The 67,046-nt window shown below is 33.4% G+C and overlaps 4 protein-coding genes across 7 annotated transcripts; 2 read left to right on the top strand and 2 right to left on the bottom strand.

The window, feature by feature from the left end:
* Positions 1-18,625: 18,625 nt before the first annotated feature.
* Positions 18,626-37,661, bottom strand: LOC18095678 (G-type lectin S-receptor-like serine/threonine-protein kinase At4g27290). Of its 4 annotated transcripts, none has more exons than XM_024606141.2 (7): positions 36,162-37,647; positions 35,925-36,056; positions 35,364-35,524; positions 19,928-20,138; positions 19,591-19,828; positions 19,323-19,473; positions 18,626-19,105 (listed from the first exon to the last, which is right to left on the bottom strand). In XM_024606141.2, exons 1-7 carry the CDS (start codon positions 37,435-37,437, stop codon positions 18,800-18,802), a joined length of 2,475 nt encoding a protein of 824 aa, XP_024461909.2. In that variant the 5' UTR covers positions 37,438-37,647; the 3' UTR covers positions 18,626-18,799. The 4 variants fall into 4 exon arrangements, with proteins under 4 accessions (XP_024461909.2, XP_024461912.2, XP_024461918.2 ...); XM_024606144.2 differs by lacking the exons at positions 35,364-35,524; positions 35,925-36,056; positions 36,162-37,647 and adding exons at positions 20,210-20,370; positions 20,583-20,717; positions 20,922-22,338; XM_052453818.1 differs by lacking the exons at positions 18,626-19,105; positions 19,323-19,473; positions 19,591-19,828; positions 19,928-20,138 and adding exons at positions 33,904-34,352; positions 34,445-34,595; positions 34,733-34,970; positions 35,074-35,284 and having other exon boundaries at positions 36,162-37,661.
* A 1,888-nt stretch (positions 37,662-39,549) lies between these two features.
* LOC18095676 (G-type lectin S-receptor-like serine/threonine-protein kinase SD1-1) lies at positions 39,550-41,121 on the bottom strand. The gene is made up of 5 exons (XM_052448039.1): positions 40,975-41,121; positions 40,601-40,836; positions 40,139-40,423; positions 39,918-40,005; positions 39,550-39,840 (listed from the first exon to the last, which is right to left on the bottom strand). Exons 1-5 carry the CDS (start codon positions 41,119-41,121, stop codon positions 39,550-39,552), a joined length of 1,047 nt encoding a protein of 348 aa, XP_052303999.1.
* A 14,099-nt stretch (positions 41,122-55,220) lies between these two features.
* Positions 55,221-55,565, top strand: LOC18095673 (calcium-binding protein PBP1). The gene has a single exon (XM_006370301.2). The coding sequence runs from the start codon at positions 55,221-55,223 to the stop codon at positions 55,563-55,565; it is 345 nt and encodes a 114-aa protein (XP_006370363.1).
* A 7,724-nt stretch (positions 55,566-63,289) lies between these two features.
* On the top strand, positions 63,290-64,801 carry LOC18095672 (zinc finger protein CONSTANS-LIKE 4). Its single transcript, XM_006370300.3, has 2 exons — positions 63,290-64,147; positions 64,325-64,801. Exons 1-2 carry the CDS (start codon positions 63,587-63,589, stop codon positions 64,592-64,594), a joined length of 831 nt encoding a protein of 276 aa, XP_006370362.3. The 5' UTR covers positions 63,290-63,586; the 3' UTR covers positions 64,595-64,801.
* The last annotated feature ends 2,245 nt before the right edge of the window (positions 64,802-67,046 follow it).

The raw sequence follows: 67,046 nt of genomic DNA, 5'->3' as shown, positions 1-67,046 counted from the left end.
GTGAAGGTGGCGCGTGGAGCAGACGCGCCGCCATTGTCTTGCCACTCTGAAAGTCTGCCTGACACTGTTCCGGAGGTGCAGAAGTGGTTCCCTGTAAATTCCAGATTGTTTTAGGGCTTCTATTGTAATTTTCATGTAATTTTTGTTTATTTGTTTTGAATTTGTATTTTGTATTGTGTATGTAAAAAAAAAAGGAAAAAGAAAATATAGTCAAATTGTATGTATGGTTTGTATGTTTTTATGGATGTTTTTTTATGATGAAATTGCAAAGAATAAAGAATAATTTAATATTTTGATTTGCTCACGGATAAAGAATTATGAACTTACATGTAAGTCATATTTCTAAAATTCGATGAAAGAACATAATTTTTAAAATTTCTTTAACACATCAAGTCCACGAAGCAGCTTACCACAGGTAGGGTGCGTTAGGGGTGCTAATACCTTCCCTAACCACAACCAGTCCCTTACCCGTGAATCTCTAACAAGACCAGTACATCCGGGTTTTCTAGTAACCCTCAATTAAATACTAGGTGGCGACTCCCAACGAACGAATCAAAGCAAAACGAGAAATGGAAAAATCGCCAGCCGATGCCGCGCGGATTTTGACGTGCGACAATCAGTGTAAAGAACAAATTCTCGTTGCACTAGATAATGCTTCCATTGCTTCAAAGCACACACGACTGCATAAAATTCTTGATGATTTGTACTCCATTTTTGATGGGCTTCACTTAATTTTCCACTGAAGAATGCCACTGGTCTTTTTTCTTGAGACAACACAGCTCCCACCCCCAATCTACTTGCATCACATTCGACTTCGAATATCTTTTTGAAATTGGGAAGGGCCAAAACTGGTGCAGTGCTAAGCTTTTCTTTAATCAACGCAAAACTTTTATCTTGTACTTCACCCCAATGAAATTTCCCTTGTTTGAGACATTTAGTAATAGGGGCTGCAAGGGTACTAAATTTTCGTACAAAACGCCTATAAAAAGTAGCAAGGCCATGGAAACTACGTAACTCACTTACAGTCTTTGGGGTTGGCCATTCTCTGATTGCACGTACTTTGTCCTGATCCACATGAATTTCATCTTCGCTAACAATATACCCTAAAAATAGTAGTTTATTTGTAAAGAATGTGCACTTCTTCAAATTAATAAAAAGCTTATTCTCTTTCAAAACATCCAAAACCTGTCTTAAGTGCACCAACTGTTCTTCTTTGCTTTTACTGTAAATTAGAATATCATCAAAATACACAACTACATATGACCCAGTAAAAGGACGCAAAACCTGGTTCATGAGTCGCATGAAAGTACTTTGTGCATTTGATAATTCGAATGGCATCACCAGCCATTCATACAGACCCTCCTTGCTCTTAAATGTCGTCTTCCATTCGTCCCTTGGTTTAATTCGAATCTGATGATAGCCACTGTGCAAATCAATTTTCAAAAACACCTTAGAACCCTCAAGGACATCCAACATATCCTCCAACCGCAGAATTGGAAATCTATATTTGATGGTGATTTTATTAATGGCTCTACTGTCAACACACATACACCAAGTGTTATCCTTTTTTGGCACGAGCAAGACAGGAACTGCATAAGGACTAAGCAGCTCTTCGATCTTCTCCTTCAAGATCACATTTTCCTTCGGGCTCATCCGATAATGAGGAAGATTAGGTAGGCTTGCTCCAGGGAATAAATCAATCTGATGTTGAATATCTCGCATAGGAGGAAGTTGTGCCGGTAAATCTTCAGAAACCAGATCTTCATACTCGCTCAAAATTTCCTGCACTTCTTTTGGAACGTGACTTGAAACAACATTTGTCACCATAAGCCCCTAAAGTACAATTGGATACATGAATCCAACTTCTTTAATAATGTCTTCAAACTCGTGTCTATTCCTAGAAATAGCTAGAAAATTTGAACTCCCAGCTTGTGGTTTTTCTAATTTTCCAGATTGATCAACACGAGCAAGTGCAATTTTACGAGAACCCCCACTCAAAGATAAACACATTATCACGCCCTTTGTGGGTAGCATCAACATCAAACTACCAATGCCTTCCTAGTAATACATGGCTGACATCCATATCAATTACATCGCATCAAGTCTCATGTTTGTAATGCTTACCAATAGAAAGAGGAACCCTGCATGCTTCTGTCACCTTTACTGATGGTCCTCTCTTCACCCACCCTAACATATAAGGATTCTTATGCTTCTCTATTGGAAGTTTTAAATAATCAACCAGCTTTTATGACACAAAATTCTCACAGCTGCCACCGTCTACAATCAATGTGCACACCTTGTTGCTAAAAGAATATAAAGAACGAAATATGTGATTCCTCTGTCCTTCTTGTTTAGGCGAAATGAGAGCTCGTTATAGCACCATGCTAAGCACTTTGTCTTCTTCAATAGCAGTACGATTCATCATTAAATTTACAACCTAATTATTATCTTTATATGCAAACTCAGCCTCATCATAATCATCATCATAATTTCCACTATGATCATCAGCTTCTTCGGTTTCTTCTACAAGGTTTGCTTGCTTCCGCTTCGGACAATTATTAGATTGGTGGCCAGGCTGGAAAAACCTATAGTTGCTATGGGCCATGGTTTGGTCTCTGATTTCAATTCTGATTTATGTTATTGTTCTGGCTGCTCTCTCCTCTGTAATTCTGCCCTTTATAATTATTTATTTGTATCGGCTAGACCTCTTTCTTCTCCTTGTTAGGAACATAAGAATCTGTTGTCTTCCTCGGGTAATTATTGTTATTGCCATAGTTTGTTTTTTTCTCCTTTTGTTCACGTTTCTTCAGTTCTTTCTCTGACCGTTGTGCCTTCATAGCCATATTTTGAGCCTCATGGACATCCTAGAAAACTTGTAACCTGATTTTATCCTGTATTGACGTCGTCAATCCATTGACATATCTTGATACCATCTGCCCCTGAGTCTCATTCAACGAATTTCTCTCTGCCAACCGTAGGAACTCGTCAGTATAATCCTCTACTACCCTGCTTCCCTGGGTACAATTATGGTAGAGGCGATAGAGATGCTGCTCATAATCTACTGGAAGGAAATGGTCCATCATCAATTGTTTCATCCTACGTCATGTTTTGACTGGTTGTTTGGCCTGCCCCTGTCGTGACTTCTACAAATTATCCCACCATGCAGTTGCACTCCCCTTTAAGCGAAAAGCCGTTATCTTAGTCATCCTCTCCTCTGGTACCGACATAATCTTAAAAAATCTCTCTACCTCCATAAGCCAATCTAAAAATCCTTCAATGCATAGATGGCCATTAAAATAAGGGATGTCGGCCTTCATCCGATAATCTTCAATGGGTTGTCGATTATTTAGATTAGAAGCAAATGGGTTCTCGGGACGTTTCATCTCCTCCTCAGAATTCGATTCAATCTCCTCCCGTTGACAACGACCATCGCGGTTGCCTTTGCCACCACCACATCGGTTATCTCGTTCATTGTTGTTGTTGTTGTTTCCCATGTTGAGAAGCAATTGCCAAATCTCTTCAATGCTTGTAGCAAGAGCGTCAAACTCTTTCCTGGAAACTGGTTCCTCACCAGGAAGAGGTCGATCATTGTTCGGGTCATTCGCCATCGAGCCAAGGCAAACTTGCTTTGATACCAATTGACGCAACAAGAAAATTAACAGAGGGATCCTCACGTTCACCCTCAAAAGTTTATCTAGAATCCACCAAAAAATGACAGAAAGTCTCAAAACTGTATTGAATATTGGAATAAAAAGTGCCTCTAAAGCAACGCTTACGTTGTCTATTTATTCTACTTGTAACATGCATGATTAATTATACCTATTGAATGCTATTTAAATCTTAACGTACAATACTCATGAGTCTTCACTATGCACCTATCAATTTGTGCTTCAAATTCCCCTGCCAAGCGTTCTGCATCACTATGAATGACTCCAATTTGGGACTCTTATATGGGCAACGTACATCAGTTATAAAATGTGTGCAACATCAGGTAAAATGTTTGAAGTTCAACTCCTTGAACACTACAAGATTTAACAGTTTTACCGACGGAATTTTTCCGTTGGCGTAAGACACATATTCCGTCGGTAATTAATTTACCAACGAAATCACCGACGAAAATGCTCCGTCGGTGAATCTTTCATCGGAAATTTTTTGTCCGTCAGTAAATCCGTTGGTAATAAAAAAATATTATTACCGACGGATTTAATGACGGAAAATACGCGTCGGTAATAATATTTTTTTATTACCAACGGATTTACCGACGGAAATTCCGTCGGTAATTCCATCGGTAATTATTTAAAAACATTTAAAAAAAATTCATTTTATAAAATTATAAAATAATTAAATTAATATAAATCAACACTCTATAATATATACTCAAATGCTTGGAAAAAAGAATAAAAAATTCAACTCAAACAAATTTGCAACAAATAAATAAAATGAAAAAATAAATTCAATTAAAAATTGATCTCATATGAAAAAAAAAATCTCACAACAACATTTATACAATTATTAAGAAAAAAACAATTAAAAATAAAATAAAAAACAAATATAGTGAAAAAAATCATGAAAAAAGAAGAAAAAAGAAAAATCTTACCTTAATGTAGTTGCAAGTGAAGCTAAGGAGAGAAACAAAATTCGTAAAGCATATTAATTAAAACAAAACTAAGAGGATAAAAGAAGAAAGACGAAGAAGACATACCCAAGCATGGAGGAAAAGAAAAAGAGATGAGGAGAGAAAAGAAGAGAAAGAAATAGATATTGATGTTTTTTACATATAGTGAAGAAGAAGTAGAAGAAGAAGAATAATAATAAGAAATGAGTCTGTCTCTTGTGAAATAAGGGGATTCGGGCTTTTTATTGGGGCGCGTTAGCTACGAATTTACCGATGGATAATTGAATATTAATATTTTTTAATTATTCTGTGAGTAATTCCATCGGTAATATTTAATTGAAATTTTCAATTTCGTAAAAAGTTTTCAGAAACCGCCAACAATTACCGATGATTTTTCAATCCGTCGGTGATTCTGTCTGTAATATTTAAATGAAAATTTTAAATTAATTGAATTTTTTCAGAAAACCGTCAAATAACACCGACGACTTTTCAATCCGTCGGTGATTTTGTCTGTAAAGAACAATAATTAACAGTGCAATTGGAAAGTGAACAGTTCTGGAGCTCTATGGAAAATACCGACGGAAACTTTCGTTGGTGATTCCCTTTGTAATTGACATGATGAACAATGTTCACAGTTTACCAACGAATTTACTGACGGATTTTACCGATGGAATAAATTCCGTTGGTAAAAATGACACGTCATATTTTCTTTTTGCTTTGTTTTAATTTTTTTTCCACAGTAATTCCCTCGGTATTTCCGTTTGTATTTATCGATTTTCTGGTAGTGGAATACTCCCAACTACAATCTTAATTAGGAGGTTTTTGAGAGTATGGTAGTATTGTTTTTTAAAGTGCTTTTTACTCGGAAATATATTAAAATAATTTTTTTATTTTTAAACAATTATTTTTAATATCAGCACATCAAAATGATCCAAAAACACAATAAAAATATTAATTTCAAACTCTTTAAAAAAAATTTGAAATACAAAAATAAATATTTTTTAAAAAACAAACAAAAACTAGGGTTTCTAACATTGCCCCCAAAACACAACTCAGAAATCAGACATTGAAAAACAAGTTTGAGTGGAACTTTCGACAATCTTATTTTGAATCGCTAAAATATTTATTTGAAAACGGGTAAACCTAAAAATTCTTAGAGGTTTAAGAAATGGTGATGGAATCGCTAATAAATGTGATTTTGTCAAAAATGTCTTATAGGTTTTAGAAATGGCAACAAAATTACCAACGTAATTGAAAAATATTAAAAAATAATAATTAAATTTCCATTAGTGATTATGTCGACATATGTTAACATGTTAATATGCCGACGGAATCGACAATGAAAATTTCATTGGTGATTTTAGATTATAATTTGATCTTTTTTTCTCCCATTTTCATCTCTGTCGCTATAATAATCCTAAAAGTTGTCACCCCCCCCCCTCTCTCTCTCTCTCATCATCGCCCATCCTCAATCTCTTGAAGGTAAGTCTCTTAGTCTCTAAAGTGTTTATAGTTGCTAAGAGAATATTATTATTGTGTGTGTATGCTTTTAATTTTATGTTATGCATTGAATTATTTGTAATTGCTATTGTTATTGTTGTGTGTGCATTTTTCCTACAATAAACATACTAAAATTTGAGTAATTATTATTGTTGTTGGCAATTGTGTTGTGCATTATATTAAAATTTAATCATGATTCTATAATTTTAATATTTATTTTGATTTTTTTGTATGTAATTTTTTTGACAATTAATATAATTCTTTTTATTATTGTTGTTGTTATAAACCTAAACATAATTGTTATATTAAATGTGTAAGCCCTAGATGATAATGATGAGGACGATGATGATGATGATGATATTTGTAGTAGTATAAGGTATTGAATAAATGGAATAACTTGTTAGACTTAGAAAGTGTGTTTTTAAAATGTAGATTATTTTGGGATGTGTACTCCATTATTCAACGTAGAATGTAAATTTATTATATTAAAATTGAAAATTAACTCATATAATATTTAGAGATATCGAGAAAAATTTCAAAAAGATCTATTGTTATTGTTGATTCAACTAGTAGTAGTGTTGGTGATGTCAATAATCATGTTATTAATTTAGGTGTCGATAATTAAGAGACATCTAATGCACACGATATCAACCGAGGCTCATCAACTTTGGGCTGTGGAATTGGAGTCCCTTCTTTAAGAGATTTAAACATTATCATGCTCCTCATTCTAGTTCTTTTGGCTCATGATTTTACTTCCCTCCACCTCCATCTGTGTAGCGGTGTATATATTGTTGTAAAATTAATAGTGTAATGAATATTGAAATAAATAAAATTTTGATGTTCAATAAAATTGATAATATTTGGTTTTATTGTGATTTTTATTGGTTTTTAATTTAACAACTATAAAAAAAATTAGTAATTTTCTGATGGATTCACTGATAGACAAAAAAAATATCATCAGTGATTCCATCAATAATAAAAACCCTATTTCATCATAAAGTTACAAATGATTAAGAAGTTTTAGAATCTCCGATAGAGTGTAGTGATGAATATTTTTTCGCCAATATTGTCGCTTAATCTATTAGCAATATTTAGATTTCACTGATGGAATTTACGACATAATATTTCATTGGTAATTGATTTACTGATAGAATGACCGAGAAAATCTAGTCACTGTATTTTATTTTTTTAGAGCCAATATTTCGTTGGTATTTTTGTCTATAATTTATAACGTCGACAAATAACAAATCTACGACAAAACTTTGACCGGCAACATGTTTTTGTTGGTAATTCTGTTGACAATATAAATGGCTAATGGAACGGTGTTTAGTCGCTGATATAGTATTTTGTTATTATGTTTCAATTTTCTGGTGGCGATAGAGAGAATAAAAGGAATAAAACTACACAATGTTATTTATCATTTAAAGTCAATAAATTTTAAATCTAAACCTACTTTTATGTTTTTTTTATATATTTAAATTTGGTTATGCTTTAAGAATATCATGATTTATTCCTGGTCCTATAAATAAAACAAACATCAAACTTGAATTTGGAATGGACTGATTCTGATAAGTTGTAAAGATCTAGCATGATCTTGGACCAAGTCTTCTTCTCTACTAGCCAAGTGCTGCCGTTAAATACCCTTCGTTGCACATGTCAACCCTCAATTGACAAGAACACAAGTCATCCACATTCTCCTTATCTAATCCTCACCGTTCATTGCGTCAACCCTAGCCTTAACACATCCCTCTCTCCATTATTTCAGAGAGGAAAAAAAATCTTTCTATACCATAATATATTTAACGTATATTGTAAGATTTGGCTTGTTCACCATTGGAAGGTCAGGAAGAGTATGTTCAGAAATAGGTGAGTAAACCCCGTCTGGAATCAAATTAAGGACAGGAGATGACCTTGAGCCCTTAGCACTTGCGCGGCCATTCTCTTTTCAATATGAAAACGGATCGAGAACTTGGAATTTCTATAAATTGCTGGTAATTATCATAGGGTCTCCAAATTACGCATGAGTAGTGCACCTGACAATGACAAACCAATAGCTAGGCTAAAGCCCAAGAAATCTAAAAACACATCCAACAAGAGCCTAAGTTGCTTATCTGTTGTCAGCCATGCAAGAACTCTAATAAAGCTACCTAGTTCATTGATAACTACAGTCGGCGAATGACAGAGAAACAACACTATGACGAATGACTCCAATTTGGGACTCTCATATGGGCAACGTACATGCATCAGCTATAAAATGTGTGATGTTTGAAGTTCAACTACTCGAACGACTCCCAGCTACAATTTTAATTACAAGCTGTTAGAAAGTGGATAGTATTATTTTTTAAAGTGTTTTTATTTTGAAATATATTAAAATAATTTATTTTTATTCTAAAAAGTAATTTTTAAAATCAGCATATCAAAATAATCTAAAAAAACTATAAAAATATTAATTTTAAATTAAAAATTTTAAATTCTTTTAAAAATATTTTTAAAATACAAAAACAAGCATTTCCTTACAAACAAACAAAAACTAGTATTTGCCCCTGCAACACAACTCGGAAATCAGACATTCAAAAACAAGTTTGAGTGGATGTAACTTTCGACAACCTTATTTTGAATCGCTAAAATATTTATTTGAAAACGGGTAAACCTAGGAGATCTTAATTGAAATTTGAACAAGAAATTCAAAATGATTCGATAAAATTCACTTCACCTTATTTTGTTTCTTAAAATAGTACAGGATATAGCCACTTTTCCGGCTAGAACAGGATTTACAAGCAACATGGCACCATAATATTACACCTAGCTTGATTGGATTGATCCCATGCAGCTCAAAACAGTGGTCTGAAATTGGAAGTTCTTGTCCATCATAATAATGATACGTGGGGTCATATCATCAATGTTTCAGCTTCCCATGACCTTCGAGCTTTGGATATATCGGATCCTAATAAATTCTTTGTACAATGTTCGGTCCTCAGCGGGACGGCAAAGTCAATTACTACAACTAACCTTTTGGATCAAGAGGGAACATTTTCTTGCAATTATTAAATGCTAGCAAAGGTTGGTGGAAGCTTACCCTTAACCCACCTTGGACAAATTTAGTGAAGGGTTATATATATATATATATATATATATATAATTTTTTCATAAAAGACTTAATTACAGGTCTTGGGTAACAGAATTATAAATAAAGCAAAATATTTATTAGAGTCAACCTTTTTTATTTTTTATTTATTGAAATACCATCTTGAACTAAAAATAACTTTAAACTAATTTTCTGAATATGATCTTTTATTTTGTAAAAAGAAAAATAATTAATAATAAATATGTACAAAAATTTCATTCAAAGTTTTTTTTTAAAAAAAAACAAATTAAGTGTAATTTCTTTCTCTTTGCTTTACATAATTGCCGTAGCATATTGATCACATTACTTGCCACTTTTCAAGATGACAAACTATCATAGATATTTCTATCGTTTTGCATATACAGATAGATATTTTTCCAATTACAATAGTTTTTTTTTTTAATGACCAAAAAAAGCATACAAATACAACTAAAGCCCTAAAACATGCAAAATAAAACAAATCAAGGACTAAATTAAACAAAAAACAAACATTAATCGTATTTTTTCACGTCTATAATAAATACCGATTCTATCAACATCTTGAACCTTTAATTTTGATAATATTTCCCCAAGTTGTTTAAATTATTCTTTTTTCAAAATCCATAAGAGGCTTTCATTTGAAGCCCATTCATACATGAGTTTGAACTTTCGACGAAACCACACGATTGTTTAGGCCAGTTTGGACGAAACCATGCTGGCCGAAATCAAAGTTCTGCTAATTAGACCCAGGAGGGGATTTCATTCGAACGGACTTTCTAACTTCATAAAATTCATATTACATAGCAGGTTCCACTCATATTTCATCTTTGTACTCTTCAATTTATTTATTTTTATTGCAACTACTCTTTTTTTATATTTTAATATTGATTAAATCCCTCTTCTCTTTATTTTATTTTGTAAAGGTTCCTCCATTATAACATAATAACTTCAATATGACATCTTTTTGTCATAATATCAGCTCTTTACAACTATTATTTTGTGGGATCCATAATAACTCTTCTATTTTTAATGTTTTATCTATTTGAGATAAAATAAATAAATTATTAAAAATATATATATAACTTAATTTAGAAAGATGGATTAATTGAGTTAATATAATTCAACCCTTACGATAAAAAAGAAAAATTAGAAGGGTTGTTTGATATCATTTTATCTTTGATTTTCTATTTTAGTTTTTGCATTTTATTTTATTTTTATTTTCAAAATTTTGAAATTATGATATGAAAATTTATTAGTTTTTCTCTTAAAAATTAAAAATTTAAAATAAAAACAAAAGATTCTAAAAAGTTTTTAAACTAATATTTTGAACTATTAACCTATCATGTATTAACCTATCATGTGGAAGTCAAGATCAAGTTCAAAACATCAAGGTGCTAGGGCGTATCATCAAGGGACTAGTTTATATAATATTTATCCCTAGAAGGATTAGGGCTAAGTTTAAGGCGCTATAAAATCAATTAGGAAAAGACTGTAGGTTCTTCAAGGTTATCAAAAATATTTTTTTGACACGACATGAAAAATATAATATAAACTCGAATCATAAACTTGGATTGTAAAATCGTATGTAATTTTTTTAACTAATTATATATTTACAATTCCAGCTAAAAAATTAAATTACATTAAAATCTGACAAAGAGAGTCAACAACATTATAATCAATGAGTGATCTAAATAAAATGAGAGAGATAGATAGTACGAATCAATAAATTAATGACATAAAAAAATAAAAAGTCTCAACATAAAACTTTTCAATACAGGGGAATCACTGAATGGTAGGAAATACACATGAACCTAGTAACAACTTGGTTGTTCCCATCACAATAAGTTCTAATTGATCCCTTTTGGGTTACAAGCTAATGAGCCTCTATCATGACTTGAATTGTAATAATATCTTTTAAATTGAATGTATGAACTTAAATTTTATTTTCATGTATTTATAATCTATATGTATGTGTGTTTATTTATTTAGTGTTGTTTAATACTTCATTTCTATTATATTAATATTTGAGATATTGTGATTGCATTAATGTTGATTGTTGGAATTGAGACCTAGATGATTGGAACGTGATTGGATAATGGTTGATAGAAGTGTACCAGGTTGTTGTTGATAACTTGGAACGTCTTGGTATAGGGGAGACTCTACTGAAATTTTGGTAGAAATTTTTATGGACCCTTGCATGAATTTGATTAAAAAAAAATTACCATGTTTTTCCCTAAATTATAATTGGTGTGTTGTTCCAACAATTGGACTGTTACAAATAATGAAGCGTCTATAATATCGAATCAAAACTAAAAGGAAAGCATCATAAAACAAGTAAGGCATACCGACTAAAACTGAAGAAGGAGGAACACTCAACATAGTCCACCTGCTAACACAAACTAAGAACTTGAAATAATATTAAAAATGAGGGGTGAGTTTCACCAACTCAGTAAAAGAATAACATTTAATATACATGTTAGAAAGTAATAGTTTGCAAGTTGATTTATCTTGATTTATAAATACATACTAAGCATATTATCGTAAAGTAGTGGAATAATCGAAAGTAACCACTGTGAGAGGATTAATCGCCACAGGATGATGCCTCTCTTACCATTTAGGTATACAGAATATTATTTGCACATAGACTAACTACTCTATATTAACATGGAGTTACTGAAAAATCCTATATTATGGCATAGTAAATATTCGTATAATTATTAAAGTAAACGAATGTCATATTGAATATAATTAAGTTCAATAGAATGTGAGTGTAAATTCAAGAATAGATGAGTACTTAGAAAATAAAGTAACATTATATAAATATTCATGAAATTAACTAGTTGTATTCATCATATAATCAACATATATATTTATTTATATTACATGCATATTAAAGATTATCTCGCTAACTCGGAAAATAAAAGCAGAAGACAAACGGACACGGAACCAGAGACTACTAAAGATTGTTAGGAGGAACGTCAACAGAATCTATAATGGATACGAAAAACACTAAAAAACGACTCGAAGAAAAGTAACATAAAAGATTAAAAACTCTAAGCTTATAGACCAAAACATAAATATAACGCCGAATTTTTTCGCTCGGTTGAACCCGAACATAGTCCAAACTGATCGAACCCAACATACTCGCTAAAATTCTATTGTCAGGTCAACTAATTGGTCGGAATGACCAACCAGTCGACCTCTATCACAAGCCAGCCAATCAGCCAGTTTAGACCAATTGATCGACTAGTTAATCAAGATTCCTAGAATCCTGATCTGTTAGTCTTCAATTCTACAGATCCCCAAAATAAACCTTCTATTCTTCAATAGACCCATAATACAAACATCAAATCAGTTTGTTTCAGTCCAACTAACACCTTAATAAATCAATTGGAACTTCTAAATCAATCAATCATCAATTAAGTTAGATGTCATGATTTGCTGGTGGGTGCCCAAGAAGCTTACAAAACAGGATGAAGTCCCACAAGCTCTTGCAGCACTCACTATTGACAATACTATTGGAGAAACTAAATGGATTTCATATACAGGAGCATCCAATCACATGAAAAGTAAGTTAAATGTGTTATTTAATATTCGTGAATATTGTGGTACATACTCTATTATTATAGGAAAGTGATCTTCCTTACTAATTCTTGGTATTTGAGATTGTCTTGTTAAATGTAAAAATACAATTTCACCTTTTCAAGGTGTAGTTCTTATTCTTGACTTAACAAAAAAAAATTGCTCTTAGTAAGTCATCTAACCACGTAGTTTCTAGTTAACTGTGAATTTTATGATATTGATTTTTGTGTTAAGGACCAAGCAATTGGAAAACCAATGATCATAGGATGGCGCAAGAGTGATCTTTATGCACTAGAACTATATTTTTCACATTGTTTTAAATTTGGCTCTAGAGAAGTGTGCGCTTAGGACATCCTTATTATTTAACTCTACAGTTACTTAAAATAAAGGATTGATTAATGTCATCAGAGTTATGAAATCTGAACACCTCTATGATAATTGTCAATTAGGAAAGCTTAGTCGATTACATTTTTCTAGTTCTAAATATTTAAATACAACTATACTTGAAAAAAATCTTTGTGATTTGTGGGGATCTACTCCTATTTTATCATTTGGAAAAATCAGTTATTATGCTTGTTTGGTAGATGATTTATCTAAATAAACATGGATTATTTCTTTATAACATAAATCTAATTTTGTGACTGCATATTTTTCCTTTGAGCAATATGTTTTCAAACAGTTCAATAAGAAAATCAAAGTTTTTCATTTAGATGGGGGAGAAGAGTTCATCAATTCAAAACTCTCATCCCATTTTCTCCCCACATGCATCATTGATCAGGTATCTTATCCATATACTCCTGAAGAAACAGGTATGGTTGAAAGACGTCATAGAACGATATGAAAATTAGGTATGACTATGATTTTCATTCAGAAGAGGAAGAGAGTTCATCAATTCAAAACTCTCTTCCTATTTTCTCTCCACAAGCATCATTCATCAGGTATCATGTCCATATACTCCTAAACTAACATGTATAGTTGAAAGATATCATAGAGTGATATGAGAATCAAGTATGACAATGTTATTTCATAGTGGTGCACCTTTGTTTCTATAGGTGGAAGCATTAACTACTGCAATTTATCTTATGAATCAATAGCCTTTTTTCTCCCTTCATTTTGAAACTCCTTATTATAAACTATATCAAACTCATCTTGTTTATTCTACACTTCGTGTCTTTGGTTCTAAATGTTTCCCTTACACGTGGGACACATGGCTTAAAAATTTTGATCCCAAAATTATACTTTATACTTTCGTAGGATATAGTGACACATATAAAGGATACAAATTCTTTCATCCTAAAAGCAAGAAATTTTTTTATCTCACGCCATGTCATTTTTTATGAACAAGTCTTCCCATATAAGTCTAGTAGCAACCCCGTGTCCATTCCTTCATCACAACAAGTTATAAATATATTTGACTTATAACTTCCTTGTAATAACCCTAATTGTTTTTTCAAAAATTCTTGTGCCAACACCTTCACCATGTCTAAATTCATTGCCCATAAAATCATCCATAACTCAATGTCACAATCCTCCTCTCTTAGCTACGCAGACTTCCTTCTTCTCACTATTCCTACTACTTCTGGTATATCTACCTCGTCTACACCTTCAGAGGTTATTCCATCACAATTGCTGTTATATCGAGAGGAAGACCAATCCTCATTTGTGTTGCAAGATGACATTTATTCTTCACTACCGGAATCATCCTCTCATTCATCCATTTCTGAGTCAAAATCACTCGTACTACAACCAGCTGAGGTTGACCTTATCCATCTAACATCATCAGTAAAAGAAGGTGCACAACCTTCTCAAAATTAGATTGTTCTATAGCCACTTCCTCCCTTAATGACTACAAGGTCTCAACATGGAATTTTTAAACCAAGTCCCAAGTATGCCTTAACCTCCATATACTCCCATGATGTTCCATGAGAACCATAAACGATTCAGGATGCTTTAACTCATCCAGGTTGGACAATAGCAATGAATGAAGAATTAGCTACTCTCCATCAAAACCACACCTGGGTACTTGTTCCTCGTACCCCTAACATGCATGTAATTGGCTTCAAATGGGTATTTCAGACAAATCTCAAACTAGATGGTACATTGGATCGTCTAAAAGCACGTGTTATTACCAAAGGCTATCATCAAATTGATGGAACAGTTTTCATTGAAATATTTTCTCCAGTAGTGAAACTATGAACCATCCACATGATAATCACTATAGCACTTATTCACAAATGGTTCATTCCTCAACTTAACATAAAACATGCATTACTGTATAGATGTATCTCAAGAGATATATTTATGGAACAACGACCAGGAATGACTTAACCCTAACACCCAAATCATGTTTGCTAGCTTCAATGTGCACTTTATAGTCTTAAACAATCACCACGTGCTTGGTTTGATTGGTTTAATACTTTTCTCATTACATATGGTTTCTTTTGCAGTCTAACAAAATTCATCCTTATTTGCTTCTCATTCGAATCATGGCTAACTAATTCTTCTTATTTATGTTAATGATATACTTCTCACATGATCAAGTTTAGCACTTGTTGTAGATTTTGTTCAACTTCTTAGATGTGAGTTTTCAATGAAGGACTTGGGGTATGTTCATTAATTTTTTAGGATTGAGATTTCCAGCACCACTGATGGTCTTCATCTATCTTAGTCCTATTATGCTTTCACCATTCTTGAATGTTCCAACATGGTCAATTATAAACCCATAGGAACCCTGCTTAAAGCACAAACTAAATTCTCTTCAAATGACACTCTTTTGGATGATCCAAGCCACTTTCAAAGACTTGTTGGCTCTCTGCTGTATCTTACTCTTACAAGCCCAGATCTAACATATAATGTTAATTTTTTATCTAAATTTATGCATTCTCCAACTGTTACACATCTAAAAATGATTCGACGTATCTTACAATTTTTGAAAGGAATCATTGAAGTTGGTTTGCAATTCACTTTTAGCATTGCACTTGATTTTTTTGCTTTCTCAATGCAGATTGTGCAGGGTGTTTTACCACTAGATGATCAACCATTGGTTACTACATCTTTTTTGGCAACAATTTCATATCCTGGTGTGCAAAGAAAAAACACACAATCTCTTGCTCAAGCACAGAATCTGAGTATCGTGCAATGGCTAACACTATTGTTAAACTCGCTTGGCTAGACACACACACACACACACACACATCTATAGCCATGCAAGATCCAATCAGCCCAAACCCAAGCCCAAGTCAGCCCAAACCCAACCTATGTTAACCTAGGTATATAAGGAAAAGTTGTAAGAGAATTATTTTTCTCTCTTCTAAGTCTTGTGGCCGTTGTGACCCTCACCTAATCAAACCAAGGATTTCAGTTTTTTATCTTGAGTTTTGGGTTAAAGAAAAGTAGAAGTAGCAAGTAAGTGGTTTTCTCTCATATTACTTTCGATTATGGTTTGTTTATGGAAAGATTAAAGAAGAGATTAGGGTTTATAAGGATTTGAAGTTTTTTTTATTAAGATTAATTCATGATTATTAAGGGTTTAATATTAAGTGATTGATTTTGAGTACATTGTTAAAAATAAAGATTTATGAGTTGATTTGTTTAAATTGATTTTTTTATGGGTTAAGAAATCCATTTTAACCTTGCTGGAAAATCTGGACAGAACGGTCTTGAGGTTAAAGATGGCAAAAATTTATTTTGGTTCTTGATTTATGAAAATTGCAGTTTAGTCCCTAAACTTTGAAAAATTATAATTTGACCCCTAATATGTCATTTGAGATTCTGGACAGTGTTATTATGAGGTTAAGGATGATGAATCTCGGTTTGATAATTGATTTGGAATATTTTCGGTTTGGTCCCTCAATTTTTGGAATTTACATTTTAGTCCCTGAACTTTTAAACATTACAATTTGGTCCCTGTATCGTTCTGGACATAATTGATGATGGTTTATGGGTGAAATTTTAGTATGGTTATGTATTTACAGTTTGGTCCAGTTTTGGATAATTGTCGTTTTAGTCCTTAAACCTAGGAGACTAAACTTGGTTTTCTTTATGCATTGGAATCTTTTATTTATATTGTTTTGAGTTGCTTTTGAGTATATTTTGTATATTTGTTGTAGGTTCTCCTAACGATCCTCAATATATTTTTCGGGTCTTTCATCTGATATTCCTTTTAATCTATATTTTTCCGGGTGAGTGGAATAATCTTTAATATGCATATAATAAAAATAAATATGTATGTTGATTGTACAATGAGTACAACTAGTTAATTTCTTGAATATTTATATATGTTGCTTTATTTTCCGAGTACTTATTTTTTCATGAATTTGCACTCGCAATTTGTCAAACTAAATTCTATTTGATATGATATACATTAATTTCTTTGATGATTCTATGAATATCTATTATGCCTTGATATAGGACTTGTCAGAAACTCTATGCTAACGTAGAGTAGTTAGCCTATGTGCACATAGTATTATGTATACCTAGCTGGTGAGAGAGGCATTAGCCTGTGGCGACTAATCATCCCACAGTGGTCACCTTCGGGTGTCATCTAGTCATCTTCGGGTGTCATCTAGTCACTTTTGAGTGTCATCTGGTCACCTTCGGGTGTTTTCTGATCTCTGACATGTATTCTCCTACTTTATGATAATATGTTTAGCATGTATATGTATATGTATAAGTATATGTATATCAAGATAAATCAACATGCAAACTATTAATATCTAAAATGTATATTAAATGTTATTCCCTCACTGAGTTGGTTGAACTCACCCCTTATTCTTAATATTATTTCAGGTTCTTAGTTTCTGATAGCAGGTGAACTTTGTTGAGTGTTCTTGCTTCTTCAGTTTTGGTCGATATGCCTTGCTTATTTTGCGAGGCTTTCCTTTTAGTTTTGATTCGATGTCTTAGACCCTCCACTATTATCCTGTTTTAATTAGGTTTGGATTTTTGACAATGTAATGAGTATTATGGATTATTGTTTTTGTTTTAATTACTAATGAGAAGTTTTGAACTATCGTTTGGTTTCATTAGTTTTAAATAATATAATATTTCTAAAGATTATGAAATGCTTTGTATTTTTAAATAACTTGTTCTTTTGATATGTCCGTTCTGAGGCTTAGCGTAGGTGGGGTGTCCTTTCGACACCGCTCCTGCATTACCGATCATGGACCAGGGATTCTGGTCGTGACAAGCCAAGTCTTTCTTCCCACATAATTTCTGAATTTTCATCTGATCACTCTAGAAAAAGTTAAATTGCATTAGATATTTTTTTTCCAGTGTTAGACTTCAATACTCTTGCATTGCTTATATTAACCTCGTATTCTTTTAGTTTGCTGCCCTGAATGCCTACTGAAAGTTGGAAAGGAGACGTGCAGCCATCAGGAATTCAAAGTCCTTTAGATTATTATGTTGATAAAAACAGTAAAAAATTATTAAAGACGAAATGCATGTATTAAGATGATTAATAGCCCAGATTTTGACTAATTAGAAATCTAGAATGTTTTGTGGTCAATTTGGTTCATTTAATCAACATGGAATTTAGTGTTAGGTAGTTGCTTTGTGGGAGTGCTTGGACATTAAGGGAGAAATCATTTTAAAGTCGAGAAAATATGTCATTACTTTTCAAATGCTTAAAAGAAGATACATGCTCAGAACTTTTCCAAAGTCAACTTGAGCCAACAATCAGCAAATGAATATAATAAAAATTTCAAAATAGTAAAAAAAAACAAAGATAGAGAACTGCGGTTTTAACTTCTATCCTATACGTAGAAGAAACGGAGCCTAAGATCCAATTGTCATGCCCCAACCCCAGGTCCTTGACACCAGCATTAATAGAACAAGTTGTTTGATCATAACAATTAAAATGTTTCAGGAAGATGATGAGAAAATCCTCAAAATTTACTGATGGAAAAGAGAAATTAGATACATTCAGTATTTTGGTAAAGATCATTACAGGAAAGGATGTGTTCTTATCCGACACCCTTCTTTTGTCAAGTGATGTTCTACCGCGGTTCAAACACTGTAAAGCTGATATTATTCCTAGAAGCTGATCTTATACTGCTTGATGAAGTTTCTTGTTCAGAGAAACTTCTCTCTGTGTAAAAACCAGGCTGTTTTGGCTGAGGCAATGAGATCTCACTGCTCAACATTACAACCACAGTTGACATGCTTGGCCTGTCTTCAGGTCGTTGTTGCACGCATAGAAGACCGACCTGAATGCATCTTATAACTTCAGACAAAGAGGAAGAGTCATCAATCTTTTTATTCATGAGCTCCAGTGGCCTCCCTTCATTCCAAAGTCTCCATGCCTGCACATATAGAATTCCGAAGAATAAGTTCTTATAGATGGAAATGAGCCAATTCGGCAACAAAGTAAAGGTCATGAGATTGCAAGAAAAAGTAATCAAAACTACAAAAATTTAACCCCATTCATTCTAGAGTACTACGCCATTATGTATGCTGAGGTCTTAGCAGAAGAGGAAATGCAACTTTACATCTTGCATGCATGTCATTCTTTATACTTACATGTCCAAGAAGGTTATGGTTGTGATCAGGGTGGAAAAATCCTCTGTTCTTCTTCGCACTCACTATCTCAAGTACTAAAACGCCAAAGCTAAAGACATCAGATTTGATTGAGAAGAGCCCATCGACCGCATACTCGGGAGACATATAGCCACTGAAAACAACATTGAAAAGTAAAACTACACTTCATTTTCTTTCCTGGCTTTGGAAAATTTTTCCGAAATGAAAAGGAAGACAGAAGAATTAAGTAACGAAGTCCCAGTACACATACTATGTTCCAACAATCCTACTAGTATTCGCCTCTATTTGATCTCCCCCGAATGTTCTGGCCATGCCGAAGTCTGAAATTTTTGGGTTCATAGAATCATCTAGAAGCACATTGCTGGCCTTGAGATCCCTATGTATAATCCTCAATCTAGAGTCTTGGTGAAGATAAAGAAGCCCTCTGGCAATGCCGCCAATTATGTTGAGGCGTGTTTGCCAATCAAGTATGTTTGTATTTGTTTGATCTGAAAAATTCCTCTGCAAAGTTAGTCAAATCATGACTTCTTGAAAATGTATCCTAGGATAAGAAACAAATATATCGAGATGTTTATAGCAGAACAAACCGAATATAAAGTTGTCCAAGCTTTTATTAGGCATGTACTCATAGATCAACATTCTTTCATTTCCTTCAATGCAACAACCAAGAAGCTTGACAAGGTTGCGGTGCTGAAGTTTGGCAATCAATATAACTTCATTTTTGAACTCTGTTAGTCCTTGTCCAGAATCCTTTGAAAGCCTTTTCACCGCTATTTCTTGTCCATCACTCAATGTTCCCTGAATGATCAGCAAAAGTCAATAAACCCTCTCATGAATTAACTTGTATTAGCAGTTTATTGCAATTTTACCTTGTATACAGATCCAAAACCACCTTCTCCCAGTTTTTTATTGAATGAAAAGCAATCTGTAGCATTTTCTATAGTGGTAAAATCGAATGCCGGTAACTCCATGCCATCCTTCCTATCGCTTTCATCCTTGTAATTCTCAATGCGGATGCTTGGCGTGAAGGCTAAATATAGTTCATGATTAGTTGGCCATTAGCAGATAAATTATTTGAAACAAAAATATTTAAATCTCTAAATAGATCCAGTATCCACAGTCAAGCAACAACAGATTTTGTTTTCTGATTGGCATCTGATCTCATTCAATCCTTGTTTGCATACTAATTCTGTTTAACTCAACAGCAAAATTAACAGCATTTTTTTTATGGAGTTATTATACCTTGTCTTCTAGGATTCTTTCTCCTCATGTACAGGATCAATCCTAGTACAAGCACGACCACAGAAGGAATTAAGATGCCAACAATGATTCTCCTAAGCTTCCTCCTGCTCGAACTTCTTTTCTTTTCATAACTACCTGAAAGATTGGGAAGACTAGTAAGTAGACAGCCTGACAAGTTCGAATATAAGCTGTGTCACTGGATGACTCTGAACTTGCAAAATTCGTCTCTTTCTACATCATTTATAATTAGTTTCAGATATTCACATCATAAGTACTTCGAAAGAAGAAAATGAAGCAAAAGAAGAAAAAACTAAAACATGAAGAAGGAAGGAAACATACGTAGTTCTGAAGCAGCCATTCGTATGTAGAGATCTTCCCCACCCTGCGGTAGTTGTTTAGTGTCCTTGAGCTCACTGAACCAAAGGTAGCAGCCACTTCCTCCTCCTCTAATATCTGAATTTGAGTAGGCCACACACGAACAGTTTGAAAGGCACATATCCCCACATTCATTTAGGCTCATGCTAGTATTCACCCAGGAATCAGACATGTCTGGCAATTTGACACCAGTGTGCTTCAGAAATCCATCTCCATTATTACAACCTAATTGAGTTCGTCTAACACAACCACCAAACCAATCTTGACTGTTCCATCTGTCAGGAGTCTTGGGTACGAAACTTTCCAAGCATGAACAAACAGCTTGGTCATTGATGCTGCAGATACCATTGACACCACACAAGGTATAAGTGTCACACTGATCGATCTGCACTACAGAGTAAGATCCCCAAAGATTCGTTTGAGGTATCCATGTGAGGCGCTGTGGTATGCCTGCTGGACTTATCACCAACCTTGATGGAATTGAACTGTTTAGAAGATCAAACCTGTAATAGGACTCATTGGGAGTTGAAACAAATTGTTCTCTGTACACAGTATTCGATACCGTGTCAGGGACTCCCCCCCAACGGAAACCATTCCATGTACCGGTTCTAAACAGAATTGTAAGCCCCCTCATAAGCAGCATTTGGTTATATCCACGAGGATCCAACCGAAATGCAAAATCACCTCGAGCAGGATCATCTGAACTCTTCCAAGGTGATATATACCTATCAAGACCAGTCACCAAATTTTTTCCCCACTTCATCCCTGGAAGTAAGGTTTCACTCGGATAATCAAAACTCTGCCACAAAAAGTTATCCGGGTTGTTGTCATTCCCATCTTTTACAGCAAGATTTCCCGAATCCAAGAGCTGTACAACAGGGTTCAGGGCAGTTCTTGAGACATTAGATGACCAAACAGCATAATTAGTACTATTGAACAGCAAAAGAACTCCTTGAGCAGTTACATTTAACACTCCTAGCCGATCCACGATTGGTTTTTCTCTGTTGGCCACCCATACAGAAGTTCCAGGGGATGTTTTTTTGTACCATATCCCCAGGTATCTATTATTTGAACTACCTGGGCTAAAAAATCCCAGTTCAAAATTTCCCTCAGCTGAAACCAAAGTTTCTCCATCTCTTATCGACTGACCAGGGGTAAGAGTCGCCGATATGGCAGAGATTCTTACAGGGGAAATCAAAAGAAAGATGCAAACGAAGACAACTCTAAATCTTTCCATAGATTTTCCCAGTAGGTTTGTTCATTTTGTTCCAACCTTTTCTATTTTACACATGATAAGGACTAGGACATAGACCAACTAAGCTTTCACCTAGAAATATCCTAGTGTATTTTATCCAACTTGCAATGCAATACCTTTTCCCTTTTAAGGAACAGCTAAACCTGGCCTAAACATGAACACTAAAATCATTATGTTGAAAATTGCAAGCCAAAAACACGGTTTCTGCGCCCCATAGATTGACTTGACCATCAATATGTTAGAAATATATTACTCTTCCTTGTAATGTTAACGAAGCATATTATCTTACATTGACTATTATATATGTTGAAATTCAAACTTCTTGTACCAGGTTTCCTTATTGACCCGATACCTCAAGCTGAAATTCTAGACTTGGTAGCGGAGACACAAGACAGCCGGTAAAAGAGTTGATATAAAAAACAAGTTTTCCTCTTGTATTAATTCCATGGGATGAGTTCTGTTGCTTAACAAATTAAGGACGATGATAATAGCAGTTGCTACCCGTCATGAACCTCATGATTAATTATTTTTCTCATAATAAAACATCAGCAAATCATGCCTACAATATATATACATTTATGGCTTAACTGACCTCCCAAGTTCATACCATTTTATTTTACATGATGGCAGGTTCTTAGGCATATATATTTTACAAAGAGATTAATATTTCTGATGATGAGACAAATCTCAATCGAGTTAGAGCTAGTTAACAGTGACAATGAAGATTAGCGATGGAGGTACGAAGGCAACGATTCCATTAGTAAAGTCATGGATAGTAATCCAGACGTAACTTAGTAACTTAATAGGTTTTAATTTTGCTTTTTAGAGATTATTAGTTTAAATTTTATAAATTTTAGAGTTATTAAAGATTTATACAATTATTAATTTTAAAATTTATAAAATTATTCAAGATATATATAAATTAAACGGAACAATCTTATTAATTAAAAAAAAGGCATGTATAGTATAATACTATTCTGTTGCTCGCTAGGATAATTAAAAAGTCGGTGTCTGCAGCCGACCATAGGCTTGTAGCATAGTCTGCGTAGTCTTGTTTTGACATTTTCCTGCAAGCAATGATTAGGGTTATGGATGTAGAGATTCTATTGTACTCTATAGACTACATAACTACCGAAATTACTCAATTAATCTATTAATAAATTGTGTGGTGGATGACCAACCTACCCTATTTGTTCAATTAAAAATAATGAGATATAAAAAAAAATAGTAATGCTGTATAAAAAATAATATAAATTCTTCATACAACTTTTTTTTTTTCATAGGAACCAATCATTTAAAATTGACGAGATTCATAGTTATCACTTATTGGTTGACACGTCAATTTACATAAAATTTAATATAAAAAATTTATTTTTAAATCTTTTTTTTTTTGTTATTTTGTTTGTTCTTTAGATTTTTTTCGTTTTCCCTTCTCTAAAGGGAACATGGAAAATTAACTGGAGTGGGTGGTCCGAATCAAATAACTGTGATGTTTTGAATATAAAGACATAGGAAAAGGCTAGAAAGCCCTTGAATGCTTAGATGTAGGAATAAATTAAATGAGGGGTATAGTAGTAATTGAATAAAGAGATGATAAATATAAATAGGAAGTAAAAAAAAAAGAAAAAGAAAAGGAAAGAGGGATCTGAATTTTGAGAGAGAATCGGCAGGAGAGAAAGTGAGAAAGAAGAAGAAGAGAAAAGAAGGGAAAATAAAGGAAGAAGGAAAGGAGTTGGAGGAAATAAGTTAAAAGGGTAAGATTTATGATTTAATGTGTATAATATATTTTCTTTAGCTTTAAATTTCGGTTTTGGATGAATGTTAGGGTTTTGAAAATTTGTGTTTTGGGTTTAATTGATGAATTAAATTGAATGTTATAAGGTTGATTGTTATGGGTAATTGATTAATGAGTTGATTATGGAAGATTGTGATGATTTTGAGTTATGATTTTGTTTGAATGGTGAAATTGTGTTAGGAATTTGGAGAGAACAGTAGGTTTCTGTTAAAAATTCTGGGTTGGAGGTTGAAGATGACAAAATTTCGGTTTGGTCCCTCAATTTTGGAAAATTACAGTTTAGTCCCCAAACTTTGGAAAATTTGCAGATTGGTCCCTGGAGCATATTCCGAGATTCTGAACAGAATAACATATGAATTATGGACAGAATTACTGTATAGATAAGAGAATTTAACACTTTCAATTTAGTCCTTCAATTTGACAAAAATTACAATTTGACCCTAAAAATTTGGTAAAATTCCAGAATGGTCCTTGGAGTATAATGAGATGATCTGGACAGAAATGAGGACTAATTATGGTCAGAATTTCAGTATATTCATGGATTTATGACAATTTCAGTTTAGTCCTTCAATTTGACAAAAGTTGCAATTTGACCCTTAAGAATATGATAAATTACAGATTAGTCCCTAGCTGTAATATTACCTTTTTCAGATTGTTTTGATGAATAATTAAGGGTTATTTAGTGAATTATTGCCAATTTTATTAGTTGTTTTATTATGGATTAGATTTCGGGAAAACCGTTAAATGTTGAGTTTTTGGGAAAATAACTAGTTTAGCCTAAAAACATATAGGGTTATGGAATATACCCTTAGATAAGTGTATTAAATAGGTTATATATTCTTTCGAGTCGTTCTTGAATATGCCTCCTTTGTATTCAGATAATCCTGATATTCTACCGGCGGGACGTCAGTAGGATTTTCTTCGATATCAGCTTTGAGTTTTGTTGCTTTCGAGTCATGTGAGTGGATAATTTTCCATATTCATGAGAAATAGTATAAATATTTGATTTGTTAATATGAATTGAATCATGCTTCTTGATAATATATATGTTGATTATTATCCTTGTTTTGATAAAGCATGATCAATTGTTGAATCCGAATTCTTGATATGAACCAGTATATATTTTGAATTGAATTCTGAATTGATAGCTCCTCATTTGATTGATGTCATGAGTTGAGCCTTGAGATATGAATATGTCTGTTTGATTATGATTATGAACCTATGGTATGTCAGTCAGAATACCCATGCTAACAGGGTAGTGTTAGTCTTTGTGCACATCGTATCTGAACCCTAGTTGGTCGGGGGAGTCACCAACCTGTGTGGACTGATCATCCCACAGTACGGAGCCTCATGCTCATTGCATTTTGATTTTCTGACGAGCTTTACCATATGATATTCTTGTTATGGCCTATTTGAGAAACCTTTCTATAAGAACCTAGAGCCATACTTGTATATATATTTCTCATTGCTGTATTACCTCGTGTGTGTATATTGAACGTTATCTACTCACTGAGTTGTTGAACTCACCCTCTCATTATTATTCTTTTCAGGCTTATAGCTTGATAGCAGGTTACTTTTGTTGAACCTTCCGAACCTGCTTTTTGGTTGTAATTTGTATATTCCTTTTATGTCAAGTTACTGCTCCAAAACTATGAATTATATTAACTCTTGTATTAAGACAATTCAGTTATATTATAAAGTTGATTTTGTTATTAATGCTGCGTTGAACTCTGATTGAATTAGGATAAGTTTGTGTGTAAGTTTGGGTTCGCATAGGTATGGAACCTTGGAGGGGAACCTTGCCTATGTGCCGGTCATGGATCCGGGATTCGGGTCGTGACAAACTTGGTATCAGAGCTTTAGGTTAAAGAAACAATAATATAATTAAATTCGTAATAAGTGGAGCATTAGGATCCGTGTTGTCTTGTTTGTTGTCTTTGAAATTCTGAATTCTCATCAAGCATGTCTTCTTCCTTGTGATAGATATGCTTTCCTATAATTCTGTGATAATTATCATGCTATTGTTCTAGCATGACTTAAATGCTCTCATTTATTAGAAGAAATGCCGAGGAATAGACGAATAGCTGATACTATTAGAGTAGAGGATGATCAGGATGATGTCCCTATTGGGCGGTTGAGAACTGCAAGGCAAAGAAGGAGGCGCGGTGCACCCGTGCCTCAACATGTTGAGGAGGTACCTCCACCAGTGGAGGAAGAGCCTCAGGAGATAGAAGAGGAAGATATTGTTGATGAAACAGGTGTGGGGGTAGCTGACCCTGAACCTGTTACAGAGTTTCAGCAACTTAGCCAGGTTGTGCGGACCTGGATAGAGTTTTCTATGGAGAGATAGAAGGAGGGATAGAGATGTACCCTCGACATCCCACACTGTTCAGGGAGTTAATGTGCCATTGAATGACTTCATGAAGTTGGCACCTCCTATTTTTACTGGGATGGATAGTTCAGAGGATCCTCAGAGGTTCCTAGATGATATTTGGCGACGGTGTGAAGCTTTGGGATGTACAGACCACCGAGCTGTGAGTTTGGCATCGTTCAGGTTGGAAGGAGATGTGGCAATCTCTTGGTTTGAGTCTAGGAAAAGAGCAAGACCAGTAGAGGCTCAGTGGATATGGAAGGAGTTTAGCTCCATGTTCTTAGACAGGTTTCTCCCTCAGAGCGTCAGGGATGCTCGACTTTATGAGTTTGAGAGGCTATCTCAGGGGAGCATGACAGTGGATGAGTATGATCTGAAGTTTACTCAGCTGTCTAGGTATGCAGAACATCTTCTACCCACTGAGGAGTGGAGGGTGAAGAGGTTTATTAGAGGACTCAAATCCTCTATGTATAAGGTGATGGTGTCACAGGTGTTTCCATCATACTCTTTAGCTGTTGATAGCGCCAGATTGATAGAGGCACGAGAATTGGAGGATATGACTGCAGGCCAGTCTAAGAGGCCTAGAGAAGAGGGTCAGTCTTTTAGGCAACAGGGATTAAGTGCAGGTCCGTCTAGGGGACGAAGTGGCCGTCAGGGCTCATGGGTTCAGAGGAGGTTTAGACAGAGACCGTCAGTTAGTGGCTCAGGCGGTCAGAGTGGCAGTAGTGGTACTCAGAGTTTAGTTCAGACTGCACCTCGTAGTTCATTTATTACACCTAGTGATAGTTCTTCATGTCAGCACTGTGGAGGAAGTCATACTAGTGCAGAGTGCTACAGAAGGACCGGGGCTTGTTTTAGTTGTGGCCAGATAGGTCATAAGATCAGAGAGTGCCCGAGGAGACAGTTGTCAGCTTCGGGGTTATCTGCTTCAGTCCAGCATCCTATTCAGGCACCATCGACGAGCCAGTCTGTGGCTCATGGGGGTAGAGGTTTTGGTGGCCGTGGTCAGAGAGGCCGGGGTGCAGGTGATAGAGGTCAGATACAGCAGGGTCAGGGGCATGCCAGAGTTTTTGCCTTGACTCAGCAGGATGCTCAGGCATCCAACACAGTTGTTTCAGGTATTCTTCTTGTTTGCTCTTTTGAAGCAAAAGTTTTGTTTGATACGGGTGCAACCCATTCATTTGTGTCTCCATATTTTGCCATGAGGTTAGATAAACAACCAACCTTGTTAAAATCCCCAATTTCAGTCTCCACTCCCTTAGATGAATTAATATTAGTGAAGTATGTGTATCTGGATTGTGAAATAGAGATTGGAGATAAGATTTTTATGGGAGACTTAAATGTCTTAGTTATGGTTGATTTTGATGTGATTTTGGGAATGGATTGGTTGGCAAAGCATAGGGCTTCGGTAAATTGTTGGGGTAAGAAAATAATATTTGATCTAGATGAAGAAGTTGGGTTGGTATTTCAAGGAGATAAGATTGGGTCTCCATCAATTATGTTGTCGGCTATCTCGAGGAAAATGGCCAGAAAAGGGGTACAGTGCTACCTAGCATATATAGTGGATAGAGAGAAAGAAGTTCCTCAGTTAGACCAAGTCCCTATAGTTAGAGAGTTTATCGATGTCTTTCCTGATGATTTACTTGGATTGCCTCCGTATAGGGAAATTGAGTTTTGTAATGATTTGGTTCCGGGTACTGAACCGATATCAATGGCACCATATAGAATGACGCCAGCAGAATTGAGGGAGCTAAAGGAGCAACTGCAGGATTTGTTGGATAAAAAGTTTATCCGACCGAGTGTGTCCCCTTGGGGAGCCCCAGTGTTGTTTGTGAAGAAGAAAGATGGGTCATTAAGGTTGTGTATAGATTATAGGCAACTGAATCGGGTGACAGTTCGAAATAGATACCCACTCCCTCGCATAGATGATTTGTTTGACCAATTGCAGGGAGCTCAATTCTTTTCTAAGATTGATCTTCGATCTGGGTATCATCAGTTGAGGATTAGGGAGGCAGACATTTTGAAGACAGCTTTTAGAACTCGGTATGGTCATTATGAGTTCTTAGTGATGTCTTTTGGGTTGACGAATGCACCAGCAGCTTTTATGGATTTGATGAATAGAGTGTTTGGCCAGTTTATTGATCGATTTGTAATAGTTTTTATTGATGATATTTTGGTGTATTCGAGGTCTAGAGAAGAGCATGAGCAGCACTTGAGAATGGTGCTTCAAACTCTGCGAGATCATCAGTTGTATGGCAAGTTCTCAAAGAGTGAGTTTTGGTTGGAGAGTGTAGCATTTCTTGGGCATGTAGTGTCAAGGAATGGGATTGAGGTTGATCCTCAAAAGATTGAAGCAGTTAAGCAGTGGCTTAGACCTACTACGGCGACAGAGATTAGAAGTTTTTTAGGTTTGGCCGGCTATTATCGGAGGTTTGTAGAGAACTTTTCTCGGATTTCTGCACCATTGACTAAGTTGACGCAGAAAAATGTTAAGTTTCAGTGGTCTGAAGCTTGTGAGAAAAGTTTCTTAGAGTTGAAAGAGAGATTGACTACAGCGCCTGTTCTAGCAGTACCATCAGGTTCTGGTGGTTACACAGTGTATTGTGATGCTTCGAGAGTGGGGTTAGGATGTGTTCTAATGCAGCATGGCAAGGTTATTGCCTATGCTTCACGGCAGCTGAAGAAGCATGAACAGAACTATCCTACACATGATTTAGAGATGGCGGCTGTAATTTTTGCCTTGAAGATTTGGAGGCACTACTTGTATGGTGAAACTTGTGAGATCTTCACAGATCACAAGAGTTTGAAGTACATCTTTCAGCAGAGGGATCTAAACATGAGGCAAAGGAGATGGATGGAACTGCTGAAGGATTATGATTGTACCATACATTACCACTCGGGTAAGGCAAATGTAGTTGCCGATGCTTTGAGTAGAAAATCATCAGGGAGCTTAGCTCATATTCAGGAGGTACGAAGACCTCTGATTAGGGAGCTGCATGAGTTGGTGGATGAAGGAGTCAGATTTGATCTTAGTGAAGCTGGAGCAATGATTGCTCATTTTCAGGTTAAGTCAGATTTGTTTGATAAGATAAAAGCAGCTCAGAAGAAAGATGATTCACTACTCAGGATTAGAAATGAGGTTGAGCAGGGTAAGGCTGCAGGTTTTGTGATAGGTGATGATGATGTGCTGAGATATAGGGATAGGCTTTGTGTACCTGATGTAGATGATCTGATGAGAGAATTGATGGTAGAGGCACATCAGACAGTTTACACAGTGCATCCAGGTTCCACCAAGATGTATAAAGACCTTAAGGTGTGTTATTGGTGGAATAGGATGAAGGCTGATGTAGCAGATTTTTTTTCTAGGTGTTTGACCTGTCAGAGGGTAAAGGGTGAACACCAGAAACCTCCTGGATTGTTACAACCATTGTTGATTCCAGAATGGAAGTGGGAAAGGATCACAATGGACTTTGTAACAGGATTGCCTAGGAGTCAGGAGGGTTATGATTCAATATGGGTGATTGTTGACAGGTTGACAAAATCAGCCCATTTTCTGCCAGTTAGGATTACTTATGGATATGCAAAGTTGGCAGAATTATTTATTAGTGAGATTGTACGGTTGCATGGAGTGTCAATCTCGATAGTGTCTGATAGAGGTCCACAGTTTACATCGCGGTTTTGGGTGAAATTCCAAGAAGCTATGGGTACTAAAGTGCAGTTGAGTACAACTTTTCACCCTCATACAGATGGTCAATCTGAGAGGACTATTCAGATCTTGGAGGATATGCTAAGGGCTAGTGTCATGGATTTTGGAGTTGGTTGGAGTAAGTTCCTACCATTAGTGGAATTTGCTTACAACAACAGTTATCAGGCTAGCATAGAGATGGCACCTTATGAGGCTTTGTATGGTCGGAAGTGTAGATCACCGGTTTGTTGGTTTGAGGTTGGTGAGAAGAGGCTAATGGGACCAGAGTTGATTCAGATTACCTCAGAGAAGATAGAGGTAATTAGAAAGAAGCTTCAAACAGCTCAAAGTAGACAGAAAAGTTACACGGATAGAAGAAGGCGTGACTTAGAGTTTTCAGTGGGTGATTGTGTGTTCTTAAAAGTATCACCGACAAAAGGAGTATTCAGGTTTGGGAAGAAAGGCAAGTTGAGTCCTCGATTCATTGGACCGTATGAGATTCTGGAGAGAGTTGGGGCAGTTGCTTATAGGTTAGCATTACCACCAAACTTGTCCGCTATTCATCCGGTATTTCATGTTTCCATGCTAAGGAAGTATATGACAGATCCATCGCATGTGTTAGAAGTTCATCCCATTGAATTGAGGGATGATATGGTTTATGAGGTGCAACCGGAAGCTATAGTCGACCGACAAGTGAGGAAGCTAAGGTCGAAGGATATAGCTTCAGTAAAAGTGAAATGGAAAGGTCATTCATGTGAGGAAGCGACCTGGGAGCTCGAGGATAAGATGTGTGAGGAGTATCCTCATCTTTTCGATAATCTCGGTAAGTATTCAATCTTTTCTATTAAGTTTCGAGGACGAAACTTTTATAAGGTGGGGAGATTGTGATGTTTTGAATATAAAGACATAGGAAAAGGCTAGAAAGCCCTTGAATGCTTAGATGTAGGAATAAATTAAATGAGGGGTATAGTAGTAATTGAATAAAGAGATGATAAATATAAATAGGAAGTAAAAAAAAAAAAGAAAAAGAAAAGGAAAGAGGGATCTGAATTTTGAGAGAGAATCGGCAGGAGAGAAAGTGAGAAAGAAGAAGAAGAGAAAAGAAGGGAAAATAAAGGAAGAAGGAAAGGAGTTGGAGGAAATAAGTTAAAAGGGTAAGATTTATGATTTAATGTGTATAATATATTTTCTTTAGCTTTAAATTTCGGTTTTGGATGAATGTTAGGGTTTTGAAAATTTGTGTTTTGGGTTTAATTGATGAATTAAATTGAATGTTATAAGGTTGATTGTTATGGGTAATTGATTAATGAGTTGATTATGGAAGATTGTGATGATTTTGAGTTATGATTTTGTTTGAATGGTGAAATTGTGTTAGGAATTTGGAGAGAACAGTAGGTTTCTGTTAAAAATTCTGGGTTGGAGGTTGAAGATGACAAAATTTCGGTTTGGTCCCTCAATTTTGGAAAATTACAGTTTAGTCCCCAAACTTTGGAAAATTTGCAGATTGGTCCCTGGAGCATATTCCGAGATTCTGAACAGAATAACATATGAATTATGGACAGAATTACTGTATAGATAAGAGAATTTAACACTTTCAATTTAGTCCTTCAATTTGACAAAAATTACAATTTGACCCTAAAAATTTGGTAAAATTCCAGAATGGTCCTTGGAGTATAATGAGATGATCTGGACAGAAATGAGGACTAATTATGGTCAGAATTTCAGTATATTCATGGATTTATGACAATTTCAGTTTAGTCCTTCAATTTGACAAAAGTTGCAATTTGACCCTTAAGAATATGATAAATTACAGATTAGTCCCTAGCTGTAATATTACCTTTTTCAGATTGTTTTGATGAATAATTAAGGGTTATTTAGTGAATTATTGCCAATTTTATTAGTTGTTTTATTATGGATTAGATTTCGGGAAAACCGTTAAATGTTGAGTTTTTGGGAAAATAACTAGTTTAGCCTAAAAACATATAGGGTTATGGAATATACCCTTAGATAAGTGTATTAAATAGGTTATATATTCTTTCGAGTCGTTCTTGAATATGCCTCCTTTGTATTCAGATAATCCTGATATTCTACCGGCGGGACGTCAGTAGGATTTTCTTCGATATCAGCTTTGAGTTTTGTTGCTTTCGAGTCATGTGAGTGGATAATTTTCCATATTCATGAGAAATAGTATAAATATTTGATTTGTTAATATGAATTGAATCATGCTTCTTGATAATATATATGTTGATTATTATCCTTGTTTTGATAAAGCATGATCAATTGTTGAATCCGAATTCTTGATATGAACCAGTATATATTTTGAATTGAATTCTGAATTGATAGCTCCTCATTTGATTGATGTCATGAGTTGAGCCTTGAGATATGAATATGTCTGTTTGATTATGATTATGAACCTATGGTATGTCAGTCAGAATACCCATGCTAACAGGGTAGTGTTAGTCTTTGTGCACATCGTATCTGAACCCTAGTTGGTCGGGGGAGTCACCAACCTGTGTGGACTGATCATCCCACAGTACGGAGCCTCATGCTCATTGCATTTTGATTTTCTGACGAGCTTTACCATATGATATTCTTGTTATGGCCTATTTGAGAAACCTTTCTATAAGAACCTAGAGCCATACTTGTATATATATTTCTCATTGCTGTATTACCTCGTGTGTGTATATTGAACGTTATCTACTCACTGAGTTGTTGAACTCACCCTCTCATTATTATTCTTTTCAGGCTTATAGCTTGATAGCAGGTTACTTTTGTTGAACCTTCCGAACCTGCTTTTTGGTTGTAATTTGTATATTCCTTTTATGTCAAGTTACTGCTCCAAAACTATGAATTATATTAACTCTTGTATTAAGACAATTCAGTTATATTATAAAGTTGATTTTGTTATTAATGCTGCGTTGAACTCTGATTGAGTTAGGATAAGTTTGTGTGTAAGTTTGGGTTCGCATAGGTATGGAACCTTGGAGGGGAACCTTGTCTATGTGCCGGTCATGGATCCGGGATTCGGGTCGTGACAATAACAGTCCCAATGCACATTTCCAACAAGGTGGGCCTTCAATTCTTAAGTCTTTTGAAAACCTAATATCTTACTGCCTTAACAGTTCACGCACCAAATAAGACTTGTGCCATTCTATGGAATTAGGCCTTTGAACACTTTAAAGGTGGTGTCTGAGACAGTCAAATTATTGTTTTTAAATTTTTTTAAAAAATATATATTAAAATAATATTTTTATATTTATTTTTTATATAGAATATCAAAATAATTAAAAAAATATTAAAAAAATATATTAATTTTAAAAAAAAATTCAGTTAAAGCACTGTTCCCAGATTAAGAATCTAATTTTACCGCACTTTTTTCTACCATAAATTACGACAACAAATGCAATCAGGAACTTATTAATTTCAGGAAACAAATAAAGTAGTTTTTAAGATGATTCAAAAATATTAAAAAAATTTAATTTTTAAAAAAAAATTCAAGTTATAACACTATCCCAAATGTAGACTAAAAATCTAATATTACTACATTTTTTCCAACCAGAAAATATGACTGCAAATGCAATCCAGAACCTATTAACTTCAGGAAACAAATAAAGTGGTTTTCAAAATGATCAAAAAATAATAAAAAATAATAATTTTAAAAAAAAGTTCCTGTTAAAACACTATCCCAAAGATAGACTAAGAATCTAATTTTACTGCACTTTTTCCTACCAGACTGCAAATGCAATCCAGAAACCTATTAATGTCAGGAAACAAATAAAGTGGTTTTCAACCAAAGAAATGAAATCAAACAGTTTGCACAAGAAAATCTGAAAAAGAAAATAGAAAATGGAAATGATATCAAACTAGGAATTTCGGCACAAAAACATCTCTTGGGTACACACTATCATGCTATAACATTTCTCAGTTCAATAAAAGATGTTTGCACAAGAAACATTTCCATTAGTCTAGCAAGCGATGATCTTCTACCGTGGTCCCAGAAATGAAACAGTGATTTCATTTGTGGAAAATGATTTTTGGTTGCTTGATGAAGACTCTCTTTCAGGTAGATTCCTTTCTGTGAAAAAACCTGGTTGCTTTGGTTGAGGCAACGAAATCCCACTGCTCAACATTACAATCACAGATGACATGTTTGGCCTGTCTTCAGGTCGTTTCTGAACACATAAAAGGCCCACATGAATGCATCTTATAATTTCAGATAAAGTACAAGAATCTTGTTCTGGTTCATTGATTAGCTCCAGAGGCATCCCTTCATTCCATAATCTCCATGCCTGCAAAATATCAAAACCAGTTTGTTAGACTGGCCTTAAACACTTCAAGCTTCTTCTTCTTCTTTTTCTGAACTTCATTTATTGTAACTTACATGTCCAAGGAGGTTGTGGTGATGATCAGGATGGTTAAAACCTCTGTTTTTCTTCCCACTGACTATCTCAAGTACTAAAACACCGAAGCTGAAGACATCTGATTTAACTGAGAAGAACCCATCAACTGCGTATTCAGGAGACATATAGCCACTGAAAAAGAAGAAAGAAAAACAGGAAGTAGTGTGGAAATTAGCATTTCCTGTTTTAATTTTGGTGACAAAAAGAGGTGTGTATATCAGCACAGAATAAGATATCTGCAGAAAAAAATAATGTCTGCATATACTCACTATGTTCCCACAATTTTGTTTGTGTTGGCCTCTGTTTGATCCCCCCCAAATGTTCTGGCCAAACCAAAATCTGAAATTTTCGGGTTCATACCATTATCTAGTAGCACATTGGCGGCCTTGAGATCCCTGTGGATAATCCTCAACCTAGAGTCTTGATGAAGATAAAGAAGCCCTCTAGCAATTCCGCCAACAATATTGATCCAAATGCGCCAATCTGATGAATTTCTAGTTTTTTTATCTGATCAATCCCTTTACAATGTTAGTTCGATGTTGTATTAAATTTATAAAAAAATGTAATTCCAAGAGAATAATTAAATATCCAAGTTTATAGTAGAGCAGACCGAAAATGAAGTAGTCCAAGCTTTTATTCGGCATGTATTCATAAATTAATATTCTTTCATCTCCCTCAATACAGCAACCAAGAAGCTTTACAAGATTGCGATGCTGGAGTTTAGCAATCAATATAACTTCATTTTTGAACTCTGTAAGCCCTTGTCCTGAATTCTTTGAGAGCCTCTTCACTGCTACTTCTTGCCCTTCTATCAACGTTCCCTGCAAATCATCATAACAAAGTTACTACAACCTGCTATGAATGACTGCACTTAGAACTAGAAGAGGCTGTAACTTTTACCTTGTATACAGATCCAAAACCACCTTCTCCCAGCTTATTCCGGCTTGAAAAGTTATCTGTGGCATTTGCTATAGTGCTAAGATCAAATGTTGGCAACTCCATGTCTTCTTTCCTCTGATCTTCATCTTCGTAATTCTGCAGGTGGCTGGTTTTCATGTTTGCTAAATAGTTGGAGATTCATTAGGCCTTGGCAGATCAACTATTTCAGAGAAAAGATTTTTAACTCTATATGCATATAATCACAGTGAAGCAGTGACTTTATTTATTTGTTTGTATTTGTTTTTTTTTTTCCCGAAGGGTAAGGGTTATCGTTAGCTTGGGCATCAACAAAGACTACATCCCTTCCCTGGGGGCGCCACCCCCACATCAACTTGCTGGCCTCAAGATTGGAATCCAAGAAGTTGAGGAAGGGAGCGTAGCTCCTTAACCACCAGGTCCTTTGGGATTAATTTTTTTGTATTTGTTATTTATAATATCTTCCAGTTCCTGTCTGAAAATACTGTCCAGTTTAGACAACACAAATAAATATATAAAAAAAAAAAATTGATTGAGATAGTTTACCTTGCTTTTTAAGTTTCTTTCTCCTTGCATACAGGATAAATGCTAGTACGAGGACTCCCACGATGGTAATTATGGTGCCAACTATTATTCCCAGTTGCTTCTTGTCGGAGCTTCTGTTTTTTTCAATATTATCTGTTTTATATAAAGAACTTTAAATTAAAACATGTTATGAAAGTGTGAATGGAATAAGAAGTAGTAAAAGTAGTAGCAGAGCGGAGGCAGAAGAAGAAGAAGTACACAGCTCCGAAGCAGCTATTCGTATATAGAGATCTTGCCCGCCTGTAGTGAGTTCTCTTGTGTCAATCAGCTCGTCGAACCAAAGCAAGCAGCCACTCCCTCCTCCTCTAATATCTGAATTTGCATAAGCCACACAGGAGCAGTTCTTCAAACATAAATCCTTACATTCCTTGAGGCCTTTGCTAGTATCCACCCAGGATTTGATCATGTCTGGCAATTTCACTCCCCCGTGCTGCAGAAATCGATCTCCTTTATCGCAATCTAGTTTAGTCCTTCTAACACATCCGTCAGACCACTCTTGTATACTCCAATCTTTTGGAGATTTGGGTATGAACCCTTCCAAGCATGCACAAACAGGTTGTTTATTGACGTTGCAACTTCCATAGGCACCACACAAAGCATAATCATCACACTGGTAGAGAAGAACTGCAGAGAAACGAGCCCAACTATTTGTTCGAGTGATCCATGTGAAGCGCTGTGCTGCACCTGAACTGTTCATCACAATTCTGGATGCCACTGAACTGTTTATCAGATCAAACTTGTAATACATCTCTGTTGCAGTTGAAATGAATCCATATGTGTATAACATATTAGGTTCCAGTTGAGGAGTTCCTGTCCATCTGTAGCCATTCCATGTTCCTGTTCGATAAAGTATTTTAGGCCCTCTCATAAGCAACATTTGTGTATTCCCTCGAGGATCTATACGGAATGTGAATTCTCCTTGAGCAGGGTCATTTGAACTCTTCCATGATGATAAATACCTATCAAGACCAGTTACCATATTTCTTCCCCACTTCATGCCTGGAAGTAAGGTGTCACCTGGATAATCAAAACTCTGCCACAAAAAGTTCTCCGAGTTGTCATTTATGTCTTTTACAACAAGATTGCCAGAATCCAGGAGCTTCATGACTGGGTTCTGGGCAGTTCTGGAAGCATTGGAAGACCAAATAGCATCCTTGGAGCTATTAAGAAGAATAAGAATGCCTTGGTCAGTTACAATCAAAGCTCCTGAGCTATCGTTGAGTGGTGTTTCTCTGTTGGCTACCCAAACAACAGTCCCAGCAGATATTTTTTGGTACCATATCCCCAAGTATCGACCTTTTGAAATACCTGGGCTAAAAAATCCCAGTTCAAAACTTCCATCTGCTGAAACTAAAAGATCTCCATCTCGAATGGACTGACCAGGAGTAAGAGTATCTGTAGATGCTCTTATGGCAGAAATCAATAGAAATGTATGAACAAAGAGAATTATAAAGCCCGAAATTGATTTTCCCATGCTCTTGCTTCTTATTATATTATTACAGGCATATTACATAAGGTATTAAGCACTAGACTTCTTGTACGGAAGTGTAGAAGAGTAGGCAAGGCCATGGGATCAGGTAAGAAAGGATATAGAGTGCGTCTTCGTAGTTAGACTTGGCACAAGTATTTGATAATTAATATTTCCAAATTTTCTCGGAGGAATTGCAGTTTGTCAATCAATACCCTTACCATTTTCCAGGGCCAAAGATTTATTTGTTCTAGCAGTCAACATGATTTAAAATATCTGGGATTCCATAACAAGCTTTGAAATAATTAAGAATTGTTAACATCATTGAAGACATTTCCGTCCGTGCTACTAGGGACCATACACATTGACACATTGAAGACCTGTTATAATCAGGTTTCCAGAATTATACGACACCTAAATTTCCAGAAAGAAAAGTCCAATAATTAATTCATCATCTTTCCATAGGTGTATTTTGATCTCATGTGGTTCACTGGCATCAACCTTGCTGCCAGGCATGAAAGCTCATAATGCATGATTGTAGAGGTGAGTATTTTCATTTCGGTTTAGTTTTTGATAAAAAAAAAACATTCAATATATATATATATACACACACACACATACATATGTATGTATAACTCGACTTAACTAGAAATTTGTTTAAACTAACCAGTTTAGTTCGATTTAATTTTTTAAAGAGAATAATCAGCAAGACATATTTTAGTGAGTTTGTTGGGGGGGGGGGGGGGGGTTTGGGCTTTATATGGCCAAATCCATTTGATTTTTTATAGAATAAAAGGTAAAATCAAAATAAATTCATAAAATAGATAAGATAATTGTAGATACTCAATAACATCTATAAATATAATCATAAAAATAAAATAAAAAAGTCGAAGAAGATCTGAACTTATTCAAACATCTTTTATATTATAAAAAATTATTTTATAAAAAACATATTCATGAGGGTTGATTTTTATCATGAAATCATATTATAAAAAACATCTTTTATATTTGTTCTTGAGCATTCAGTTCGGTTCAATCGATTTCAAAAGTTTTAAATAGAAATCAAACCAAACCTTTTTTTTTCTAATTGGATTTTTTAGTTTTTTTATTAGATTTAGGCCTTTCCATGACTTGTTGATAGTTTGATAAGATGACTGGACTTGGCCAGTAGTTGATGGGTTGATAGAGTGACTTGCACGCTTTCTTATAAAAACAAGTTTTTTATCGAAATAAAAGATCCTCTAACATTTAAGTTAGTAGATGTAGGATATGAATAATGTATGGAACAAGAGATGTAATAAAGTGTACATAGCAGGGGAAGAGTGCGCAAGAGTATACGTAGAAGGGGAGTGGTGTGTGTAGGTTGTAAGCTATGTTGTTATTATTGGATTTAACAAAACTCTTAGACACAGCAAAAAAAGTTAATTTAAAGTGTGTTTTTTTAGAGTTCATAATCAAGGTTGTTTAGGGTCTAAGCGAAGATTACTTAAAGATCATATTTTTTTATGATGTTTGATTAACTTCTTCAAGGTTAAGTTATTACAAACTACAAGCATTTCAAGTATCAAACCTCTAATAGTAATATATGCAAATCATTAGTGAGAAATCTCATAGAACTCTTCTAGGAGAGAGAAAAAGAGATCATTATGTCTTGAGTGCTAACTCTTTTTTTTCTCTACCTATCTATATAGGTGGACTATATATATACAATATGTTATGTGTAGAAAATATGAGGTGTAACATTCTCTTTATAGGAAAAACTTAATAACTATATAAATAGTAAAATATCAATTTATCCTCTCAATAATATTACATATTATTTCAGGATAGTTTTAAAATTTTATTTAATCAAGTCCTTTCTTGATTTTTCTAGATTTAGAATTATAATTCTTTTTATTAATTACATTCTAGTACTCAATTTCTAAAACTTATTTATAATCAAGTCACACTTAATTAATCATTCTAGTTTCTAATCAATGATTCTTAATATGTGTAAGTCATTAAATTTCTAATATGTTCGATTATATATAAATAACAATCATAATCCTAAATCAGTTGTTCAGCTTTAGCAGAGTCTCCAGTACAGAAACAATTTTGCACATATAACTTAAGAATTATCTATCTAGCTTCGAGCTCAGTTATGGAAAGTGCATTTTCTGTATAATGTTCTTTTTCCATACCAAAACTTCGTTCTATGAAGAAACCAGGCTGCTTGGGTTGAGCCAGGACAGCTCCCTCACTTTCCAACATGAAAATCACAGATGACATTGCTGGCCTGTCTTCAGTGAGCTTTTGGACACACAGAACGCCCACCTGAATACATCTTAGTACTTGAGATTCGACACATAAATCTACGAAACATGTATCCATTAGTTCCAAGGCCCTGGCCTCACTCCATAGCATCCATGCCTGAATCATTACAATGTACTTAGTCATTTAACATGAAATTATTACAGGGAGAGCTCATAAGAACTTTTCCTACTTACATGTCCTATGAGATTGTGGCTGTGATCCGAGTGAGTAAATGTTCGATTTCTTTTCCCGCTTACTATCTCCAACAGAAGCATGCCCAAGCTAAAAATGTCCGACTTCATGGAGAAGGTGCCATCAATGGCATATTAACGAGACGTATAGCCACTGCACGAAAAAATCAAATGTAAGTTTTTGTCAATAAAACAAGCATAAGATGTATAACAACAGAACTTACTATGCTCCAACTACTCTCTTTGTTTTTCCTTCTTGATCGTCACCAGAAATTCTTGCCAAGCCAAAATCAGATATTTTAGCATTCAATTTGGTGTCTAGCAAAATATTGCTGGGTTTGAGATCCCTGCGAACAATATGAAGTTTTGAATCTTGATGGAGATACAGAACTCCTCTCGCTATACCCAAAACAACGTTGAAACGCTCTTTCCATGCCCAATAATGCGCTTCTAGTATGATCTGCACATCATTTCCACCCCTGTAAGATACTGAATCATATACGCTATAGCTTTGGAAGCATTAAGAGTTAAGATCAAATAAACGGGGAAAGGGTCGAGGATAAGAATTTCACACCTAAAGGGTCGAGGATTGGAATTTCACCCCTATTAAATCACATGATCATATTAGTTTAGATGCACGAATAGCATTATATATGCTCATGGAAGATATTTGTGACTTGACAGACAGCGAAAGGGTCAACAGGCACGAACCAAATATGAAGTAATCCAAGCTCTTATTGGCCATATACTCGTAGATTAGCATCCTTTCTTCTACTTGTATGCAGATTCCCAAGAGCCCTTCAAGATTCCGATGTTGGAGTTTGGCAATTAAAACTACTTCACTCCTGAACTCTTCAGCACCCTGCTTTGAATTCTTTGACACCTTCTTCACTGCTATTTCTTGTCCTGATAAAAGTTGACCCTGCAAATTCAAAAAGGAAAATTCATGTTTATTTTTCTACTTTTGAATTTCACAAGGCATCCCTTTTGTTTACTGTTTGCTAATGTGCATGTATAAGCTTGTTTATGTTTGCTAGTGTGCATGTATATGCTTGTTTACCTTATAAACATGACCGAATCCACCTTCTCCAAGTACATTAGCTTGAGAGAAATAATTCGTGGCATTAGCGATTGTAGCCAATTCAAACAGAGGTACGTCTACTTCCTCCTTCTGGCTTTCCCCGACTATAGAATGGATAGGTGACATTAAGATTGAGAAGAGAGAGAGAGAGAGTAAGAAACTGCTTTCCCAAAATGTTCCTCTGTCAGAGGAAGCTATTGGAAGAGTAGAAAATGACTAAGGTTGCATAAATGTTTTTGTTTTCTTCCTACTTATGCAGAATACCAAGCCCAAAAAAATACTGCAGAGGTGGTGGAAATGAAACCCCCATAATTATCTTCAGCCTTCTCGTCTAATTTGAGCTGTCGGCCGATTCTATAAAAATAATGGAAAAGAAAAAACATTTGTAAAAGGAAATAATTCTTCTTTCTTTATTTATTTATAGCTAATTTCTGGTTTCATTTGTCAAAAACTCTATTTCAACAGAGGAGACAGGTGACAAGTAAAATCAAGCAGATTACTTGTGCTTTGCATTTGTTTTATGCTTCTACTCTTTAAATAGCTATGGAATGCAAGGAGTTAGCACCTTATAGCTTACCGAATTCTGAAATTTGCACTCGTATGTAGATATCCTCTCCTCGTACCATTTCCGGTTGCGCCATGATATCAATTAGGTCCTGGAAGCACATTAAACAGACTTTGCCTCCACTGACATTCAAATCTGTGCAAGCACTGCAAGCGCAGTTTCTCATACACTCCGTCTCACATTCCTTCAGAGTTATATTCTTTTTAAACGGAAAATCTAGGTCGGGTAATTTTATCCGGGAAACCTTAAGAAACCCCTCTTCTCTTTGGCATAACGGAAGTTTCCTCACATATTTTGTTGACCCAGACCAATTCTGTACGTCTAATTTGTTTAGATTTCTAGGTTTTTTAAAAAAAATCAGTTTATCGGTTGAGAATCAGTTCACCGGTTAAATTAAAAGAATCAATTTGCCAGTTAAGAAATAATTGACCAGTTAAGTTTGCAGAATTACTTTTCCTGATGTGATTAGATTTTTTTCTATTTAGTTTAATTTTTTATTTGTTTAGAACTTTAAATCTATAAATAGATTTGTAATCGAAAATATAATGATAAGTTTATAGAAATAGTTGAATCGGTCTACCAGTTGACCGGTTAAATTAAAAGAATTGATCTACCAATTGAGAAATAGTTGACCAGTTAAGTTTGCATAATTACTTTTTCTAATGTTTTTTTTCTATTTAGTTTAATTTCTTATTTGTTTAGAATTTTAAATTTATAAATAGATTTGTAATCGAAAGTATAATGATAAGTTTGCAGAAATAGCTGAATAAGTCTACCAATTTAGAAATAGTTGATCAGTTAAGTTTATAGAATTACTTTTCTTGATGCGATTAGGTTTTTTATTTATTTTAATTTTTTATTTGTTTAAAATTTTAAATTTATAAATAGATTTGTAATCGAAGCATAGTATAATGATAAGTGTAAAACATATTTTATGCATTGCTTCTTTCATATTCTTTTTCAATCTGTCACAAATTTCGAAACCATGGACAAAGGCTAAAGGCAAGTTTACTTTGCTTGCTTGTGCATTGTATCTGTTTTCTTTTGAATTGGAAGTAAGTGAAACCATAAATCAGAAAGTGCACATACCTAATTCTGAAGTGGGTACTCGCATGAAGATATCTTGTCCCATCAATGTTCTTGATTGCTCTCTGATATCGATTAGATCACCAAACCACATAATACAGCCATTGCCTGCTCCACTTGTATTCGAATGTGTGTAAGCTGCACAGGAACAGTTCTTGAAACATTCTGTTTCACATTCGTTAAAATTCACGCTCTCAACCAGCCGAAACTCTATCAAATCAGGCAATTTTGTTCTTCCAAGCTTTAGGAACCCTTCTCCTCTTTGCCAATCTAAGGTCAATTTCCTCTCACATTTGGCATATCCAAACATATTTTGAACATCCAATTGTGCTTGTGATGAATTGGACAAAAACCCTTTTAGACAATCGCAGTAACTTTTTTATCTAGTTCTGCAAATAGCATTAGCACCACACTGCCCTAGCAATTTTGTCCATTCCATGGTCTGTTGTGGACCTTCTTCACAGATCCCCTAGCAATAGCAATAACTGAGGCAAACCATGAACGCCGAGTATGTAAGTCCATGTTGAAGTTCAAAATTAACTAGGATTTAGATTAATAAGATTTAAAGTTTATAAAAGTTTTAATATTAGCTAAAAAAGGAATCCTAGTTAATATAGGAATTTTTATGAAGAAGAATTTGTAATAAACTAGTTTATTAAAATCCTTGTTTAATTAGAATGCTAGATTTCTTATTAGATTAGAATTTCTTTTGAATAGTTTAATTCTTTGGATGTCTAGGACATGAGGCCTATAAATAGGCTTGTAATCTTAAGCATGATACACAAGTTAAGAGAGATATAGAGAAGTGCTAGAAATATGTATGTTTTCAGAAAACTCTTAATAAAATACCATTCATCTCATTCTTCTTCTTATTCTGTAATTTTGTTCTTATGTTTGTTCTTATAAATTAGCTACCACACCTTATCTTTCTTTTCCAACAAATGGTATCTGAGCTTAAGTTTTATTATTTAACATGGTCAATTCAAACTTTCAACTTCAATGTCCTACATTGACAAAGAACAACTATCAAACTCGGTGTATTTGAGTAAAAGCTTAGCTAGATTCCCAAGATGTATGGGAGACGATTGAAAAAGGCTTTGAAAAGCCTATAGATGGAGCAACATTGACTTCAGCTCAATGAGAGGTCGTGCAAAAGGCATGAAGAAAGGATCAACTAGCACTGACAATCATCCATCAATATCTGGATGATGCCACTTTTAAGATAGTGCCCAACACAATCACCGCCAAGCAAGCATGGGAAGTTTTGCAAGAATCAAATCAAAGAGCTGAAAATATGAGAAAGGTACGTCTACAAAAACAACATGGTGACTTTGAAAGTTACATGTGCTTGAATCAGAGAATATTTCAGAATACTTTGTAAGAGTATTGGCCATATACAATCAAATAAAGAGATATGAAGAGAAGGTGGAAGAGACACGTGTGGTAGAGAAGATCATACGCTCGCTGCAAAAGAAGTTTCATTATGTACTGGTCGCAGTAGAGGAGTCGTAAAATATAGATTTTCTTTAAATACAAGGTTTCATGAGAAAATTACAAGCTCATGAGGAAAGAGTCAATGAGATTCAAGAGGACGTGGGTTCACAAGCACTTTTTTTAAAGCAAGATGGTTCTGGATATTTCCAAGGATGAAGAGGAGATTGAGGTAGCCCCAATAGATCAAATAATCAACCGAATAAAGGGAATCGGTTAACTAGTTAATTAGCAGTAGCAATCCAAGATCCAGATTTAATAACAGGTTTGACAAATCAAAAGTTAAATGCTATGATTGTCAAAAGACAGGTCATTATGCTAGGGATTGCTGAAATCCAACCAAAAGGGTTGAAGAGAATGCAAATCTTATGATAGAAGAAAATAAGAAAGCCACTCTACTACTAGTGCATAATGAGAGAATGTAAAATAAAAAGATCTTATGGTACCTAGACAATGGAACAAGTAACCATATGTGTGGAGACAAAGACAAGTTTATAGAGCTTGATGAAGCAATTAGTGGTAATTTCACCTTTGCAGATCATTCAAAGGTTGCCCTCAAAGGAAAAGGAATGATTTTGATTAAATTAAAAGATGGAAGTCATTGGTTTATTGGTGATGTCTATTATATACCAACGGTGAAAAGCAACATATTGAGCTTGGGACAATTACTGGCGAAGGGGTATGAGATTAAGATGAAAGATCATACTTTGACATTAATTGACATTAAAGGACATATGATTGCAAAGGTAGTCATGACAAAGAATAGAATGTTCTTGCTAAACATAGAGACGGATATGCCTAAATGCCTAAATACATATGTGAAAGATGAAACTTGGCTTTGTCATATGAGACTTGGTCATGTAAACTTTGATAGCTTGAAGATGATGGCACAAAAGGAGATGTTGAAGGGTCTACCATCCATTATACATCCAAATCAGTTATGTGAAGGATGTTTAGTGGGCAAGCAATTTCACAAGAGTTTTTCGAATGAGTCTACATCAAGAGCAAATCAACCCCTACAAGAAATACATGTCAATGTTTATGGTCCTATCAAACCATGTTCGTTTGGTAAAAATTCATATTTTCTACTTTTTATTGATGATTATAGTAGAAAGACTTGGGTATACTTCTTAAAAGAAAAGTCTAATGTGTTTAGTTGTTTTAAGAAGTTTAAAGCATTAGTTGAAAAAAAATTGTTATTTTATAAAATCACTTGGGACGAATAAGGGGGTGAATTTTGTTTTAATAATTTTAATGAGTTTTGTAAAGATCATGGTATAAAGAGACTCCTAATAGTGTCCAGATCCCCATAACAAAATGGTGTGGTGGAGAGAAAGAATAGAAGCATCCTCAACATGGCAAGAAGCATGCTCAAAACGAAGAAGATGCCTAAAGAGTTTTGGGTTGAAGTTATAGATTGTGTTATCTACTTGTCAAATAGATGTCCTACTAAAAGCTTGAATGGCATGACTCCACAAGAAGCATGGAGTAGAAGAAAACCAAGTGTTTCTCACTTGAAAGTTTTTGGAAGCATTGGTTATGTGCATGTAGATGATCAAGTAAGGACCAAGCTAGATGACAAAAGCAAAAAGATGATATTTATGGGCTATGACCAAAAGTCCAAAGGATACAAACTTTACAACCCTAATGAAGGAAAGATGGTGATTAGTAGAGATGTTGAGTTCAATGAAGAAGGAGCATGGGATTGAAAGGTAAATGATGGTGAGAAATATGATTTCTTACTGATTCTTGATGAAGAGGAGGAAAGATATAAAAATTATCAAGAACCTATAGTCACACCTCCACAAACACCAATAAACTCAACTTCTTCTTCTTCTTCTTCTTCTTCTAGTGAAAGCTCAAGTAGTGGTATTCCACCAAGTCCACCAAAACAGATGAGGAGCCGTAATGACTTATACGAGGTAACTAATCCTATTGATAACAATGTAACACTACATTGTTACCTTGCTACATGTGATCCTATAGTGTTTGAAGAAGCAATAAATGATGAAAAGTGAAGAATTATTATGGATGAGGAGATTGCATCAATTGAAAAAAATAACATATGAAAATTGGTTTCTAGACCAAAAGGAAAGAAGCTAATAGGTGTTAAGTTGATCTACAAAGAAAAGAAAAATGTCAAAAGAGAAGAAGAGAGGTACAAGGCAAGATTGGAAGAAAAAAGCTATAGTCAAAAGCAAGGAATTGATTACAATAAAGTTTTTGCTTTAATCGATAACACTAAAGGTAAGCTATAAGAAATTGAAAACGTGCAAGCCCAAAAGTTAATCTCATTTGGAAAAGTCACAAATCCGGTTAAAGGTTTAGAAACACAAACATGGCTTGGAAAAATAAAATTAATGTTGAGTACAATAGTGAAACTACCTTCATCAATTTCTGGTAATGATGGAATGCGAACAACATCAATGCTATTAAAGCAGGATATCGTGAAGAGAAAGAAAAGATAAAAGAATAATGACAGTTGATATTGAGAGGGAGTGTTGAAGTTCAATATCAACTAGGATTTAGGCTAATAAGATTTAGAGTTTATAAGAGTTTTAATATTAGCTAAAGGAAGAATCCTAGTTAATATAGGAATCCTTGATGAAGAAGAATTTGTAATAAACTAGTTTATTAGAATCTTTATTTAATTAAAATGTTAAATTCCTTATTAGATTAGTATTTTCTTTAAATAGTTTAATTCTTTGATTGTCTAGGACTTGAGACCTATAAATAGGCTTATAAATAGGCTTGTAATCTTAAGCATAATACACAGGGAAGGGTCTTTCGTAGTTCTCCATGATGTTAGGTATCTTTCTTGACCGCTATTTAAGTCCCATCCCAGCTTCATTCCTGGTAAAAGTGTATCTGATGGGTGATCAAAACTCTGCCACTGATAGCTTTCCCTACTTGTGCCGTTATTCTGGTCCTTCAGAACAAGGTTTCCAGAATCTAAGAGCTGTGCCTCAGGATGATCTGCTATGATTGCCCACACATTTGAAGACCAGATAACGTTCTTTTATTGGTTGAGAAGGACAAGGTTCCCATCATTTCCGATTGTTAAAACTCCACAGAGATCAGAGATAGGGCTGTTCCTGTTTGCAACCCCCGCAACTGTCTCGGGGCTCTTCTTATACCATATTCCCAGGTTCCTGTTCTTTGAGTTTCCACAGAGAAGAAACCAAGCTCAAAACTTCGAGATGCAGAGATTAAAGTCTCACCATCTCTAAGAGGTAGCTTTGGAGTAATAAAATCAGCAGCAAATGAAGATTTTAGCAAATATAAAAAGAAATTAATAATAATCAGAATGTTAAGAAGGGAAGGCTCTTCATTATTGTTTCTTGGTTAAAAAACGGTGCTGAACTGGTCAGCTACTGTAGTCTTCTTTTGATTGCCATAGTTAGACGCCCATGTCATTTTTCCTTTCTTAAATTTCTGATTGGCTTAATTTCTCACTAAATAAAATGAACAATTTTCATTTTCTTTCCAAGAAAGCCATAGCTGTTGACCTATTGCATTGGAGCACTGTAGCAGCAATGCAGGGAATTGAATTTGGAGGATTACACTAACCAAACAATTTAATTTGTTATTATAATCTAAAAAGAAATGGGAAATTGTTTATGTTTAAATGGTTAATGTGTTTGCTTATTATTTGGTTAATATACATTTTTTAAGTTACAAATACTAAATTTTTGAGTCCTTCCTTTCAGTCCCTCCAATTGATAAGACTCCCTTGAATATTAAGAGTTTGGAAACGCGGTGCAAATTGTGTTCTTTTAAATTTTAAATGTTTTTTAATAAAAATTATTTTTTTATGTTCTCAGATTGTTTTGGTGTACTGATCTTAAAAATAATTTTTAAAAATTAAAAAAAAATATTTTAATACATTTCTAAGTAAAAAAAACACTTTAAACTGTAACAGCTATCACAATTCCAAACAAATCCTAAAAAAAATGAGGTTTCCTCGAGCATCACCAATATTCCATAATTCCTCGTGCTTGCCCAACATTTAAGCATGTAAACATAAAGGTTTATGTCGATAAAAATCGATCAATAAACATGAGTTTTATTAACTAATACTCTAAATGATGTTAGAAAAGTATTGTAGCTTTCCTCATTTTTTTTTTAATTTTTGCTTTTTTGCTTTTTGTTTTTTTTTTCATTTCCCGCATGTTTTTTGTTTTTTTGTTTTTTCCATTCCTCACATGTTTTTTCTTTCTTTTTTTTTGCTTTTTTTCAAAATTATCTTCTTCTTTTTTATTTTTTTGTTTTTATATTTTTTTTTTCAAAATTATCTTTGTCAATTTTATTTTTTTACTATTGAACTGGTTGAGAATTTAGCTTTATAACATTTTTTTGTTTTTTTTCTTTGAAACATTGTTGATTGCTACAATATTTTCCTACATGATTTTTGTTTTACTATAGTGTTTTTCCACATGTCTTTTTTCATAAAATTATCTTTGTCAAATTTATTTTTTTTAATATTGAGATGGTTAAGAATTTAGCTTCGTAGTTTTTTTCTTTAAAATATTATGGATTGCTACAGTGTTTCTCCACATGGTTTTTATGTTTTTTTTATTTTTTTCAAAATTATCTTTATCGATTTTATTTTTTTAATATTGAGCTGATTGAAAATTACAACTGTAGCTTTCCTTGCAAAACATTGTGGATTGTTATAGTGTTTCCCTACATGGGTCTTTGTTTTCTTTTTTTTTATGATTTTTTTCAAAATTATCTTTGTTGTTTCTATTTTCTTAATATTAAGCTAACTGAAAATTTAGCTTTGTACTTTTTTTTTCTTTAAAATACTATGGATTGTTACAGTCATTCCTCACATGGTTTTTTTTGTTATTACTTTTTTCAAAATTACCCTTGTCAATTTTATTTTTTTTATATTGAGCTGGTTGAGAATTATAACTATATATTTCCTTACAAAACACTATAGATTGCTATAGTGTTTTCCTACATGATTTTTTTTCCTTTTGTTTTTTTATGTTTTTTTCTAAAATTATCTTTGTAGTTTTTTTCTTGAAAATATTGTAGAATGCAACAGTCTTTCTCCATATGATTTTTTATATTTTTTTTCATAAATTCATGACAACGCATAAATATACCACAAGCTTGCGGCAGCGCACGAACAAGACATTTAGTTACAATCTAAAGCCCTAAGCTATAAAATCTACATCAAGCAACAGATCGTAAAGATTTTATGCAATAAAAAAAAATGCATAAAGAATTCACATCGAGCAAAGAACTTGCAAGAAAAAAATAAAAGATTAAATTGCATAGCAAAGAGAGCAATTAAATAAAGCAATAAGTAAATTTCATGAAAAGTAAATTATGCGACAAATAAAATAAATGCATGAAAGATAAAGCATAAAGCCGTAAAGAAAGCATATAAAAAAAACAATAAATTAAATATAAAGATAAAGCATAATTGAACTGAAAATAAATTTATAGAAAGTAAATTGCAGAAGATAAATTATAGGGATAAGAACTTAAGAAAGTTTTGTATTGGAATTATATATCGAACAGTCCAAAGAAAGATTTTATTCTAAGACCTAAACTATATATATAAGTAAGAAAATGAGCTGAATAGGAATGGTAACATACCCGAAATTATTTACATTTATGGTAGCAAGAGATAAACCTCAAGCACAAGCCCAAGGATTTTGAATCAGGAGGGTCTTTTCGTTTCTTTTTTCTTTTTGACCAGGACTGCTGCTACAAGAATTCGATAAGACAACACAATTATATTGTCAACGTTTACAGTACTACTAAATATTTTACTTATGTTTACTGTGTATCAGATAATTTCTTTTGTTGTTGAAAAAATAAATATATAAATTTTTCCAGTATATTTTTTATATAAAAAAAATTTTAATCATAAATTAAAATGTTTTAATGCACATCGAATTAATTAATCAACATCTGATCAAGAGATACATAAATTAAGATATTTTATCTTGCAATATAGTTCATATACTCGGTTGTGTTTCATAATTTTATTTCTTAGAATAATTTTTTTATTTAATCAAACAATTATCCATGCCAGTAAAAGATTAAAAAAAAATCATAAACTAAAGTGAATTAAATAAAACTATAAATGTCAATTATTAAACAATCCAATGTTAAATGGTAAAATTAAAAAAAAACATTAAACTAGTCTAATGTTAAATGATAAAATTAAAAAAAAACATCAATTTAAAAAATTATCAAAGTAAATTCAACAAGGAATGACAAATAAAAAGAATTAAGATAACTCGGGTTATATTTTAAATTAATAAAAAATTCTATATAAAGCAAATAAATAAAGATAATGGAGCTCAATCTCCATTTGAATAAATAATGAAGTATGAAACTAAAAACGATGAGCATAAAAAAAGGAGGAAAAAAAACAAGACAACTCGAACGAACCTCTTAAACCCAGGTTAATATATGAAACTCACATCTCGTCAAAATATTGGACCTTGACTCAATCAAGAAGCTCAACTCTAAATTAATTTAATGTTAAGGATGAAACCAAAAAAAAAATCAAAGTGAAAAATTATCAAGTGAAAAAATAGCAATCAAAAGAATGAAGATCAAGTTTAATATGAAACAAATATGAGGAAGAAATTATAAAAAATAAAATAAAAATGATCTCGGATAAAACATATTGAAACTAAAAGAATTGAGACCTAATTTGAAAAACGAAAAAAAAATAAAAGATGTGAAATTAAAAACAAAGTTCAATTTTATAAATTATTCCAAATAAAACAAACAGTAAAAAAAACGAAAACCAAATCTAAGGAATTGAAAATTAGCGGATTGCTTTGAAATTTTAAATGAGCAAACATGAAAATTGAGGGGAAAGAAAATAAAGTGTTAAAAAAAAGGTCATTATGCTAAACTGAGTGGTCATTAATCACATTCACCGCCTCCGTAGGGGATGTTGAGCCAATTCAAACTCAGTCGCGAAAAATGGTGTTTGGTCATCGAACGACCCTGCATCTACCGCCTAAATGAAGGTAGGGTCGCCCACGTGCTAATACATAACTTTTTTTAATAATATTTGCATATATTAAATTATAAAATTATCACTAAATCAATCTGATATTAATAAAAAAACAAATCATAAGTGCAAATACAAAAATGTCCAAGAACATAAGCTATATAAAATCCACTTTTATAGGCATGGAAGTCATTTTAGTATTTTTTAAAAATATAAAAGATGAAAACAAGCTTTAAAAAAATTGAATCTAAAGATATAGTGATCATTTTATTGTGCATTATAAAAGAAAAAAAACTTAATTGCCCCCTTTTAAGTTTGGCAATTACAAATGGGTTGTTGTGAAAATTATCTCCAATAACATGTTTTTTTATTTTGTTTTAAGGTTAAAATAGGTATTTCACTTTAAAGTCCAAAAAAACCACTTATTTCTTTCATTTTTTTTCTTTGATCTCTTGTTTTTTAATTTTACCATCTCCTAATAAATTAGCCTATATTAACCTACAATTTAGTCCTATTATAAGATCTAAATAAAACAAGAGATGAAATAAAAATGTGAAAAATAAATTTATAGTATTTTATAAGGAAATTCACAGTACATTTTACATAATAAATCTCCCCAGCCATTTAGATTTCCTTTTAAATAAATTCTAAATATGTGAGAGTCACCCTTATCTATTTACTTGTATATTTCATATTAAAACCATCTAAAAAAAAAGAGAAAAACTAAACTTGAAATGCGTAAGAACTGGGCATGCGTGGTCAACATTTAAGTCCCATAGACAAGGATCAAAGATTTTTCTTTTCTTTTCTTTTCTTTTTCAAACATTAATAAGTAGTTTAATTGATTAGATTTTAAATTTATTTCATAATAGTTATAAATTCAAGTCTTTTTAGAACCACTAAAAACTCATGATTATTAACTTTAAGACTCATAAAATTAATGAAGATGCGCGCAAATTAGTTTAGAAACTTATATTAATAAAAAAAATTTCTTTTTTTATTTTTTTTAGTTTTCTTTTTATATACATGCATAGCGTAGAAGCATTTCTCTCTTATACTAATATGCAATAGAAAGGAGGGATTCCAAAATCTTTGTTCTACATCTATGAATCACAAATAATCCTTCAAAAACCTCACATATCCACTCCAATTAAGTTCGTGTCTCATGAGATAATTAATTTGATACTTCAAGAAATGTATCGGATATTTCTGATCAAGTATTTTTAAATAATAATTTATTTTTTTTTAGATATTTTGGAAATAGTTATCTTATATCTCAACCATACTCCACAAGCGTTGTTTTCATTTTGCACATCATTAAGAAAACAATTTTTTACAATAGATCATGCATATCTTAGTTTTACCATATCAAAACATTTCTTTCATGAATGAAATTTGATTAATATCATTAAAGGAAATACAAAATGTGAATTTAACATCCTTGTTTTTTGTTCGAACTTAATATGTAGTTATTTTCGCAATATTTTAACTACTTGAATTTGAAATAGAAAAATAATACATTAAATATGAAAAAAAACAAATAAATTACGAACATAGTTTTCTAATAACGTATCATGTCCTTAAATTTCAAGAATTGACGCATCTTTGTGGAAAATTGACGCATTTGTGACCGTACCTTTTGAGTGTGAATTGTGAGCTTATGTTTGCAAAAGCATGCTTAGCGTCTCCATCCATGCCACTCACGTCTACTTTTTTAGGATTTCAAAATCTCTTAGAATTTGAAACTCAAATCATTGACATGAAATCTTCACTTGGAGACAACAGATCCAGTTTGATTACTCCATTACCAAAAGGCTGTGTCTTGTCATAAAGGAACGGTCTATGCTGCTTGCTTGACGTAAATTCAAATTGACATTAATTTGATTTTATTATATTTTTTATTTGATGATAAAGGTTATATTTTAATCAACTTATATTATTAAATCCTATTCAATAAAAATTTTTATTAATATGAATTGTCTTTTCATTTTTTTTTTAAAAAAAAGGTCTTTTAAGTCGATAGTCACATGCATAAAAGAATGCATAACGTTATACATGTTAGTTGAATATAAATGCCCATATTATTATTTATTATTAATTCAAAAACACATGAAATTGGAGAGGCATGAGATATTACATGTTCATGTACTTAATTTACTTCCAAGCTCTTATAGAAGTAGATGTTATTATACAATGCACAACACTTGAGTTTTAATATTTAATGTCATAGCAGTTGTGTAAATATAAAGAGAGTATTCGGGAGTACACTACACTAATATAGTTATTTTTCAAAATGTTTTTTTATTTTAAAATACATTAAAATAATATTTTTTTATTTTTAAAAAATAATTTTTAATATTAATTAGCACATCAAAATAATATGAAGATATTAAAAAAATTAATTTGAAATAAATAAACAAAATTTAATTTTAATTTTAAAAAAAAATATTTTTAAAATATAAAAACAAACTAGATATATCAGAATCTCTAAAAAGTGAAGTGAGCTCCACAGAAGGGAAGAAATCATCAGAGGGAGTTGGTTTTTTCCCCTTATAGATATGTTTGTAAGACATGAAACCTTGCACTGCTTCTATAGCTGTATTATTTCTTAATTTTATCATCACTAAGCTAAAGAAACTCCATTAATTTTTCAGTATTAATTAACCCTTCTCTGAAAATTAAGCAACTAACTTATAGACCGTACGCGGTTTCAAGATTTTCTCTGAAAATTAAAGCTAAAGATCGTGCAGGAAGCATGCGTCCCTTTCTTCTATCACTACTGCTGTGTTAGAAACATCATTGGCACTCAAAGTAGCTAGGGAGCATTGATCAATTAATTCACTTAAGAGGACGACTTGCTAGTTTCTCTCTTCTGATCCTTATTATTCAATATTCTAACCACTATAAGCTGGAGTAGATAAGAGGGCACATTCTAACATGCGTACAAAGAGTGAGGAAGGAAACTTCAGTGAAATTTCCTTTCAGTTGGAGCGATGCCACAAATTTCAATGAAAATTTTCCATGTTGCATCGCCATCAACCTCCTCCATTTGCAACTACAAGTTTTATATCAAAGACAAATATTTTTGTACGGATTCTCCCTGTCTGTTTCATCTCATTAATCAGCACTTGAAAAACCTGCATAGTGCCCATTTCCCTTTCATTTCACCATCTTAAACGTACACGCACCGGACAGTACTGAGGGACACTGAAATGTATGTATATGTACGTACTGAAGTGAGGTGAAATATGCGTAGCACAAAGACGATAATCAGCCATTAAAGCGATCCAACAGATCTCATTTGGTTCCTAATGCCAGAGCTCCACGTCTTGGAAATTGGAGCGTGTCCCACTAGATGACTAGCTAGATACATGTGTCGCTAGTGGGAACTCTCTTGAGATATTGATGCTTGCATAGTTAACAAATATTGGTCTATAAATTTGGAATTTCGGCGTTATTATAAATTTTGGTGCCAAATTAAAAGCACCGTACATGCATGCGGATTTGTTAGTCCGAGTTGATATCAAGTGCTTTGATAGTCAATCCGAGTACTTGTATTTATAGGTTGATGCAATTGTCAATTACTGTATGGTTTTGGCACAATTACAAAAGCTTCTACTTTTATTAATTTTCTGCTCTCACGTTTGTCTCACCATGTGTAAGTTGCAAACAAGCTAGAGTTCTCTATCAAACAAACTTTACTTTTAAGAACCTTCAGGAAGATCCTGTGATCCTTGCAGCTTCCAGGAAGTAGAGTTTTCACATAAGCTTTGAAAAAAAACGAAGCAAGAAGCTCGCTGCTAACCATAAAAGTTTCGCTGCTATTTTATTTGTTCCCTAGTTATTTACTGTAAGGCTCACTCTTTCCACGAAGACCTCTCCCTTTCTGTCTTTATCTCCTTCCTTCTCTTATATAACCCCACCCTCCTCACTGATTTATCCACCATCCCATTAGTCACATAACTCTCTCAAGCTTTCGCCATTTGTTTTGGCATTCGATTTCTTTCACACGTTGGCTTTTATATATAATATTTAGCTATCAATACATTCGAGTTTTTTTTTTTTTTTTGTACATCTTTTTAACCATCAATGGCATCAATAGGTCATGCAGTTGAATTTCAGGACTACTTCCCTTCCATGTTGGAGGGACTGGGAACACAAGGATTTATGTTGGAGCTGTGTAATGGGTTTCGTTTGCTAATGGATAGTGATAAGGGGCTAATCACGTTCGAGAGCTTGAAGAGAAATATTGTGCTACTAGGGCTGCAAGAGATGAGGGATGATGAGCTTGTGTGCATGTTAATGGAAGGTGATTTGGATGGAGATGGGGCTATAAATCAGATGGAATTTTGTATTCTCATGTTCAGATTGAGTCCAGGGTTTATGGACGGATCAAAGCAATGGATGGAAGAACTTTCTGCAAATGAAATGTAGGCATCTATCTGTGTTGTCCTTAATTTCATGTTCTTACTATATCGTTAAGCATTAATGCTGATATTGTCATGGAAATGAAGCTTTAATCAGTTGTATTATGAATAACCTTTTATGAATAATAATTTAAGATTAATTCTATTGTTAAGAAGAGATATCAAGGTCGATTTTGGGTTAGATTTTCTCTATCATACAAGTATACATATACATGACAAAATTATCTGGAAAAATGCTGTGCATATTTTCTGTATTGCAAGTACCTCACGAGGAAACTCACCAGCCTTCAAAATTATCATTGATGTTTGATTCGGTACTGGTACAACGGAGTCAAGTTTCACCGTTTCCCTCTCTACCACGAAAAATTTACTCTTAAATGGGGCTTGCAATTTCTAGGAAACTACCTCGCTAGGTAGACAAAAGGATTCTCAAAATCTGTGGTAGATGATGAATACATTAAATTAAAGATTGATTGATGATTTCTTTCTGGCATGATCATGAAAGTTAAAATGGTACATTTCATCTTGCATTTGTTGAATTCCTGTTTGCCACAACCCCGTGCAGTTCTATGAGAGTGCTTCCTGATCTTTTATGTCGGATTAAACATAGAAAACTAAAAAAAAATAAAAAACATGTTTCGGGTTTTTTTGTATCAATCTCAAATGAAAGAGCTTCAAATTAATTATAGAGTTTTTCTTGACTCGAGAGAATATTTTTTTTATTTTTTAGTTATTTTGGTAATGAAAATTATAAATCTACTAAATTACAATATAAACTTCAAGTTTATAATTACAACCTTATTGAAATTACAAGTTTATTGTTATTGTTTTATCTTTAAAAGCTTATTGTTAATAAGTCTATTGTTATCGGCTTACAATTACAATTACATGACAACCTATAGAGTGTGTGTGGACTTTATCATGTTTAGTTTGCAATTTAGTATATTCTTTATGATCCAAACTATTTTTCTTTGAAATAGTGTTAAATTAAAATTTTATATATATTTTTTATGATTTTAATAACTCAATATTAAAAATATAAAAACATTTTAATTATATCGCATTATCAAACATATACTAAAAAAATTACTAAATTAAGGGAATTACTAAATTAAGGGAATGAGATTTCTGAAAAAATGAAGTGCTTTCCATGTTAATTTTCTAGTAAATGCGATTAGTACAACGTGAGAAAATACTCTCTCTTTAATTATTTTGTTTAATTCATTACTTGGGAGGCTGTTTAGAGTTGAAGTTACACAACTGGAGATCGTTTTTTCAATTCATAGAATCAACTTAATTAAAACTTGAATTCTAAATCTGCAGATAAAATATGAAATAACTTTAATTTATTATACAATATTAACTCATGATATATAGCAGCTTGTAGCCATGAATATTTGTTTCCATCACTGAACTACAGATACAGAATAGTTTTGAGCATCTGGGAAACGACAATTAACGTAGAGAAGTTAGTACTGATAGCCCGACCAAGGAAAGACCAATGGTCCAGGCGGAGGCCTAATATTTCTTGTAGAAACCCTCATCTCGAAAATGATGGGCCCTTTTTTTCATTGCTGGAGTGAAATTCTTTCTTTTTAAATTCTATCTTTCTTTTTGGTTTTGGAGAGATAGCCCTCGAACTGATATATAGATAAATTCGGTGTTGATTCTGAATCTCAGTTTTGTCTTCTGTGTTTTTTTTTAATAAAAGACTGTAGGCTTGTTACAAGTACAGTGTTCATCAAATTCTAGAATGAGCACTTCGTTGTTGAGAGTCTTGAGACAGGCCTGGAGTACTGTGGAGAGCTTGAGAAAAAGAAACCCTTTTCTTTAATGGAATTTGGCAACCATTTTGATTATTTATTAGCAGTTCATTCAACTTGGAGGGAGCAGTAAGATTTAAAGTATTTGTTTCCTCCATTATTGGAGCTTCAATTGACGATCTCACATTGGAAACCAAAAAAACGAAAAGAGTTTGCGACAACTGCCGAGACTGGTAACAGATGTTCTCTTTCCATCCAATCATGGTCTCGTTAGTGGGATGGGGAACCTTTTGAACCTCGAAGTTGGAGATAAGTAGATAACATAGAGATGGTGACTATATACAGTTTTACACTAGATATTTACGGATACTTTTTTACATTAAAAAAAAAAATTCAGACATTACTGGTGCATTTTAAGAAGAAAAAAAAATCAATGACTTGACCTTTAAACTCGCTAGATTCAATAAGATAGGCTCATTTAATTATATAATAAAAAAACAATAATATTAATTTTAAAAAATAAACTGGGTTATCTCATATTTTTTTTATTTTTAATTCTTTGTTAAATTTAACTTTCTAAAAGAAAATTTATTTTTGAATTAAATTACATTAATTGATTAAATATAAGCATGAGATGCCTACTTCATGATATTTTATTTGATTTGCTTTTCGAGTTGTTTTTTTATGCTGCGTGTGGCATCTTTTAATATCGTTTTGTTGTGTTTTATAGTAGTGTTAGAACAGTCTCGATGAGTTCTTTCTAGTGGTAAAGTGGCATCAAAGGCAGAGCAACAGTCAATTTTCGATGAGTATTTTTTTCTTCTCCTCCCGATCAAGTATGATATGGGGTGCTCATTTTCTACATTTATTGCTAAAAAAAATATGCTCACTATATTTGTTGTCCATGGCGCCCTTTTTAAAAATTATATTATTAAATCAGTTGGGTTTATTCATTATAATCAAATAAATTACTTGCATCTCGAGTTTTTCTTTCTTCTTTGAAAACGTTTACATTACCTAAGCATTATTTTTTTATTTTAGAAAATATTTAGGTCAAATCACATCATAGCACGAGCCACTTATCTAGTAGCTAGTTTGTTACAAAGATAATGCAATGATAAAATTATCTTCACATGAGATACTCAAGTTTGATTCTATAATTTCCTCTCCTTAGCCTGAAGATATCATTTTACTTCTTTTTTTATTTGAAGATTAAGGGTATATTACGTCATTTTATGTTAAAAATATACAAAATAAAATAAATAAATAAATAAAAGTGAGAAATATATAATATTGTTCAAGGCATGATATGTTTAACAATGAATTTAGAGTAGATTTCCTTGCAACTCACGAAAAGGTATTAAAAAAACTAATTCCTATTGGAGATTTATTGTACACTCGCTCACATATTAATCTGGATGGAACAGTGGCTTTTTAGGTATTGCACGCAAATCAAGAGACAGGGAGAGAGAGAGAGAGAGAGAGAGAGAGAAAAGCAACTGAAGCCACGCCATAGACCCACCAATTATACATGCCGCCTTAAGAGTGATGATTCCAACACTGCCCAAAAAAGCCGTGAAAGGAGCCCCCACAAATCCCCACTTCAATGTGGCGGGCAACTTCACACACTAGCGCTCGCATTATATTGCAAGGGCTAGTTTTTTTTATTTTAACTTGGTTTTTTAATTAATTAATTTTTTTATTTTATTTTTATTTTTTTAATAAATTTTAAGTATTTATACTTTTGCCCCCTATTCTTAGATGACTTTTCCAACTAGTCCTGATACTCATCCCACACGAGCCCAATAAAAACTCAACCAAAGTTAACCACCACCACCACCATCTTCTTCCACCACCACCACCACCATCTTCTTCGATGGAATAAAGGAGTTCGTTATCTGCTGTCTTCAATGGTGAAAATTAGCCAGTTAATGAGGTTGACCCGCCTTCAAAAAGGACAAGTAATTAAGAGCCTATTAATGCCCTATGTGGTATATAATATCAACTTCTCGATAAGTTTGGTGGGCTACTAAATACGAAAATCAGTAAAGGATACACATACTTTAAAAACTTTAGCTTCACAGAAATGATTAGTAATTACCTTTTCTTTTCTTTTCTTTTTTTTCTTTCTGTGGGTTAGCCAGCATCGACAATGAATCCTGAAGCCATATGAAAAGCTTGAGAATCTTTGGTTATGATTTTCGACTTTTCATTCCATAAATATATTTAGTATTCCCTGAAACAAAGCATAATTACTCACTCAAAGTGCCCCCTTGAAAGGTTACGAGTTCTTATTATTATATCTTGGATCATATTAACCTTGAATAAATATTGAATAAATATTCTAATATTTTGCACATCATTTCTTTTTAAATTCTCCAAAGCTTTTTTTATTTTCTATAGAGGGTTTTTTAGGTTGATCTTAAATATTGAATAAATCTAATATTTTGCACATCAACTGAAAACAAAGTTTTTTCTTAATTCTTCTTAGATATTGATCATTTCTTATTAGATTCTCCCAAGTTTTTTAAATTTAATTTTTTTAATAGTTGTAGGGGGTTTTTGTTTCCCAAAAAGTGACAAACAAATTAATGAAAACATAAACGATATACAACAACACAAGCAAGAGTGATCGAAAATTATTTGTTCGAGAAATTACGTCTGTAAATCATTAAAAAAATATATCACAGACACCCACCGAACTCACAACAACAATAATAATAAAAAAAAAAAAAAACATAAATTGATTATCACTATTGATGAGAACCCTTCTAACGGTAAGATCATGACCTAACTTAATTAATTTTATATATTGATGAAATGATTCCTCCTAGCTCCTCCCCCAGTTATTCCTTATGCTCTAGTTTTGACAGACACATTTGGATGAGGGCTGCTGCGTGGGGCTCACAGAACATCTCTAGAAACCTCACCTTCTTCTCCAAATAAACAAAGTCTCAATACAGAGAACCCTAAATCCTTTCTTTCTCCTCCACACATTTGACATTCCCCTCCTTGTGGCTGCAAGTAAGCGAAAAGATATAGATTTCACTCGCTCCACCATCTGCCACGTTGGATTTTTGCCATGTCAACATAATCTTACAAGATCTTTTTCCATATATAATTCAATATAATCCCTTGAAATATTACAAGATTATAATAACTATTTCAAAACTACATAAATGATCCGTAATTTATAGTATCTTTGGGCTCTTAGATATTTCTTGTAATTTCATTATATTTTTTTTGAGGTTTTTATAATTTATTTTTATTTAATTAAAAAAAGCTAACGAATAAGAAAGAGTTTATCGGCATTGCATAAGACGTGGCCATGGTTGTGCCACGACCATCAACCACGCCCGATAATAAGATCACTTCCTGCCCATACATTTCTTGGGCCTCTGCATTTCTTTATAATATCAAAACAAATAAATTATTCACATAAGGTGGACGTCGGGGAGTTGATATCATGCCGGTGAATCTCATTTTCTAGAAGCAAATACGATTACCATAAAGTTTTTTTAATGAAGAAAATGAGTTAATAATAAAAAAAAAATTCTTGAAGAAGTGTTATAAAAAATAAAAAAATAGAAGTATTACCATAAAAAAATAAATATTATAAATTTGGTTTTATATTTGTGAGAAGATCGTAATAAAAAAAATATTCTTGAAAGTAGTGTTATGTTCCGAGGACGGGAATAAAAAAAAGGGGGGGAGGGAAGAAGAGGAAAGAAATAGAAAATAGTATGTCCGATGAGAAAAGTCGAGGGATTGGATAAACAGAGTATGGGCCCACATGAAACTTAGGCCGTAGCATATGAAAAGGGCAGGTGGGCGTCACGTGGGTTAGTAGTTATCGTGGACCAGGTTTGTCCACGTAGGATGGATTGGAATCTGCCGGCCCCTAAGTGTCTCATCCTTAAACCAGAAAAATATCTCGGGGGACTAAACTAAATTTTTAATTCTCTTAGTTAATTGCCCCTGCAAAACCAAGCTATATTTTAGCTCCGTAATTCTTTTGACACGTGGCACGCAAGTAGGCTCGATATAATTATATCATTAATTTAAGATTGAGCTGCGAGCATTATTCCTATACTAGATAAGTGTCTCGTTATACATCGTTGAGCATGTCAAATTTATTTTCTAATATATAAAAAAAATTTCAAAGAAAATTAGGATTCGTATTCAATGAATTCAACAAGTTCAGATAATTTAATAATATAATTATATATAAAAAAATCAATGATAATAAAAAAAACAAAAATAAAAAACAATAACTAATAAAACAATATTCTCTAAATATTTTTAAAATTTCTCAATAATCTTAGTTTATTAGATAGAAAAAATTAAATGAAAAATTAATAACTTTGCAGAGAGAAAAAAAATTGAAGTTTAGCCCTGTTTGTTTCATGAAAAGTAGTTTTTCGAAAATAACTTTTCAAACTTTCATTTGTTTGTTTGTCATTAGAAAAGTTGGTCAACGAAAAATACTCTCTAGTCAAAGAAAAATTTGGTCTGATTTCGAGAAAAGTGTTTTTCTTTTATTTTGAGCGGAAAACACTTTCCAGAAGTTGTGAGAAGTTTAGAAATGTCATGTTAATTGCTGATTATATCGAATTTAGTTTTCAAACCTTTGATTGCTATATATTGTGTTTTGAATCTCTTTTTTTTCAATTGCATCCCTTAGAAATTTGATTTAATTTGATTTTTATATCAACTTTGGTCCTTATTTTTATAATTATTATTTGCTTTTCTCTTATCATTTTTTTAATTGAAATTTTTTATCTATCAGATTTGGTCATCATTCTTTTAATTGTTATTTATTTTATTTAAAATAATTTATAAAATTATATTTTTTTTTAATTTCATCATCTTTCAACTTTTTTATTTGTTAGATTTGATCTCTATTATTTTGATTGTTATTTATTTTATTTGAGATAATTTCTGAAATTAGATTTTTTTTTCAATTTTATTCTCATTCAATTTTTGAATTTGTAAGATTTGTTCCTCATTATTTTAATAAACTTGAAAAAAAATATTAACAATTTATTTTCCAGCTCATTTTCCATGATATAGCTAAACACTGGAAAGTGTTTTCCAACTATTTTACATGTTACCACCAAACATCGGAAAATAATTCACTTTTCAGGAATCCACTTTCCAAGGAAACCACGAAACAACTTTCCAACAAACAAATGGAGTCTTAATTTTCAACAAATCAAACGCCAAATAATAAATTAAAAAACACATATTTTTAAAAATGACAAAAAAACTCGAATAGAGTCAGCATGCTAAAATCACAGCCGATCATGAAACTAGGATAATCTCACACATAAGAGAGTGAATAGAGCAATGGAGGTCAAGTCTCAAATAAACTAGATAATAAAAGGTGAAATTAAGAAAAAAAATTAAAAAAAAACATGAGTAAACTTTTGTTAACTCGACTAACTCACGACTCGGGACACGAGATCGGGATAACCACATAGAAAGGAAAGCGAAAAAAATCACGAAGTTCAAGACCCAATAATATAATGTAGAATGATAAAATTAAAATAAGAATGTAGAAAAAATAATTAGCTCGCTAATCTTTAAAACTCGTGACTCGTGTCATGAGAGTAAGATCAACTTATAAAAAATAAACAAATTAAAAAAAAATCAAATATAAATTTAAAAAACAAAAAAATAACAGGTATAAAAAAGAAATTCCGGAAGCTTTCTTTTTCTTCATGGCAAGAAACCCCTCGCAGGTGACTTTGAGCGGATGATTCCTAAAAACTAAATTAATCCAAGCGTCTCGATCTGAATAGTCAATTTCTAGGAATCAAGGGAGACTTTTGATTACAACTCCTAATTTATTATACTTTCGGTCTAGTTCACACTTGAATATTGAAGCAGAAGTTGTGTGGACATGCTTCTTCCGAGAAATGGCATATATTAAAGTAGATTAAACATCTTGTTAGCCTCATTGGCAAAGCAAATTCCAGCCCTAATTAAAAGCAAAGTCTTTCCATAGATGCTGCTAAAGGCAGCAGCCAGCCAGATCTTTTTTATTTTTAATCTCACACCAACCCTAAATTCCCAATGAAACTCCCAAAACACCCCCCGTGGAAAAAATATCCCATAATTAAATGCAAAAAATTAGGGTAGTTTCCGTTATTTACTACATCTTGCACGCCTGCCCTTTCTCTCCTCTCTCAAAACTCCTTTCCCCTTCCCTAAAAAACCACCAAACCCAACAAGGACATAGACAGAGAAGCAAAAGGAGAGGATGAAAGGGTGTGAGCTATGTGGGAGTTCAGCAAGAATGTTCTGTGAATCAGACCAAGCTAGTTTATGTTGGGATTGTGATGAGAAAGTACACTCTGCCAACTTCCTTGTTGCAAAGCATTGTAGAACCCTTCTTTGTCAAGTGTGTCAATCTCCAACTCCTTGGAAATCCTCAGGGTCTAAACTTGCCCCTACCGTTTCTGTATGTGAATCATGTTTTGCTGTCCATAAAAATAATAAAAAACAACTCCAAGATCTGAACGTCATGGCTAGTGATCAAGAAAGCCGAGAAGCCGGAAATGATTATGACGAGTCTGAAAATGATCGAGAATTCGACGACGACGACACTGATGATGATAGTGATGAATATGACGAGGAGGAAGACGAGGAGGAAGATGGAGACAACCAGGTGGTGCCATGGTCAGGTCTTACTGCATCTTCTTCGCCATCAATTGCGCCACCTGTGGCTAGTTCTTCTAGCAGTGAAGAGGAGATTTCCTGTGCTGGTGGAAATGGGTTCTTGAAACGGATGCGAGACAGTAATGTTGATCTTGATTCTGATGTAAGTCTCTTTTTCTTTTTCTTTCATTTCTTTGCCATTTTTTTTATATTAGTTTTTAGAGGGCACATTTTAATAATTGAATTTGTGGATCTTAGGAAATATTGGGTCTTCTTCCTCTTCCTCTTTAGGTTACAAACTTTGGGTTTGGTGAATACATTTAATGTTGGATAAATGCAGGATGAAACTGGATGTTCCTCTTCGCATAATTTAAGAGGTGGAAGCATGAGCACCGAGGAAGGGAATTCTTTGAGTTCATCAAGGCCATGGAAGCAAGCAAGAACAAGCGTTCATGTAGAAGAAGATGGTCATGATGGTCAAGCAATGTCAAGATCATCGGCTATCATAGACTCCCTGAAGAGACTGCAGAAAGACTTGGTCGCGAATGGAGAAAACGCGTCTGCTGCTATTCTTGGGATCTGCAAATTGAGCAGAGATCAGAGCCTTTGATTTCTGCCCCCCCCCCCCCCCCCCCCCCCCCCCCCCCTAACTTTTTTATATGATTAATTAGTAACCATCTAGTTTTTGAACCATAACTATTTAGTATTTCATTTTATTTTGAAGCTTGTTTTAGTAGCTGGTTGTGTTTGTCTTCATGGTTTTGTACATGAGATGGTATTTGGTTCAATGGTTAATGCAATATATTACCTTATGCTATTTGTTCTTCATTGTTTTTCTTGATTTACCCATGGAAAAAGTGATTTTCTGTGTGCTTCTCCTAACATTCTCGACTTGCTAGCTTGCTATTGTCAATTATTTAGGAGTGGAAATGGTAGATGATTCGCCATTCCCCCATTCTTATAACTACTTTTGTTACAATAAGACATTACTCTAAACTAGAGAAATAAGAAAGAATTCGTCCCTGATCCTTGTAAATTTCAAGCCGTGAGTCTCGACCGATGCTGACTGAGGCTATGAACTCAATGCTTTATTGTAAATGTTAGTTACATCTCGGCTTATATGAAGAAAAGATGATCAGTAGCTTGTATTCGATGATCCATTTACTGAGCACCTCGATGCAAAATAATGGATTGTAAATTCTTTGTTGGCCATTTATGCTAACTTCTCTTTAAGAAAAGGAAAGGAAATGATAGATTAAAAACACAACTTTTTAAAGATAAATTTGATATAATTAAACATGTAAAAATAGATTTAATTAAAAACCCATTTTTCTCATAAAAAATGTTTAGATCCATGTAAATTTACTTCTTCTTTTTTAAGATAACGTAATATGGGATTCCTAGTTATCTAGTTCATAATGGATGTACATGTACCCAGCTCAGGTTCATGGAGTAATCGATGAGGAACAGAAAGGGACGTAGGGGAGGTTGTCTGGCCATTACGTTGCAAAATTCAGGACCATCCATAGCCAAAGGAGCCTGTAGTATAGACTGTATTATGGGCTACTTCTCCTTCCCACCACATATCGTTGCATGCCTAGCAAAAAAGGTCAGCAGCTGTCACGTATCAACTGGCAGAGTCCATACTCCATGCTGACATAGCTGCTCTCTCTTTGAATATAAACGGGATGCCATTGTAGCGAAAGATGAAATGAACAGGAGCAATGGAAGATACCCAGAACGAGAAAGTTAATATGTGGTTTTGAGTGGACCAGATGTTCTTGAAGTCAAGAGCGGCTGGTTTTTGTGGTAGCACGCCATGAACGTGGGCTACAAATGAGAATAGAGTGTGTGGCTGGTATGAAACAAAACCCCACTAGAATTTAGCATAAAATAAGTAAAAGAAGAAGTCCACTTGCGTGGCTTTATACGGTTTTGGAGATAATTTCCCTTAATTTATAATAGAGGGCATTGAACTTTGATTTCATCTGTGGTGTTGATTCGACGATGTTTGATTTCTTATCTTCATTACTGTGGAAGTTATTTTTCGTGTCGAGTGTTACCTGGTTGAAAATTAATATCTAGGTTTTGCTTTGTCATCTAGTTGGTAGTGTGTATTCTCGCTGTCGGTCGGGTTAATTTTTTAAAAAAATTAATTTTTTAATATTTTTAAATTATTTTAATGAGTTGATATTAAAATAATTTTTTTAAAAAAAGTTATTTTAATACATTTTTATATAAAAAATACTTTGAAAAAAAATCTCCACCACAAACTCAAATACTACCGTAAACCAAGCTTAAATAAGATTAAAAGACTAATTATGGATATTTTAATAAAGATATTTTTTTCGATAGTGTATAATATTGTTTAAAGTATTTTTTATTTAAAAATATATTAAAATAATATTTTTATTTATTTAATATCAAAACATCAAAACATCAAAACAACTTAAAAACATTAAAAAAAATCAATTTCAAAAAAACAAATTCTAATTTTAAAAGAAAAAAGACGGTTGCCTCTGTTGATTATTAGAATAAATATTGCAAGTAAACTAAAACTGTATCTTCACTCACTGTTTAGAATTGAAGAATAGTTGGCTTTAAATAGTCTTACATCACAACTGCTTCAGAAAAATAAGCTAGATAATAATAACAGAAACCTACTAACTCGATCAACTCAACAGCTGTGATTCACAGTTGTGATTCCTAGTTAATAGGATTTATTAACAGAAAACAAATAAAGTAAATCCTAACAACTTTAACACTCTCCCTTAAACTGTATGCTTATAAGCAATCAGTTTATTTCATCAATGGAACACATGCCAAGTAATGCTCTCAACTTCATGAAAGATTCAGCTTTCAAAGGTTTAGTTAGAATGTCTGCAATTTGCTCAACACTTCTGCAATGAATTAGTTCCACTTTTCCTTCTTTGGTGAGATCACGTAGAAAGTGAAACCTCACATCAATGTGTTTGCTTCTTCCATGCAAGACTGGATTTTTTGACAATTTAATAGTTGAGCTATTGTCACAAAATAACATAATTGGACCTTGCTGTGTATAC

The sequence above is a fragment of the Populus trichocarpa genome, chromosome 1 (assembly GCF_000002775.5).
Source record: "Populus trichocarpa isolate Nisqually-1 chromosome 1, P.trichocarpa_v4.1, whole genome shotgun sequence".
Taxonomy (NCBI): Eukaryota; Viridiplantae; Streptophyta; class Magnoliopsida; order Malpighiales; family Salicaceae; genus Populus; species Populus trichocarpa.
Note: the sequence above shows the minus strand (reverse complement) of the source record. Positions and strands in the feature narration are given on the sequence as shown.

Coding starts and splice junctions, on each gene's coding strand:
- LOC18095678 (XM_052453818.1), bottom strand. CDS start 37,437: ATGGGAAAATCAATTTCGGGCTTTATAATTCTCTTTGTTCATACATTT. Junction 36,057..36,161: donor AATAGCTGCTTCGGAGCTGT/GTACTTCTTCTT, acceptor TATATAAAACAG/ATAATATTGAAAAAAACAGA. Junction 35,525..35,924: donor AAAGAAACTTAAAAAGCAAG/GTAAACTATCTC, acceptor CCAACTATTTAG/CAAACATGAAAACCAGCCAC.
- LOC18095676 (XM_052448039.1), bottom strand. CDS start 41,121: ATGTCACCTATCCATTCTATAGTCGGGGAAAGCCAGAAGGAGGAAGTA. Junction 40,424..40,600: donor TGCCTGTTGACCCTTTCGCT/GTCTGTCAAGTC, acceptor ATGCTTCCAAAG/CTATAGCGTATATGATTCAG. Junction 40,006..40,138: donor AAGAGAGTAGTTGGAGCATA/GTAAGTTCTGTT, acceptor GGACATTTTTAG/CTTGGGCATGCTTCTGTTGG.
- LOC18095673 (XM_006370301.2), top strand. CDS start 55,221: ATGGCATCAATAGGTCATGCAGTTGAATTTCAGGACTACTTCCCTTCC.
- LOC18095672 (XM_006370300.3), top strand. CDS start 63,587: ATGAAAGGGTGTGAGCTATGTGGGAGTTCAGCAAGAATGTTCTGTGAA. Junction 64,148..64,324: donor ATGTTGATCTTGATTCTGAT/GTAAGTCTCTTT, acceptor GGATAAATGCAG/GATGAAACTGGATGTTCCTC.